We start from the raw sequence: 71,333 nt of genomic DNA, 5'->3' as shown, positions 1-71,333 counted from the left end.
TAGCTTTTATAAGAGCATTTGTAATATGATGTGTAAAAGCCAAATTTATAGCACTAGCATTAGGACTTTTAGCAAGTTTTTGCAAGAACTTTATAACTTCAGAGATGTGGCAATCATCAAAATTCAAACCATTATAATCTAAAGCAATGGGATCATCATCCCCAATGTTGGAAAAAATTTCAGCAGCTTTATCAAAGGCGATTCAAATAGTTTTAGCAGTTTCAGGCAGTTTTTCGCGCTTTGCATTAGAAGTGGAAGCATTGCTAACACCAATTCTTTTATTATTAGTAGTAGGAGGTGCAGCAACATGTGTAGCATTAGCATTACAAGTGGTGGTAATAGTCCAAACTTTAGCTATATTCTTTTCTTTAGCTAGTTTTTCATTTTCTTCTCTATCCCACCTAGCACGCAGTTCAGCCATTAATCTTATATTCTCATTAATTCTAACTTGAATGGCATTTGCTGTAGTAGTAATTTTATTATGATTATTCTCATTAGGCAAAACTTTTGATTTCAAAAGATCAACATCAGCAGCAAGACTATCGACTTTAGAAGCAAGTATATCAATTTTCCCAAGCTTTTCTTCAACAGATTTGTTAAAAGCAGTTTGTGTACTAATAAATTCTTTAAGCATGGCTTCAAGTCCAGGGGGTGAACTCCTATTATTGTTGTAAGAATTCCCATAAGAATTACCATAGCCGTTGCCATTATTATAAGGATATGGCCTATAGTTGTTACTAGAATTGTTCCGGTAAGCATTGTTGTTGAAATTATTATTTTTAATGAAGTTTACATCAACATGTTCTTCTTGTGCAACCAATGAAGCTAACGGAACATTATTAGGATCAACATTAGGCCTACCATTCACAAGCATAGACATAATAGCATCAATCTTATCACTCAAGGAAGAGGTTTCTTCGACAGAATTTACCTTCTTACCTTGTGGAGCTCTTTCCGTGTGCCATTCAGAGTAGTTGATCATCATATTATCAAGAAGCTTTGTTGCTTCACCAAGAGTGATGGACATAAAGGTACCTCCAGCAGCTGAATCCAATAAATTCCGCGAAGAAAAATTTAGTCCTGCATAGAAGGTTTGGATGATCATCCAAGTAGTCAGTCCATGGGTTGGGCAATTTTTAACCAAAGATTTCATTCTTTCCCAAGCTTGAGCAACATGTTCAGTATCTAATTGTTTAAAATTCATTATGCTACTCCTCAAAGATATAATTTTAGCAGGGGGATAATATCTACCAATGAAAGCATCCTTGCATTTAGTCCATGAATCAATACTATTCTTAGGCAGAGATAGCAACCAATCTTTAGCTCTTCCTCTTAATGAGAAAGGGAACAATTTTAGTTTAATAATATCACCATCTACATCTTTATATTTTTGCATTTCACATAATTCAACAAAATTATTAAGATGGGCAGCAGCATCATCGAACTAACACGAGAAAATTGCTCTCGCATAACAAGATTCAAGAAAGCAGGTTTAATTTCAAAGAATTCTGCTGTAGTAGCAGGTGGAGCAATAGGTGTGCATAAGAAATCATTATTATTTGTGGTTGTGAAGTCACACAACTTAGTGTTTTCAGCGTTGGCCATTTTAGCAACAGTAAATAAAACAAACTAGATAAAGTAAATGCAAGTAAACTAATTTTTTTGTGTTTTAGATATAGCAAACAAGATAGCAAATAAAGTAAAACTAGCAACTAATTTTTTTGTATTTTGATTTAGTGCAGCAAACAAAGTAGTAAATAAAACTAAGCAAGACAAAAACAAAGTAAAGAGATTGAGAAGTGGAGACTCCCCTTGCAGCGTGTCTTGATCTCCCGGCAACGGCGCCCGGAAATTTGCTTGATGCGTGTGGTTGGCACGTCCGTTGGGAACCCCAAGAGGAAGGTGTGATGCGCACAGCGGCAAGTTTCCCTCAGTAAGAAACCAAGGTTTAATCGGACCAGTAGGAGTCAAGAAGCACGTTGAAGGTTGATGGCGGCGAGATGTAGTGCGGCGCAACACCAGTGATTCCGGCGCCAACGTGGAACCTGCACAACACAACCAAAGTACTTTGCCCCAACGAAACAGTGAGGTTGTCAATCTCACCGGCTTGTTGTAACAAAGAGTTAACCGTATTGTGTGGAAGATGATTGTTTGAAGAAAACAAGAGAACAAGTATTGCGATGGGATTGTATTTCAAGAAAGAGAATTGGACCGGGGTCCACAAGCTCACTAGAGGTGTCTCTCCCATAAGACGAACAGCATGTTGGGTGAACAAATTACAGTTGGGCAATTGACAAATAAAGAGAGCATGACCATGCACATACATATCATGATGAGTATAGTGAGATTTAATTGGGCATTACGACAAAGTACATAGACCGTCATCCAACCGCATCTATGCCTAAAAAGTCCACCTTCAAAGTTATCATCCGAACCCCTCCAAGATTAAGTTGCTAACAACAGACAATTGCATTAAGTATGGTGCGTAATGTAACTAGTGACTACATCCTTGAACATAGCACTAATGTTTTATCCCTAGTGGCAACTGCACAACACAACCTTAGAACTTTCTCGTCATCGTCCCGGTGTCAATGCGAGGCATGAACCCACTATCGAGCATAAGTTCTCCCTCTTGGAGTTAATAGCAAAAACTTGGACAGAGTATCTACTAGTAACGGAGAGCATGCAAGATCATAAACAACACATAGATATAACTTTGATAATCAACATAACAAGTATTCTCTATTCATCGGATCCCAACAAACGCAACATATAGAATTACAGATAGATGATCTTGATCATGTTAGGCAGCTCACAAGATCCGACAATGATAGCACAATGGGGAGAAGACAACCATCTAGCTACTGCTATGGACCCATAGTCCAGGGGTAGACTACTCACACATCACACCGGAGGCGACCATGGCGGCGTAGAGTCCTCCGGGAGATGATTCCCCTCTCCGGCAGGGTGCCGGAGGCGATCTCCTGGATCCCCCGAGATGGGATCGGCGTTGGCGGCGTCTCTGGAAGGTTTTCCGTATCGTGGTTCTCGGTACTGGGGGTTTCGTCACGGAGACTTTTTATAGGCGGAAGGGCTGGTGATGAGGCGGCTCGGGGGCCCCTCACCACGTGGCCGCGCGGCCAAGGGGGCCGCGCCGCCCTAGGGTGTGGCCCTCCGTGGCCCCTCTTCGTCTCTCCTTCGGACTTCGAAGCTTCGTGAGAAAATAGGCCCACAGGCTTTGATTTCGTCCAATTCGAGAATATTTCCTTACTAGGATTTCTGAAACCAAAAACAGCAGAAACAAAGAATCGCACTTCGGCATCTTGTTAATAGGTTAGTTCCAGAAAATGCACGAATATGACATAAAGTGTGCATAAAACATGTACATAACATCAATAATGTGGCATGGAACATAAGAAATTATCGATACGTCGGAGACGTATCAATGGCCTAAGTGACTGATAAGGAATATGGTAATAATGCACGTCTGGAACATAATAAAGTGTTATTATGTTTGTCGTTGGCATTCTACCTAGCCCTTAGAATTTATAATAAAGAACTTAGTAAATTGTTATTTTGCTCTGGTCAAATGAAAACAATGAGTTGTTCAAATTATGACATTGATCCATGTACGATGGATAAGTTATTATAAATCTTAATGGTGAAACACACATACATAACACTGACGCTAAAAAACCATAAGGCAAATGATTTGAATTCCACTCACTAGTGGAACCGCCATTTAGGTCATGTTAGAAAGGAACGCATGAAGGAACTCCATTTGAATGGAATTTTGGAGTCATTCGATTTTTGAATCGTTTGGTGCTTGCAAATCTCTTCTAAAAGGAAATGACTTAAATACCGTTCATAGGCCAAGAGTTGAACGGGCAACTAACTTAGTGGAAACATACATGATGATGTATATGGTTCATTGGGCATAGTTGTGTGCGGGAGATTCTTCTACTTCATGAAAACTTCCAACAATGAATTGAGTATATATATATGGATATATTCGATAAGGAAGAAGTTTGAAACATTTGAATGGATTCAAATAAATTTCAGCATGAAGTGGATATCATCGTAATAGAAAAGTCAAATATCTATGATTGGATCATGGTGGAAATATTTGAATTACGAGTTTTAGCGAACATCTAAGAGAGTTATGAAATTATTCTAAAACTCACATTTCTTGGAGTATCATAATGATGGTGGAGTATCCAAGAGATGTATCCAAAACTTGTTGGATTAATGATGAGATAATATAAAATGATGCCATTATATTTTTGTGGGTTATGCTTTAGAGATTACCGCTTTTACACTGAATAGAGCATCATCATGATCCGTTGAAATGACACCATACGAGTTATGGCATGGGTATGAACCCTAAATAGTCCTTTCTTAAAAATTTGGTATGCATAGCATAAGTAAATGAGTTTACAACCAAAACCGGATGAATGTCTTCGTTGGTTATCCCAAGAGAATTGATTGGGAATTCTTCTCACTATGAAGTAAAAGACAAAAGTGTTTGTTAATGTTACTTGCTTATTTCCAAGAAATTTTTTTCTAGCGAAGTATTTGAGTGGGAGGACAATAGAACTTGATAAGGTTTATGAACCTGAGCATAATGATCAGAGTAGCGCAGCATCAGAAATGGTTCCGGAAGCAGCTACGACAATCATGGCTCCCATGACTACAAAGTGTTTTAGCCATGGAGATCGAAGTACATATTGAACCTTGTAGGTATGGTTTACTTTGTGATCAAATAAATGATTTGTGGACAAAGGATTGATTTTGAACAATGATAAACCAACTGCAAACAAAGAAGTTATGATGGGCCCTGACTCCGTTAAAATGGCTATGCGCCATGAAATCCAAGATAGATGAATACTTTTTGAAAGTAAATGGATCTATAAAATAGATGGACTTGGATAGAATATCCTTAAAGAAGCTTTACTTATCAAAAAGTTGTTTACGACAAAGTTCAAAGAGTTGACTACGATAAGATTAGATCTTCCGTGGCAATGCTTGTAGTCTATGTGGATTATTCTAGTAATCGCTACATATTTCTTTTATGAGATATGATAGAAGGATGGCAGAAATACATTCCTTACCAGAAGTGTGTATGAAGGATGTATACTAGATACAACCAAGAGTTTTTGCTAGTCCGTGGAATACTAGATAGGTATATGAACTTCAATTGGATGAAGTGAGTATCGCGGAGTTGGAATCTTCACCGGATGAAATAATCAAAAGAGTTTTGATTTCATTAGAAACGATGAGGATGCTTGCATTTGCAAGAAATTAAGTGGGAGCGCTGAGACATATTTATAATACTTTATGTAGATGACATATAATTGGTTATAAATGATGTAATTATATACTTGATTTAAAGTTTCATTGAGAATTAATTTCAATGAAAGGATGTGGACTGAAACATATTTAGTGTCAAGATCTATGAAAATAGATTGAAACACATAATAAGTTTAAGTCAAAGTACATAGAATGGATATTGAAGTAGTTCAATATAGAAATATTAAGAAAAATGTTCTTGTCATGTGAAGTTTTAACAACACTTGAGTGTATCTGACACTCGATGAGTAAAAACACATGAGTGATCTTAGATCACGAATAATATGTACAAAATCAGATGTTCTTTGCTCTAAAATGTTAGGATCATATACTAGAATGATTAATGTGATGATCATTGGAAAACAGTAAGAATATCCCTGAGTACTTAAAGAAGAACAAAGGATATATATAGTTTTATATGGAGTGATGACAAACAAATCGCTGTAAGGTGTTGCACCGATATTAGTTTGGTCACATGTAAAAATGAATTTCAAATCTCAATTAGGCTAAGTGTTGTTTAAAAGGTAGCACAATGAGCTAGAAGAAGTCTATGCTAGATTTAGATCAGTTCTAAATATTGTGACGGATTCTACAAACGAAGGCAGAGTATGCCATTGTTTTGACAATGACTGAGGATGTTAAGTCGAGGAGTTCTTTGAGAACTTGGTGTAGTTCCGATAGTGTCAGAACTTTGAAGCTATATTGTGTATGACAATATTAGTGACTTATTTTTAGACCGCGGAATTAAGGTTCCACTAGAGGACTAAGCATATACAATTAAATGTCAACTCATTTGGAAAATGAGTGATGCGTTGAGACGCAAATGAATTGCAAAATACATACGTTTCTGAGCGAGTCAGATCCGTTGACTAAAACCTCTCCCGTGAGCAAAGCATGATAAGCACCAGAAGGCCAAGGTGTTATATCTTTACAAATGTAAACTAGATTATTGACTCTAGTGCAAGTGGGAGACTGTTGGAGATATGCCCAAGAGGCAATAATAAAATGGTTATTATAATATATCTTTGTGTTTATGATAATGTTTGCATACCATGCTATAATTGTATCAACCGAAACATTGGTACATGTGTGTTATGTAAACAACAAGGAGTCCCTAGTAAGCCTCTTGTATAACTAGCTTGTTGATTAATGGATGATCATGGTTTCGTGATCATGAACATTGGATGTTATTAATAACAAGGTTATGTCATTAGGTGAATGATATAATGGACATACACCCAAATGAGCGTAGCATAAGATCAAGTCATTAAGTTCAATTTGCTATAAGCTTTCGATACATAGTTGCCTAAGTCCTTCGACCATGAGATCATGTAAATCACTTACACCGGAAGGGTACTTTGATTACATCAAACGCCATTGCGTAAATGGGTGGTTATAAAGATGGGATTAAGTATTTGGAAAGTGTGAGTTGAGGCATATGGATCAATAGTGGGATTTGTCCATCCTGATGACGGATAGATATACTCTGGGCCCTCTCGGTGGAATGTCATCTGATTAGCTTGCAAGCATGTGATTGGATCACAAGAGATGATATACCACGGTAACGAGTAAAGAGTACTTGTCGGTAACGAGGTTGAACAAGGTATGGAGATACCGATGATCGAACCTCGGACAAGTAAAGTATCGCGTGACAAAGGGAATCGGTATCGTATGTAAATGGTTCAATCGATCACTAAGTTATCGTTGAATATGTGGGAGCCATTATGGATCTCCAGATCCCGCTATTGGTTATTGGTCGGAGATGAGTCTCGACCATGTCTGCATAGTTCACGAACCGTAGGGTGACGCGCTTAAGGTTCGATGTCGCATAAGTAGATTCGGAATATGAGATGGAGACCGAAGTTTGTTCGGAGTCTCGGATGGGATCCGGGACATCACGAGGAGGTCCGGAATGGTCCGGAGAATAAGATTCATATATGGGAAGTCATTTTCAGGGTTACCGGAAAAGTTCAGGATTTTTCGGTATTGTACCGGAGGTTCTAGAAGGTTCCGGAGGGTACCATAGTGGGGCCCACCTATCCCGGACGACCAACATGGACCGGAGGGGTCGCATAGGCCCACATGGGCCATGCACACCAGCCCCCCCAAGGCCCATGTGGCTGTACCAAGTGGATAAGATCAAATCCCTTGAAAATAGGGACTTAACTTGGGGGGGAAGTTCCCCCCCTTGTTTTGGCCGACCCAAAGGCTTGGAGGAGGGGCCAAGGCAGCCCCCCCACGCCTATATAAGAGGGAGGGGAGGGCTGGGGCGCAGCACATCATTCCCCCAAGCCCTAGTCGCCCCTCTCTCCCTCCTCCTTCTTCTTGCGCAGGCTTGGCGAAGCCCTGCAGGAATTTCTCCTCCACCTCCACCACCACGCCGTTGTGCTGCTGGGATTCCGAGGGGATCTACCACACCTCCGCTGCCCGCTGGAACGGGGAGAGGACGGGCTTCATCGACACCGTACGCGCGACCGAGTACGGAAGTGCTGCCGGATTGCAAAGATCGGGGATGATCGTCTACACCAACAACGAGATCTAATCTCGTAGGCTTTGGAAATCTTCGAGGGTTAGTCTCACATCAATCTCGTTGCTCCGATCTTGTAGATTAGATCTTGGGTGTTCCATAGATTGGATCTTGGATTTATTCGTCTTGCGGTAGGAAAATTTTTGTTTTCTATGCTACGAACCCCATCACCTGCAATATTGATTGTTGCCGGCAACCGAAAAAGCCATATCCACTTGCCTCGCGAATGACGCCTTGTAATCCACGCCTTGGGTCAATAGCTTGTTGAATCCACCAACGATCCAAGCTTCATTGTCGATTCGATGGAACCACACAGGCGAAGAAAAAGAAAATAAACCGGCCAGATGCGATCTATAGGGTCGAAGAAGATGAAGCCTCCGCGCGGATACACGCAGAGCCGTGATGAGGTTGAAACCACCGACGCAAACGAAACAGCCGATGACGATCTTGATGATGATGTAAAGGGATCCCGCCCGGATAACGGAATCCTGTCGCCGCAATCCCAATGGATGGCGCCAATTGACGAGGGATCACGTCGCCAATGCCTATGGATTGTAGACTTGGGTTTTGGGAAGGAACAGACATGGAGATTCCGGGAGCGAGATTGGGCACACGATATTCCCAGCTTCAGGTCCCCTCGGTGGAGTATCCCTACGTGCTGCTAGCAATCTAGTATATGATCATAAGTATGTTTACAGGGGGTCGCCGTAGGCGGAGCTATCTTGTTTCTCTGTTCTCCCTCTGTTGGGTGTCCTGGCTGGCTTTATATATGCAACCAGCTTAGGGTTTTACAAGAGTTCTAGCCGACTACTTATTCGGGTTGCCTTATTGGGCCTTCTCCATAGGCCAAGCCAGGTATACTAATAATGGGTATCTGAAGAGTATGCCCATGACAGTCCCAACGTCATCAAGACATTTTCTGGCGCTGTTGTCGGGGAGTGGGGATAGCATCTTGCAAGTGCATCTTCATCAAGCTGGGAGCACAACAAGTACCAAGATGACTGCAAAGGTATTTTATGGCGCCATCATCTTCTTCATCAACTTAGTGCAAATACCTAAGCTTGGGGAGGTTGCACAACTGTGATCTCTCTTATCTCTCTTTTAAATCTTGGAAAGTATTTTATTTATCTTGTTTTTAGTCTTTACTTTCTAGTTCTTCATAAAATATAAAAACATAAAAATTAGTAGTAACTATCTTCTAAAAATCATGGGGGAAAGAAATACTAAATTGTGTATTACACAAATACTCATAATGATCACTTTATTGCTAAGCCTATCACTACACCTGAATTAACTACTGAAATCTTTGACGTAAGTCCTAGGTTATTAAATCTAATAACTAGAATAATTTGGTGGTAGTGCTAGTGAAGATGCCTCTATGAATTTGCATGATTTTTGTGAAATATGTGATATGCAAAAATTTAAAAATGTGGAAAACAATATTGTCAAGCTTAAATTATTCCCAATTCGACTTAGAGGAAAAGCTAAATAATGGTAATTGTAATTATCTACTGTTAGCATCAATTCCTGGGATGATCTTAAAGAAGCATTCATTAAAAAGTATTACCCTGATGGCGCTTACAACACGAGAAAAATCTCTTGAAACGCTGGGACTCCAAGTGCAGAGTGTGTAGTCGAGGAAGCAATTTTCCCCAGAATGGTGACTCGAGGGTTTATATCGAACTCTCGGGGAACTGCGTAAAGAGTTGTATCTCCCTCTCTTCTTCTAGCAATCATGCAAAGTAAAATAAAGCCTTGTGTCTCTAACTCCACCGTGTGGTTGTCAAGCACAAAGTTTCGCATAAGTAAATAAAACACAAGTAATAATAAAACAAGTAAAACTATATAGAATAAAGTAACTAAGTAAAAACAGTAAAAGGGTTGATTGTTTTTGGTGTTTTGGTCGCAAATAAGAAAAGTAAATAATTTTGTATTAAAATAGTGCAGCAAATAGAAAACAATATAAAGCAATATAAAGGTGTTTCTTATGGTAAAAAGTGGACCGGGATTCATGGGTGCACTTGAATATTCTCTCTTTTAAGAGTAGTGGACATCAATGAGATATATGAAGATGCAAAATAATAACATGTGTAGGATACACATTTATATGGGCATCACGTCATAACATAGAGATGATGCAACACATATCTCTTATGCTCCACAAGAAAGGGAAAAATGCATGCAATCTTGTACTAAGAATTAACAGAGCATGGCCATAAGTACTTTGACATGATGTTTGAATATCAAATATGCTACCTTGAACAAACAAGATCATCACTTTTGTCACGTGAAGAACATAGCACATGCATTCACTTTATCCCTAATAAGGTAGCAAAAGAAAAGGCAAAGACATAATAGATCATGAATTTGTTATCACTATTTGTAACATCCCTAGTTTTAAAAATACAAAAACCTGCATGCATTCATGGCATCTTTGCATTTGTTTTTATACACATAAAATGTTAAGCACAATATGACTACCCCATAGCTACATACCCTAATGCAAAGATCTTATTTCCCTACAATGCTCCTTTGAGTCAAAACAATGTTTTATGAAGTGTAAAATAAAGTCCTATGTTTTACAAAATTTTAGAAACTGGTTTGACCCTATTTGGATTCCTAAAACAAAAGTTATGAAGAAAATAGTAAAAAGAAAAGAAAAATGAATAGAACAAAAAAAAGGGAAAAAAAGAGTACGGAGCGGCCAGGCCTAAATGGCCCAGCTCGCCCCCGCGCGCTACAGCCCGCCCGGCCGCGCGGCCCACCCCTCCCACATCCTCCCACGTTGGCCCAGCTCCCCAGCCCACCTCCACGCCCAGCTACCAGCACGCAAGCGCCCGGACAAACGCGCCGCCGCCCTTTCTTTTAATCCCACCTCGCCTCTTTAAACATTTTTCTCTCTAATTTCAGCCTATAAATACCCACCCAGGGAGCCCCTACCAGCACACCACAAGGCGCCCGACGCCTCTCTCCTCTCTCTCTCCCCACGCGCAGCCTCGCGCAACGCTGCATTTCTAGAGACGCAGCTATTCGCGACACACACGCGACGCAACATCCGCAACGCTATTTGAGAAACGCCGTGACTCGATGCATCCCTCGCTATTTGAGAAAAGCCGCGACTCGATGCATCCCTCGCCCGGTAATAAATCTATTTTCGCTCTTTTTACGTAAACTGTCATACGTAAATTTACAATTTTATTTCTTTAGAATAGTGGTTCTTCTGTTAAGTTTGTAATTAGTATTTCTACAACTTTCATGTAGGAAGTTTTTCCATCCGAGCAACTTGTTCGGACAACATTTCGTACACCATTAAAACTGTAACCACTTAGGTCTAGTTTTGTAAAATTCATATCTTGAGTTCTATACGTTGGATTTCAACAAATCCTATACCGTTAGAATCAACAAATCACGTAGATCATTATAGACATCCTGCATGTTAGATTTGCACACTTTATTTTCACGGTATCCCTTTGATCCGCAACACTGTCTATAAAATAAATCCTACAAAAAAAATTCGAGAGATTCTTTCGGCTATATGCTTGTAATGGAATTCTCTACAACTTCCGTGTAGAAAGGTCTTCCATCCGGAAAACTTCTTCTAATGACTTTTCGCGAAAAGTATAGTCCTATAACTGGTTTCGACATAGTTCCTTTAGCCAAAATGATCTTTATGATCATACTCATCTTCTAGGACCAGTTATAATTCTTTATCATGTTCATACATAATGCATAGCTTACCCCTGGTTGTCTAGTTCATATTATTCAAATAACAATTGAGTTATTTGAGTAAATTGTGACATGTCCTAGTTTAGATTTTTCTTGTCTTGCTTTAGTAGGGTGGAGATACTCTACCCCATAGCACCATTGTACAAAATATTTGAATCACTTTGCAAATAATCAAATTCAAATATGAGGATTTGATTAATTTTGGCATAACTTAAAATCTATAAAACATTATAAGTTGATCCCTTTGCCAAACAGTCATATTGAAACTCCATATCCAGTAGAACTCCTGTTTAGTTTAGTTGAATACTTCCATCATGCTCCAGTGTTCACATCTATCCAAATCATATTATCTTAGTCCATAGTATTCAATTAACAATTGGATTATTTGAGTAAAATGGTGACAATCTTAACTATAGATTTTTCCTTATGCAAATGTGTGTTGAGATACTCTACTACATAACACATGTTTTGAACCCTTGATATCCATTAGCGTCTTTAACCCACATCTTCAACATCATTCATACATATTCAACCTCATGCCCACTTAATCTTATTGGCTTATATTGAACTATTCAATTTACAAATGAGTTGACTGAGTAATACAATATATCACAAGTCCATACCCAAACCTATGTGTAATTCATACTATTTTAAGTAATTATTGTCACACTTATTCAGTAGTATTGTTGTTGCACTAATTGTCACTTATGTGATTCAATTCACATAAGCCCTTCCGAATTCTTTTCATGCTTTTGTAAAGCATAAATATTCTCCATTTATATCTTAGATTATCCAATTCTTTCTAATCATGTGACTTTTTGTCCAAACTCTCACAGCCGTGTCTTCCAAGCCATACCGCATGCCATATCTTCTTTATCCGATGACTAAAACACAATGAATAACTACTTGTTATTTGCTTGGTTTGATTTAATTGTTGTTGAATGGTGTGTTTATGTTGTGCTATATTTTATATTTTAGTTTGTACGGAGAGGCACGTATTTTGATTAAGAGAAGTGAACGCACTTCGACTACCAAAAAGGCAAGTAACACTCAATTCATACCTATTTTATTATGAATTAGTGTTTTTCAAAACTAGTATGCATGGTAGGATTTTGTTTTCCAAAATTATGCTATGCTTATCAATCCTAGTAGTGTGTAGCCATCCATGAACCCTTGCTAGGATTCTTAGTATGCCTAGCAATAACAAAATGTCACTGCTGTTTTCGATTAGTCTGGATTTGTGAGTGTTGAGAATTAAAATTAACAACTTTAATGAATCACCTGAGTGGATTGGTTGTGTGGTGGGCGGCTGCTCAGGGCTCCGACCCTGAAGAAACCAGTGGCAGGTGGGTACCTGAGAGCGCGCAGTTGAATAGTGGTTGCCCTACACTGCACCTCTGGTTTTCACCAGGGGATCGTGCGGGGGTTTATTATCTTTAATGGTTTTAAGCCTGTGGGTTTCACTTGTGGATGGCCACCCAGGATTAAAGAGGTTAATATGTCGTCCATGTTTTAGATAGCTTCCAGTGCAGCCTTATGGTATTATGGGCTCTGCCGGGATTAAGTAAGTTGTGAGGTCCAACTTGTTAGCTAGACAGTGGGTGGAGGCGACGGTCAAGGGAACGAGTCTAGCTAGTATTGTTGAAACCTTCTTCTGAAAGATCTTGTCTCATTCTTCTGAAGGGTGGGTCGTAAGGTGAAAGTGCACAACCTCTCGAGAGTTAAACCTAAGATCTTAGCCGTGTCCCCGGTTATGGACAATTTGAGCTTTCTAGGCAGGAAATGTATGGAAGAATCTCATCACCTTTTTTGAATGAGTTAAAATTTGAGTAGCAACTGTCGGATAGTACATGGGAGATGTAACCATGATACTGTTTATGACATCATTACAAGTTTTGTAAAATGTTTTGTTTTAAATAAAATGTAGGATAAAATTGGCTTTATGCAAATTGTGCCTAAACTCCACTAGCCAAATATCATGTAGATAGTCATGCCTAAAAACTGCCACCATATAAGTGTCATTTGCCAGTACATCACTGTACTGACCTCCATTCGTGGGGCTGCATATTCAAACGTGCAGGATTTTCTGAGGAGAAGTACGTGGTAGGATCTCGAGTCTACATTACAATGACTGCATGTGGCACATGAAGATGATGAAGGCTCATTGATGATTTACTTTCCGATGTGTATGTTCTGGATATTGTTGAGCTAGTCCATGTGACTATGCAATTTGTAAGGTTTTACTTTAACCTCTGGATCAACGATGTAGTAATTTGATGCTATTGCAATGATTACTGTATTTTGTAATGTGTGTGCTATCAGTGATCCCGAGAATAGCACTATACACGGGTATCTTGCCTTTATTTAAAGGTAGGATGCTACACTATTCAATCACTAAAACCATGCTACTCCATCTAATACACACATCACCCCACACATGCTCTTGCAGAAATTTTGGATCAGAACAAATACTTAAGAACGGGGTACACAATATGCATCTATCAATATATCTTGCACATAATATGATCAGATCTCATAGCACAATATCATAGAATAAGGATCCATCACATAGGTATTACAAATATGGCCATAATCATGTAGGGCAGTTCATATGGCACTAAGAACTATGAAGAACATGAGATAAATAGATCAAGCTACTACCACAAACCCGTAGTCCAGAGGTGGACTACTCCCCCTTGATCATGGTGATGATGATGAAGATGTTGGAGAAGGTGGAGATCCCTCCGGTGGTGATCCCAGCGAAGTTTCCCCCTTGCAGCCTCTGTTTTCGTGTTTCTATCTTCTGCGGCTCTCTCCTCCCGAGAACTCTTCGGGGCCACATATATAGTGATTTTTAGGTCAAAATACGTCGGTGGGCGAAATAATCAAGTGAATTGGACGATCGATGGTCGAAAGACCTCGGGTGGCGTGCTAGACATTTAGGCGCGCCAACTGGTGTCTTTTGGGCCTCAGCCCATCCAGGTGTGCTTCCAGGTTCCAGGGTGCTTCTCCTGATGAAAAAATGACGCTCCAAAAATCCTAGGTCAATTTGACTCCATATAGGTCTCTGAAAGTGAAAAATACGTGAAACAGGGAATTCCTGTTCTGCAGAGTTATAAACCAAATAAAGGTGATCATTGGTAAATCCCCATCAATCAATGTAAAACATGGTATTAACATCATATATGTTGCAAATATGTGGGAATTCAATATGATAAAGGACAAAGTTCATGTATGCATTTTACATGCATCATACCCACATGTTAAGATCTTACAAAATAGAAATAGCATCCTATCATTCGGACAATACGATAATGAACATGTAGCAACAACTTCGGAGAGAATTAAAAAATTCTTAGAAAATGCCCATCACATGGAGTAAGTGAATGGACCATCCTACACTCTTTTTATAATGGGTTGAATATTATATCAAGAAGCATGATAGACTCTCTACGGGGGGTGCTTTCATTATTAAAATTGTGCCTGAAGCTAAAGCCATATTAGATGGCATGTTGCATAATCATAGTCAATGGAACACTGAAAGAGGACCTAATCCCACCAAGAAAGTACACTCTATTGAAGAAGAAAATCCTCTATCTAATAAAATTGATACCATATTAGCTTACATAGCAAAACAAAATAATGATAATATTCCTCTACAAGAATTAATTGGAAACACCCATGAAAATGTATATGTCAACTATGTAAGAAACTTTGGTGATAATGGGTATGTGAACAATTATAATAATACCTAGGTCCAACCACCTTATGTGCCAAATAAAATTACTAGTGGTAATAACAATTCCAACAAATTAGAAAATACCATTAGATCTTTATCTCCACGAAAAAAGAATTGAATAAAGAATTCATAGCAAAAATTGAAAGACAAGATGCTTTAAATGAAAAGTTAGATCTTTAACTCAAGAAGTTTTGTATTTTTAGAATCTCCTACAAAAAAAAATAACCATGAGGAAACCATCAAATATATGCAAGAAGTAATAGGTACATCTTGGGAGACTTTTTATGCTATGGAAAAAGAAGAAACTCTTATGCTTGCAAATGATAAACAAATATAAGAAGTGAAAATGCTTAGTGAAGTAAGAGAACCATTATTAGATCTTGATAAGTGTAGCTTGCATGAATTAATTGCTATTCTTGAAAAATTCTCTAAAGATCCTACTATCAATGTCAATCAAGCTAGTTTTGGTTCTTATATTGCTAATTATGTTATTAAAGAGAAGATACAAAGATATAACAATGAAGCTATGATACCATCTAAGCTTGGGGATGCTTGGATCCCCAAGATTTAAAATTCTATATACAAAGGGACACATGTTATTCTAGATTTAGGGTCTAGTGTTTCAGTTATATCCAAAGAGCTATTTCATTTTCTTAATCTTAAAAAAGTGCAAAAATGCTCCATTGATCTTTTACTTGCCTAGGATTCAACTAAAAGATCATTAAGAGGATCTCAAGGATGTTTCCAAGGACCTGAGATCGTCCATGGAGGCCGGCTTTGCGGCCCCTTCCGTAATCTCATCATCCTACATACTCTTAGGTGGTTAAGCCCGAAATAAGAGTTGAGGCTCTGATACCAATCGAAAGGACCGTATGTCGTACCTAGAGGGGGGGGGGGGTGAATAGGTGCTACCCAATTTTTAGTTCTTTTTCAATTAAGGCTTGACACAAAGGTAAATGCTCTAGATATGCAAATACGTGAATTTCTCTAGATGACAAGGTATACAACTAAGCAAGATATAGATAGGCAAGATATAATAATGTAATCAAGGATAGAGGTAACCGAGAGTGGAGCACGTAGAGACACAATGTATGATTCCCGTAGTTTCTTCCTTTTGAGGGGAAGTACATCTACGTTGGAGGGGTGTGGTTGCCACAAAGGCCTAACCAACGCCATGAAGGCCTCACCTTATTCTCTAGTGAGCAACGCCACAAAGGCCTAGCTCACTTGTCCACTAAGGGATTTCCTCGAGGCGCAAACCAGGCCTTTACAAGGTTCTTGGGGCACACATCCACAACCGGAAATGGAGGCTCCCAATAGCTGTAACAACACAACAACAAGAATAAATCAAGCAACAACAACTAGGGGTTCCAAATGGAACACTAGCAAGGGGTCTCTCTAGAAAATTAGGGGGAATTGTAAATCGCTTTGGTGAAGATGTAGATCGAGGTCTTCTCCATTGATTCTCCAAAGATCAAGAGCTTTGGATGGTTGGAGGATATGATCAAGTGAGTCTTGTGTTTCTTGTGGCTCAACAATGGTGGATGAACTTGGAGAGAGTGAGTGGCTTGAGCTCGAGGAAGAAGGGGTTATTTACACCCCCTTGAAATCCAGCCGTTCGAGAAGAACAGGGGCAAAAAATCCGGTGTAAGTTGGGGCCAGAATATCCCCCGCCCCCCCCCCCCCCCGAATTTCCGGCCGGCCCCTTGACTAAAATTTCCGGCCAAATTTCCAGGGGGTATACTATAAGCCCGGACCTTAAGTCCTTCTCATTACGAAAGCAATATATATCATATCTGGAGACTAAGCCACATTAGATTATCACACATGTTGTCATCAAACACACAAAATCATAATTGTGGAGAGATGTTCTTTCAGGTACCCCATTGCGATAATTGGTTAAAATAATATGTGAAAGGTCTGTGACAACCCTAATTTGAGTAGTGAGAGGTATAGCCCTTAGCACCAGGAGGGTGATGGAATATTTAATTATTAGAGGTCAAACACATGAATCATAGATATCTATGAAACAAAGAGATGCATGGTACCCATCCTTATGAGTATAGTTGACATGAATTGCATATCTCAAAATTTCACTTTATGCTCTCTTTACCTTTTGTTTTGCTGGAGGACTAGCACATATATTACCTACTTACTTTCTTGTGTTCAAGAGTCAAGAGTACCAAAAGAATCAAAATAGAGGACAAAGAGTCTTCCAAACAATTTTATAGGATTCTCCTAAGCATGATTTATGGTTCATAATACTTATCATTCATGTTTCTTACAATGTTATTTATTGTTATGCATGCTTTAGAATGTAAGAGATAATACTTCATGGTGCTTATTGTCATTCTTTATTTACTGAACCTATTAAGATTTTGCATGATTACGTAGAAGCAACATAATAAATTCCAAAGTTCATGTTAGTTTTATCACCTTTATGCTTGAGGACGAGCATAGGTTAAGCTTGGGGATGTTGATGCATGTAAAATGCATACATGAACTTTGTCCTTATTAGATTGAATTCCCACATATTTGCAACATATATGATGATAATACCATGTTTCACATTGATTTATGGGGATTTTCCAATGATCCCCTTTATTTGGTTTATAACTCTGCAGAACAGGAATTCCCTGTTTTGCGTATTTTTCACTTTCAGAAACCTATACGGAGTCAAATTGAGCTATGATTTCCGGAGGGTCATTTTTTCATCGGGAGAAGGAACATGGGCCTTGAAAGTACACCAAGAGAGGCATGAGGCCCAAAAGAGGGTAGGTGGCGCGCCTAAAGGAGGACACGCGCCACCCATGCTCTTTATGCCGTCGTCCAAATCGCTTGATTCTTTCGCGAACCGACGTATTTTGACGTAAAAACCACTATTTATATTACCCCAAAGGGTTCTGTGGAGGAGAGCGCCGTAGAAACACCCAAACACGAAAACAGAGGTATTAACATCGAAAATTGGAGGGGGAAACTCCGCCAGAGCCGCCGCCGGAGGGATCTCCACCTTTTCCAACGTCTTCATCATCACCATGATCAAACGGTAGTAGTACACCTCTGTACTACGGGTTTGTGGTAGTAGCTTGTTTTATTTCTCTCATGTTCTTCATAGATCTTAGTACCATATATGAGCTGCCCAACATGATTATGGTCATATTTGTAATACCTATGTGGTGGATCTTTATTCTGCTATGATATGATGATATGAGATTTGATAGATGCATATTATGTACCCGTTCTTAAGTATTGGTTCTGATCCAACTTGTATGCAAGAAAGTTTGTGGGGTGATACATGTCCGCTATGTGTGCTCTGGTATTCTCCTTCTTGTTGACCGCTATAAAGCGGTGGGTTCCTAATGTGTTGACCAGTTCGCAGATGGCATATTGAAGGAAAACTCCATTCCTAAGTTGGTTTTGATGTTCATGACATATGATTAGGGAACTAATATTTTCATTGAGCTCCATGGTATCTATTGATAAAGAGGAATGAGGTACTCAATGGATGACACCCCCTAAATCTTAAACGGGGAATGAAACATAAAGATTAAATTTCTGTTTTGTCTCTTGCTTATCGAGTCATAAAAAAAACCACACTATTAAGAGGGGACTGTATTTTAACTAATTAGGGATGATAACTAATAAGGAATTTTACCTCCATTGTTGGTAATCAAAAGCTCGGTTACTCTACTCAAATCCATCTATGTGGGAATCAAAAGAGGATACCTAGATCTACAATTTCACTAACCAAATGTTGAACCCCCCTTGAGTACATTGAAATCATGCTACTCTTTCATGGGTCTGTTGGGAAACCCTAGTCTGTTAGGGTTGCCCGGAAGCTTTAGGTGTGTATGTGGAATCGTTTCTGGTAGTTCGTGAAGTTGTGAGGATCACCTCAATATCCCGTTAGTACAAAGAGCTCCCGCTAAGTGTGGGGAACTCATAATTAATTGTACCTAAACTAATCAAAACAAATAAAAGTTTATAGGTGTACGTAAATGCATTATAGTCGATAGAACTGCATTAATTAGCTTAATTATTGCCTAATGAAAAAACACCATTATAGATATTTACATGTCAAGTGATATTTTTATTTGTGGTGTGGATAGAACCTTATTATATGTAATCATGTTATCTGACTATCTATGAAACCTCAATACTTATATTTCTCGAACAACTCGGACACAACACTGTTGGCGCCCTCGAGTTTGCGAGGGCCACTATGCTAGTTTTCTTTTAAAAAGCAAATAAACTAAACTAAAACAAAGCCTGCCGAGCCCTTACTAGTGGATACTAAAATTAACAAGCTAGCCTTGCCGAACCCTTACTAGCGGATACTAAAATTAACAAGCTAGCAGGCCGCTCTCTACTAGTTTAATTAACTTTCATGCCACTTCGTTATTTGGAAATAGAATTTTGCCACTCGAGTACATCAGCGCTAAGAGCACAAATGCTGGTCAGGACAAAAAGAGGCTATGGAGACAGTTCCAGCCGCTGCTTTCCTTTCTCCGCACCAAAAGCTATCGTCGATCCCAGAAACAACTTAGAGAGACGATTCGTAGCTAACTAGTTTAAACGCTGCTTGTTAGGTCGTCATCATATCCCATGATTCATAGCATCTCCCCGTGTATGTTAAATAGTTTTTGGTCTACACATGTAGCATATTCACGTTGTAATGGGGATTAGCTAATTAACTCATATAAGGACGAACATCTCCCGCGGAAAAGAATGGCTCCCCGGCTCCGTTACAAACTTTCGTCCCAGCTGGCCACTTTTGTGCAAATGTGCGTCCCCTTTCCTCCATAGGTTGAGGATACAGCAGCAGGCAGGGTCGGTCAAACGGGATCGAGGCTGCAATGATTTATTCCACGAACTCCGAATCACCAAGTTTTAAGCACTGAGAGATCGTGTACTGCAGCTATCTCATGCATCAAAAAGTGATACGACGAAGGAGAGACGAGAGCCATCGAACACACGCCCGGCGGCCCAAGTGGGGGTGAAAAGAAGTGAGGCACCGAACCCTATTCCATTTCCACTCCTCCATGGAAGCAGAAAAAGGATGGACGATAGCCCGGGCCCGATCGGCTCATGGCGCGGAGCCTTCCCCTATATAAGACCCATGCGATCGGTGTAGACGAAGCACCACCACAGCAAGTGAGCCCCTCTCTCTCCATCGACAGGGCCTTGTGGTCGGTCCAGCTGCGCAGAGCAAGAGCAGGGCCAGTGATCGATCGAGCATACAGCTTCTGCAGAGAAAGGTATAATTATAACCGACTCGAAATGCAGCGGAGCAGGAGCTGGGGTAGCCGGCCAGTTGTTGCTCATGGCAAAGTTCAGCAAAGCAGTGGTGGTAACACTGCTGCAATCTTAATATCTTATCCTAGGGCTAGCGCTCTGGCGAATTAGGTATTCTCTGCTGTTTCACCCGTTGACATTGCGAGTCAGCCAGGCATGCAAGTCCACTATACTTGCATGCTCGATCGGCAATCAGCTTGTGTCTGATGGAGGGAGAAAGGTGTTAGCCGGCCCCTTCTGGGAAGACTACCCTGTCGTGTTCAACTTCCACCATCCAAAACACATGTAAAATACTTACAGGCAGTGAGTCTCCCAAGTCCAAAGGAGGTTCCAATTTCCAGCCCTAGCACTAGCTGCACCTTCCACCTCCCCGCGCCAGCCACTGAGCAACGTACCCACTCACGGACGCAGGCAGCCAGGCCCCTTGATTCCGGCACGCCTGACGCCACCCACCGTGCCTATAAATTGCTCCCGTACCCTCTCCGCCCAGACACACACACACAACACCTCGTGCTTGTTTGCAGATATCTACTCGGTGTGTGTGTCTGTCACTCTGTCTGCAGAGATCAGATCCATGCACCACATGCAACTCTAGTCATAGCACGTACTACTACTGTGGTGGTCCGTCTAGCTGGTGTCGTCTTAACTAGTTCTTCCCAATCTTCACACCTGCTCTCTGTTGGCAGAACTTAAACGTACGTCGATCGAGATGGCTGACAACGTCGTGGCTACCTTCTACTACCCGCCGACGGGGGCGATGCAGGTGTCCGCCGCCGAGCTCGGCGAGACCAAGCTGTCCAAGCAGGGCTTGGACGACGATGGCCGCAACAAGCGCACTGGTATGCAAAAGATGTGTCTCATGCATGGTGTGGATGTATACGATTCTTGGTCGCTGACGATTGACGGGATGCACGCGCAGGCACGATGTGGACGGCTAGCTCGCACATCATCACCGCGGTGATCGGGTCCGGGGTGCTATCGTTGGGCTGGGCCATCGCGCAGCTCGGCTGGGTGGCCGGCCCCGCCGTCATGCTCCTCTTCTCCCTCGTCACCTACTTCACCTCGTCGCTCCTCTCCGACTGCTACCGCTCCGGCGACCAGAGCACCGGCAAGCGCAACTACACCTACATGGACGCCGTCAACGCCAACCTCAGCGGCGTCAAGGTCAAGCTCTGCGGGGTGCTGCAGTACGCTAACATCGTAGGGGTAGCCATCGGCTACACCATCGCAGCATCCACCAGCATGCTAGCCATCAGGCGGGCAAACTGTTTCCACGGCAAGGGCCACGCCAACCCCTGCAAGATCTCCAGCACGCCCTACATGCTCATCTTCGGCGTGGCGCAGGTCTTCTTCTCCCAGATCCCCGACTTCGACCAGATCTCATGGCTCTCCATGCTCGCCGCCGCCATGTCATTCACCTACTCCTCCATCGGCCTAGGCCTCGGCATCGTCCAAGTCATAGGTACACACCCACCCTGTTATCCATGCATGCATGACCCATGTTGACTAATGTGTTAACTAACTAACTAATGGATGAATCGATGCAAACAATGCAGCAAACGGAGGCGTGCAGGGCAGCATGACCGGGATCAGCATCGGCGCAGCGGTGATCCCGATGCAGAAGGTGTGGCGCAGCACGCAGGCGTTCGGCGACATCGCCTTCGCCTACTCCTACTCCCTCATCCTCATCGAGATCCAGGACACCATCCGCGCGCCCCCGCCCTCCGAGTCCACCGTCATGAAGCGCGCCACGGGGGTCAGCGTCGCGGTCACCACCGTCTTTTACATGCTGTGCGGCTGCATGGGCTACGCGGCCTTCGGCGACGCCGCGCCGGGGAACCTCCTCACGGGCTTCGGCTTCTACGAGCCCTTCTGGCTCCTCGACATTGCCAACGCCGCCATCGTCGTCCACCTAGTCGGCGCCTACCAGGTCTACTGCCAGCCCTTATTCGCCTTCGTTGAGAAGTCGGCGGCGCAGAGGTGGCCGGACTCCAAGTTCGTCACCGGGGAGGTCGAGGTCCCGCTCCTGAGGGGCAAGGTGAACATGTTCAGGGCAACTTGGAGGACAGCGTTCGTGGTGGCGACGACGGTCGTGTCCATGATGCTGCCCTTCTTCAACGACGTGGTGGGCTTCCTCGGCGCGCTCGGCTTCTGGCCGCTCACCGTCTACTTCCCCGTCGAGATGTACGTGGTGCAGAAGAAGGTGCCCAAGTGGAGCACCAAGTGGGTCTGCCTGCAGATGCTCAGCGTCTGCTGCCTCGTCATCTCCCTCGCCGCCGCCGCGGGCTCCATCGCCGGAATCAAGTCCGACCTCAAGGTGTACCACCCGTTCAAGTCATGACCGATTCGTCCGCACGTACGGAACAGAACAAACTAAGATGCCATGCCGTCCCATCAATTCCAGCCCGTTGATAGGATGAATATATAGCAAGTAAGAATGTGCGAATGAACACGTACTAGTGACAATCAGTGTGTGTGTGTGTGTTATCGGTTAATGTTATCGTGTGCTGTGTAAACTAATTTAACATGGTACTAGTACAAAAAGTTAAGAATGGGAATAAATTAATCGAAGTGTCTGTCGTCACTCTGAGCTCCACTGTCGTAGTCATGTTGAAGCCACGGCGCGACCATGGCCGATTCCGGTGGTAAAATTAGGGGATCCACCCTTCTTTTCGAAAGTGGTTGGAGAACCGTCGAATCCTTGGATGAATCTTCATTCATATTCTCGTACAAAGTGAAACGAAAGCATTAGGGCATCTCCAGCGGCGCGACGCATTTCGGACGCTCAAAAGTGGTCGCGAGCGTCCGTTTGCGTCGCCCCGCGAACGCCAAATTGACCGCAAGGGGCGAAATGTCCGTTTGCGTCGGGGGCTACCTCCAGCGGTCCGACGTATTTTGGACATACAACTGTTTTTTTTTGTACTACTTCTTTACAGTTTATAGTTGAATGATCAAGTTTAAACGCGAAAAAGATGTACTCATGATGTCATGTTGGTCCAATCGAATAGATTATAGCCTAAACAATTAACCGGATACGTCAATCGACTAGATTCAAACATATTTAACATACAAATAAGAATAAATTTAAAAACATATAAACTAAAACTATTTTTTGGCCTTCTTCTTCGAAAGCCCTGCGTCGTCGTCGTCGTGGAAACTCCTCCGCCTCTTGCTTGTCACCTCGTCGTCCGAACTGGAGGACGACGCACCCGTCGAGGACTTGAAACTGGAAGAAATGGCATCTTCGTCGTCGTCGTCGGTGAACGGACGACGACGCGCCACCCGCGCCAGCGCCCTGGACTTCTTCCTTGCCGCCGCCTTGTCGTCCGCCTTGGTGTCGGAGTCCTCCTCCTTCTCCTGGCCCTCCTCGTCGTCGTCCGCATCGCTGGCAGCGCCACCTCCGTCCTCCTCCTGGCCTTCGCTGCCATTGCCACCTCCTCCTCCTCGTCCTCACTCGGTGTGGAGGTAGGGTAGCTGGGCGTGGAGCCAGGATCGCTTGGCGTCGCCGGCGATTCCCACCAATGCAGGAATCCGGGCGACTTGCCCTCGCTCTCCGAGTCGGACGGCAGCGTGTAGTCGCTCATGGCGTGCCGGTGTTGGAGAAGAAGAAGAAGAGGAAGAAGAAGGAGGCGGTTGAACTTGAATTACCGTAGACACGAGGGTTATAATGTGCGCGGATTAACGGCGGCGCGTAAAACGAAGAGGCCGGCGGTTGCTCTTCCGCGGCGGTTCGGCGCTCCATTGCGGCGGTTGGTCGCCGGCGGTTGTGAATTGGAGGCCGATCGAACCTAGGTCGCTGCCATGAGGGCCCGTGGGGACGCGAGCGGACGCTTGGAGCGACCGCCGAGCGTCCACCGAGACGCAAACCGGGCGCATATTTGGGCCAAGTTTGCGTCTCCGTGGACGGCCCAATCACTTTGCGTCGCCCCGCTGAAGGTGGTGTCAGACGCATTTTCGATCACGGCGGACATAAACGGTCGTGCTGGAGATGCCCTTACAGGCGGTCGGCCAGCTAGCTAGAAGAATCCTTGGAAGAATCTTCGTGCAGTTTCTCGTACAATGTGAGGAATCCATGACGCACTCCGCGATGTCGTAACGTTCAGAGATCCCGGCACTTCACGCTATGTGATCTTCGCTTTTCCGGTGAGATTCTAGTATTACCACATCAGATGCCAAGTCTCGTCGACACTCTTTGCTGGGTTCCTGCTGGCTTAATAAGCGGCCACCTCTCGACCACTGCAGTCGCCATCGCATACTCGCCACCGGGCGCCGAAGAAGAAGGTTCTGCGGTTGGTTCTGCCGACGGGAGCGTGCACCTTTTCGAAACAGAGACCGCAGCCCAGCCTCTATGCATGCGGCTTTATTGCATTACTAGATCATGATGGCCCGAATTGTTGTGCCCGTCAATATTTTCAGTTGAATGTAAAAAAACATAAATATATATATGGAATTGTGAAAATATGAAACTTTGGATAACCAAAACCATACGTGCAAAAAAACATTAATAATAGAAGAGTCTTAATTTATAAAAAATTAGGATATAACAAACACTTAAAAAATCAGCAATTATAGAAAAACCTTATCAGTATCAATGAATTATTGTTAGCAGAGTGGTCCCGATTGTCCGCATGGAAATACTCCCACTACATTTTTCTCTGTTAGACAGATTCTACAACAGATTCTACAGCCCCCAGTCATAGGATTACACCAAAGCATATAGTAGTTGTTTACTCAAAAAATGATGTTGTGATCTTCTTCAGAATTCAACAGGACGCCCTAAGTTATCCCTGTTTGGCGTTGTGGAAAATATAGAACCCTAATTCTTGTGTTGTATTGCATGACCCTTTGGGGGTATATATAGAGGTACAAGGGGGAGATAGACTTGGAGTACAAGATGATCTAAACCTAGTCTAATCTCAGCCGTACATGTATTCTAACATCCCCCCTCAGTCGTAGCGGGAGTGAAGCGGACGCTTGCGACTGGATTTGAAGTCTTGCGCTTCCATCCTCTTCTCCTCCTTGTCATCATCATCGTCCCCTTCTGGTACCCCCTCTTCCCTCCCGCAGTCACAGCGGGAGTGTCGTGGACGAAAGTGACGACGCGGACGCTGTTGACTGGAGTTCTTGAGCTGCCGTAGACGTTTTGTTGATGTCGATGTCGAGGTAGCCTAGCATGATGTAGCCGTGGTCGAGGTATGGTCGATGTCGTAGTCGTCATATGTGGTGTAGCCGTATTCGCCGGAGGCGCAAAAAAAAAAGCGCGTTTTTGGTCGTAGGGTTTTTGGTTTTGCGCGGCGGCGGCAGCGGTTCTGCGGCGGCGGCGGGTTTTTGTCATAGCGCGGCGGCGGCAGCGGTTCTGCGGCGGCGGCGGGTTTTGTCGTAGTGCGGCGGCGGCAGCGGGTCTGCGGCGGCGGCGGGTTTTTGTTGTAGCGCGGCGGCGGCAGCGGTTCTGCGGCGGCGGCGGGGTTTTTTGTGTCGTAGGCGGCGACGGCAGTGTTGACGAGGATGTCGGCGGAGACCATGTTGATGTAGACCTTGGCGATGTAGAATTCGATGTAGTTCTTGATGTAGTCGTACAGCTTGACGTAGTTGTTCGGCTTGATGTAGGCGGTCGGATCGGTGCAGTGTAGGTCGATGCAGTGCAGATCCTGGTGTTGACGAAGTCGCGCGGGCCAGCTATGGCCGCGTGTTGCCGGTGAAGAATGCACACAGGAGACGCAGATCGGTCGTGTCGTTGCTGAACGGCAGCACGTCCTTTTTCCTGCATCTACGTGCATGCATGTTGATGTAGTGCTCCCGGTGACTCGGTTGCTTGGAAGCGCCCGACTGCCTACAAGGCAGCATGGACGGGCGTCGTGCCGTCGTGGAAGGCGGCTCCAGGCGCTCCCTGCGTGGCGTGAGGTAGATCGGATCGAAGCCGGACGCGGCTCCGCGTGAGCTGATTTGTCGATGTAGAAACGTTGCCGATCGAGCCGGTCGATGCTACAGATGTGTAGATGCTGGCGTTGGAGAGGACTCGGATCGAGTCGTATGGGCATGCGGCGTGTTGTCCTGCAGGAGACATCGATGTGGAGGTGAACAGATGCACTGTCTGCGTGGGATCCTTGCCGGTGGAAGTGCCCGGCGGCCATGCATCCAATACGGACGGGATCTTGGAGCCGCTTTAACTGAGAATTTCACCGGCGAGAGTATTGAAGGGTCTAGGGATTTTATTCGTGGCTAGTTGATCTAATCTATGAACTAAGAAAATTCAAAATTTGGATCTAATCTAAAACTAAGAACCGATCAGATCTTTGATCAAAACCGGGTGCCGCGCCCCCGAGGAGAGATCTCCCCGTGGGCGGCGCGATGCGAAAGTGGTGGGAGGACCTAGGATCGGCGCCGTGAGGCTAACCGCTCTGATACCATGTGGAAAATATAGAACCCTAATTCTTGTGTTGTATTGCATGACCCTTTGGGGGTATATATAGAGGTACAAGGGGAGATAGACTTGGAGTACAAGATGATCTAAACCTAGTCTAATCTCAGCCGTACATGTATTCTAACAGGCGTCACACCTTTTGTCGATGAAGAGAGCTGACTTGAGGTCCTTTTGTTGTTCATAGTCTTTTAAAATTGTTGCTTGTGTGAGGAATGGAAAGGGTCCTGCGGATTTGGAGCGCCAGTTAAACATTGATAGAATGTCTCCCACATCCAGGTGGTCAGCACCAAGGGAAGGCGAGCTGAAGGCGAATGTAGACGCAGGATGGATCCGGTTGGGAAAAAGGCTGGTATTGGGGTGATTGTTCGAAACCATCAAGGTAATCCTATTATTATAGAGTGGAAGTTTATTCCTGGATGTGCGAGTGCAGAAGATGCTGAAGCGCTGGCATGTTTAGAGGGCCTGAAATATCTGATCACTCTCAATGGACAATCTTCTATTTTGGAGTAAGATTGCCTCCGGGCTGTTTAAGTTCTCACTAGTGTTTCTATCAAGAAAAAAAATAGCGCGGGTCTAAAAATACGCTATTAGCATGTTATAGCGTGCTATTAACGTGAATAGCGCGCTATAGCGCCGAAATAGCGTAGCGTCGGCTCTTCAGATATGCTATAGCGTGCTATTAGCGTTGGAGTAGCACGCTATTCTTTTCCATGGTTTCTATGGACAAATCTAATAGTTGGTGCACGTATAGTGAGGGTAGAGAGATTCTGAATTTGTATAACAATATTAGTGTATCCAAAGTGGATCGAGTTTGTAATTCAGTAGCTCATAGTTTAGCACAATTAGGCAAGAGTGGAGCCTCGGGTTGCCTTGCTAGATTTGCTCCGCCGTGTGTGATGGAGAGTATCCACAAGGATTGTAATACGACTTTGTCTACCTGAAGCAGCACATTTCTGACGCACTCTTTTCCTCACCAGGGTACCTAAGGGGAGTGGGAGGTTTTTAATGAGGCGGCGTGCTTGCTTAATATATTGTGCTTTACTGTTTCAAAAAAAAATTTGTTGATTGTCTAGTCAAGTTTGTTCTCTCGCTTGTAGCTCGCCTGGGCTATTGTACATCTGACTAACACAATAAATAGTTAAAAAAGAGAGCAAAAAACAGAGGTGGAGTTCCCACTTCCCAGGACATGAGCACACCCAAGGAGCATATAGAAATATCCAAGTTAACAACTTTGAAAAAAAAATGGAGCTCCTCTACATTATATTAACAAAGTTTCTTCATATAAGTGTGAAAATGTCTAACATCTTCACTCACATGTGTCAATATTCAAAGCCTTACGTACTTTAACTTCCACAAAGAAATCATAGATAACCATGCTATATGCCACCACATTTAGGGGCAAACTAGTGCTTCCGCAACTGTCTAGAGCAATAGAAAACACTTGCATGCTTGAGAGTTGAGACCAGCTTGTCAAGTTTAATAATATTTGATCCAAAACCGCCTGGCATCACTTCGAAAATTATAAATTCGTTCTGTACCTCAGTATGTAAATCTGCATCACTCTCAAATTAGGGAGCAAAAATAGTAGTACTGTATCACATTCATGTAGTACTACAATATATGAATTGCAATTGGAGAAGCATAACCCACATGATGAGCAGAAATAAGGTTCTTATACTGAATTATAATGCAAAGACAAATTTTAAATGCTGATAGGCTCCAGTCTATACTTAGTAGTCCGTCGAGTCCTGCATATATAGACATTGATGTGCTTTGAGTAGCTTAGGGCATCTCCAGCGGACCGACGCATTTTGGATGGTCAAAATGTCCGCGAGCATCCGTTTGCGTCGACACGCGGACCCAAAAATAGCCACGCGTTCGTTTGCATCGGGGGTGACTCCAGCGGACCGACGCATTTCCGGCGCGGGCCAGTTTAGTTTCAGAAAATTCAGAAAAGAGGTTGTAGACTCAAATTAACTCAAATTTGCACGAAATTATAGCCTCAAATTAGCTTAAATTGAGGTCTGAAATAAGCTCATCACGCTTTGCACATGGTACGTCGCAAAGTGGAATCCAAAAGGGGCACAACAATATGAAGTCCAAAAAGAGTCCATGGTGCTAGACATTGGCGTCGCTGATCAGGAGTCTCTCGCGTGGATTTCGGCACGCCTCTTCATGAACCAGTCCCTGGTGTCATCGTCGACACTGCTCAAGTCGGTTAGCAAAGCTTGTCTTCCACTTTTGCGCGCCCTTCAGCTTGTTTCAGCAATGGACCATATGGAAGCTCTTCTTATGCACTGCCTTGAACCTCTTCAAGGCCCGGGATACCTGCAATTGGTTTAGCGTCCGGATCATGGTTTGCGAATGATGTACATAGAATAGAATGATCATGCCCGTTTCTTTACCAGTAACATAACGCCAACGCCTAATGGGGTTGTTGATGCAATGTTCAACGACGGAGCAGAACTTACTTGTCTCTTGTTCGATGTAGTTCCATCTTTTTTCTAATGAACTCTTCTGTGCGAGGGCTTGGCATCTCGTAGGGCTCGTGAAGCTTTCTCTCATTGTACTCCTGCATCACCTTGGCCTAGTACACCTTGCTCTTTTGTTGGGCGCCATTAATGCAGTCATGGTTGGTCGCCAGCCACGCGTCGCACAAGCACTTGTCCTCGTCGTTGTTGAATCCTTGTGTCCTGTGGCTTGATGCGTGTGGTTGGCACGTCCGTTGGGAACCCCAAGAGGAAGGTGTGATGCGCACAGCGGCAAGTTTCCCTCAGTAAGAAACCAAGGTTTAATCGGACCAGTAGGAGTCAAGAAGCACGTTGAAGGTTGATGGCGGCGAGATGTAGTGCGGCGCAACACCAGTGATTCCGGCGCCAACGTGGAACCTGCACAACACAACCAAAGTACTTTGCCCCAACGAAACAGTGAGGTTGTCAATCTCACCGGCTTGCTGTAACAAAGAGTTAACCGTATTGTGTGGAAGATGATTGTTTGCAGAAAACAGTAGAACAAGTATTGCGATGATTGTATTTCAGTAAAGAGAATTGGACCGGGGTCCACAGTTCACTAGAGGTGTCTCTCCCATAAGACGAACAGCATGTTGGGTGAACAAATTACAGTTGGGCAATTGACAAATAAAGAGAGCATGACCATGCACATACATATCATGATGAGTATAGTGAGATTTAATTGGGCATTACGACAAAGTACATAGACCGTCATCCAACTGCATCTATGCCTAAAAAGTCCACCTTCAGGTTATCATCCGAACCCCCTCCAGTATTAAGTTGCTAACAACAGACAATTGCATTAAGTATGGTGCGTAATGTAACTAGTGACTACATCCTTGAACATAGCACTAATGTTTTATCCCTAGTGGCAACAAAGACAACACAACCTTAGAACTTTCACATCGTCCTGTGTCAATGCGGGCATGAACCCACTATCGAGCATAAGTACTCCCTCTTGGAGTTAATAGCAAAAACTTGGCCAGAGTATCTACTAGTAACGGAGAGCATGCAAGATCATAAATAACACATAGCATAACTTTGATAATCAACATAACAAGTATTCTCTATTCATCGGATCCCAACAAACGCAACATATAGAATTACAGATAGATGATCTTGATCATGTTAGGCAGCTCACAAGATCCGACAATGATAGCACAATGGGGAGAAGACAACCATCTAGCTACTGCTATGGACCCATAGTCCAGGGGTAGACTACTCACACATCACACCGGAGGCGACCATGGCGGCGTAGAGTCCTCCTGAGATGATTCCCTCTCCGGCAGGGTGCCGGAGGCGATCTCTGGATCCCCCGAGATGGGATCGGCGTTGGCGGCGTCTCTGGAAGGTTTTCCGTATCGTGGCTCTCGGTACCGGGGGTTTCGTCACGGAGACTTTTATAGGCGGAAGGGCAGGTCAAGAGGCGGCACGGGGCCCCACACCACGGGGCCGCGCGGCCAAGGGGGCCGCGCCGCCCTAGGGTGTGGCCCCTCCGTGGCCCCTCTTCGTCTCTCCTTCGGACTTCTGGAAGCTTCGTGAGAAAATAGGCCCGTGGGCTTTGATTTCGTCCAATTCCAAGAATATTTCCTTACTAGGATTTCTGAAACCAAAAGCAGAAAAAGAATCGGCACTTCGGCATCTTGTTAATAGGTTAGTTCCAGAAAATGCACGAATATGACATAAAGTGTGCATAAAACATGTAGATAACATCAATAATGTGGCATGGAACATAAGAAATTATCGATACGTCGGAGACGTATCAGCATCCCCAAGCTTAGTTCTGCTCGTCGGCGAGGTAAAAGCGATAACACGAGATAATTTACTGGAGTGACATGCCATCATAATCTTGATCATACTATTTGTAAAGCATATGTAGTGAATGCAGCGATCAAAACAATGTATATGACATGAGTAAACAAGTGAATCATATAGCAAAGACTTTTCATGAATAGCACTTCAAGACAAGCATCAATAAGTCTTGCATAAGAGTTAACTCATAAAGCAATAATTCAAAGTAAAGGCATTGAAGCAACACAAAAGAAGATTAAGTTTCAGCGGTTGCTTTCAACTTGTAACATGTATATCTCATGGATATTGTCAACATAGAGTAATATAATAAGTGCAATAAGCAAGTATGTAGGAATCAATGCACAGTTCACACAAGTGTTTGCTTCTTGAGGTGGAGAGAAATAGGTGAACTGACTCAACATTGAAAGTAAAAGAATGGTCCTCCATAGAGGAAAAGCATCGATTGCTATATTTGTGCTAGAGCTTTGATTTTGAAAACATGAAACAATTTTGTCAACGGTAGTAATAAAGCATATGCATCATGTAAATTATATCTTATAAGTTGCAAGCCTCATGCATAGTGTACTAATAGTGCCCGCACCTTGTCCTAATTAGCTTGGACTACCGGATCATCACAATGCATTGTTTTTACCAAGTGTCACAAAGGGGTACCTCTATGCCGCCTGTACAAAGGTCTAAGGAGAAAGCTCGCATTGGATTTCTCGCTATTGATTATTCTTCAACTTAGACATCCATACCGGGACAACATAGACAACAGATAATGGACTCCTCTTTTATGCATAAGCATATACCAACAATTAATAATTTTCTCATTTGAGATTTGAGGATTGTTGTCCAAAACTGAAACTTCCACCATGGAGCATGGCTTTAGTTAGCGGCCCAATGTTCTTCTCTAACATATGCATGCTTAACCATATGGTGGTAGATCTCTCTTACTTCAGACAAGACGGACATGCATAGCAACTCACATGAAATTCAACAATGAATAGTTGATGGCGTCCCCAGTGAACATGGTTATCGCACAACAAGCAACTTAATAAGAGATAAAGTGCATAATTACATATTCAATACCACAATAGTTTTTAAGCTATTTGTCCCATGAGCTATATATTGCAAAGGTGAATGATGGAATTTTAAAGGTAGCACTCAAGCAATTTACTTTGGAATGGCGGAAAATACCATGTAGTAGGTAGGTATGGTGGACACAAATGGCATAGTGGTTGGCTCAAGTATTTGGATGCATGAGAAGTATTCCCTCTCAATACAAGGTTTAGGCTAGCAAGGCTTATTTGAAACAAACACAAGGATGAACCGGTGCAGCAAAACTCACATAAAAGACATATTGAAAACATTATAAGACTCTACACCGTCTTCCTTGTTGTTCAAACTCAAAACTAGAAATTATCTAGACCTTAGAGAAACCAAATATGCAAACCAAATTTTAGCATGCTCTATGTATTTCTTCATTAATGGGTGCAAAGCATATGATGCAAGAGCTTAATCATGAGCACAACAATTGCCAAGTATCACATTACCCAAGACATTTATAGCAATTACTGCATGTATCATTTTCCAATTCCAACCATATAACAATTTAACGAAGGAGAAACTTCGCCATGAATACTATGAGTAGAAACCAAGGACATACTTGTCCATATGCTACAGCGGAGCGTGTCTCTCTCCCATAAAGTGAATGCTAGGATCCATTTTATTCAAACAGAACAGAAAACAAAAACAAACCGACGCTCCAAGAAAAAGCACATAAGATGTGATGGAATAAAAATATAGTTTCAGGGGAGGAACCTGATAATGTTGTCGATGAAGAAGGGGATGCCTTGGGCATCCCCAAGCTTAGACGCTTGAGTCTTCTTGATATATGCAGGGGTGAACCACCGGGTGCATCCCCAAGCTTAGAGCTTTCACTCTCCTTGATCATGTTGCATCATACTCCTCTCTTGATCCTTGAAAACTTCCTCCACACCAAACTCGAAACAATTCATTAGAGGGTTAGTGCACAATATAAATTGACATATTCAGAGGTGACACAATCATTCTTAACACTTCTGGACATTGCATAATGCTACTGGACATTAATGGATCAAAGAAATTCATCCAACATAGCGAAAGAGGCAATGCGAAATAAAAGGCAGAATCTGTCAAAACAGAACAGTTCGTATTGACGAATTTTAAAATGGCACCAGACTTGCTCAAATGAAAATTCTCAAATTGAATGAAAGTTGCGTACATATCTGAGGATCATGCACGTAAATTGGCTTAATTTTCTGAGCTACCTACAGGGAGGTGGACCCAGATTCGTGACAGCAAAGAAATCTGGAACTGTGCAGTAATCCAAATCTAGTACTTACTTTTCTATCAACGGCTTAACTTGGCACAACAAAACACAAAACTAAGATAAGGAGAGGTTGCTACAGTAGTAAACAACTTCCAAGACACAAAATAAAAACAAAGTACTGTAGGTAAAAACATGGGTTGTCTCCCATAAGCGCTTTTCTTTAACGCCTTTCAGCTAGGCGCAGAAAGTGTGTATCAAGTATTATCGAAGGGTGGTACTTCTACAGCGGGGTGTGGAGTTTTCTCAACTAGGCATAGTATATTGGATACATAAGTTTCAGCATCTCCCTTTTCATTAGTCTTAGGCGTGCTACTCTCATCAAACAAATTTTCAGGAACTAGCCAAGCATAGTTATTTTCTAATGCATCATTCATAGCTAAGAGCTTACATGGTATTGGTGCTTTTATCTCCCCTCCATCATCAATATTATTAGTGTATCTTATTCTATCCATATCCATCCTTTCAAGGAGACTAACAAAATTAGTAGGAGAACCAAGCATATTAAATTTAGCAAACACCTTTCTAGCTTCTCTTGCTAGACCACCAAATTCTCTAAGAAGGGTTTCTAATACAAAATCTTTCTTTTCCCCCTCTTCCATATCACCAAGTGTGAAAAACATGTGTTGGATTATAGGATTAAGATTAACAAATTTAGTTTCCAACAGGCGAACTAAATGCGCAGCAGCAATTTCATAAGTAGGCGCAAGGTCTACCAAGTGTCTATCTTCAAAATTTTCAATAGTACTAACATGATTGAAAAATTCTTCTATATTATTTCTCCCAACTATAGACCCACGTCCTACCGGTATGTTTTTTGTGGTAAAATTAAAAGGAAACATGATGAATAAAGTAAATGCAAGTAAACTAATTTTTTTGTGTTTTTGATATAGCAAACAAGATAGCAAATAAAGTAAAACTAGCAACTAATTTTTTTGTATTTTGATTTAGTGCAGCAAACAAAGTAGTAAATAAAACTAAGCAAGACAAAAACAAAGTAAAGAGATTGAGAAGTGGAGACTCCCCTTGCAGCGTGTCTTGATCTCCCCGGCAACGGCGCCAGAAATTTGTTGCTGGCGCGGAGTTGGCGTGGGAGTTAGAAATCTTTGTGGAGTAACTTTTCTTCAGATCCCCGGCAACGGCGCCAGAAATTTGCTTGATGCGTGTGGTTGGCACGTCCGTTGGGAACCCCAAGAGGAAGGTGTGATGCGCACAGCGGCAAGTTTCCCTCAGTAAGAAACCAAGGTTTAATCGGACCAGTAGGAGTCAAGAAGCACGTTGAACGTTGATGGCGGCGAGATGTAGTGCGGCGCAACACCAGTGATTCCGGCGCCAACGTGGAACCTGCACAACACAACCAAAGTACTTTGCCCCAACGAAACAGTGAGGTTGTCAATCTCACCGGCTTGCTGTAACAAAGAGTTAACCGTATTGTGTGGAAGATGATTGTTTGCAGAAAACAGTAGAACAAGTATTGCAGTAGATTGTATTTCAGTAAAGAGAATTGGACCGGGGTCCACAGTTCACTAGAGGTGTCTCTCCCATAAGACGAACAGCATGTTGGGTGAACAAATTACAGTTGGGCAATTGACAAATAAAGAGAGCATGACCATGCACATACATATCATGATGAGTATAGTGAGATTTAATTGAGCATTACGACAAAGTATATAGACCGTCATCCAACTGCATCTATGCCTAAAAAGTCCACCTTCAGGTTATCATCCGAACCCCCTCCAGTATTAAGTTGCTAACAACAGACAATTGCATTAAGTATGGTGCGTAATGTAACTAGTGACTACATCCTTGAACATAGCACTAATGTTTTATCCCTAGTGGCAACAGCACAACACAACCTTAGAACTTTCTCACATCGTCCTGTGTCAATGCAGGCATGAACCCACTATCGAGCATAAGTACTCCCTCTTGGAGTTAATAGCAAAAACTTGGCCAGAGTATCTACTAGTAACGGAGAGCATGCAAGATCATAAACAACACATAGCATAACTTTGATAATCAACATAACAAGTATTCTCTATTTATCGGATCCCAACAAACGCAACATATAGAATTACAGATAGATGATCTTGATCATGTTAGGCAGCTCACAAGATCCGACAATGATAGCACAATGGGGAGAAGACAACCATCTAGCTACTGCTATGGACCCATAGTCCAGGGGTAGACTACTCACACATCACACCGGAGGCGACCATGGCGGCGTAGAGTCCTCCGGGAGATGATTCCCCTCTCCGGCAGGGTGCCGGAGGCGATCTCCTGGATCCCCCGAGATGGGATCGGCGTTGGCGGCGTCTCTGGAAGGTTTTCCGTATCGTGGCTCTCGGTACTGGGGGTTTCGTCACGGAGACTTTTTATAGGCGGAAGGGCAGGTCAAGAGGCGGCACGGGGGCCCCACACCACAGGGCCGCGCGGCCAAGGGGGGGCCGCGCCGCCCTAGGGTGTGGCCCCTCCGTGGCCCCTCTTCGTCTCTCCTTCGGACTTCTGGAAGCTTCGTGAGAAAATAGGCCCCTGGGCTTTAATTTCGTTCAATTTCGAGAATATTTCCTTACTAGGATTTCTGAAACCAAAAACAGCAGAAAACAGCAACTGGCACTTCTGCATCTTGTTAATAGGTTAGTTCCAGAAAATGCACGAATATGACATAAAGTGTGCATAAAACATGTAGATAACATCAATAATGTGGCATGGAACATAAGAAATTATCGATACGTCGGAGACGTATCATGGCTCTCCCCCTTCTTCTTGCTAGCATCGTCCATGGTGAGGATAGGCCATGTTGGCGCGTCCTCATAGTCGCCGGCGCACACGGTTGTTGCCTGCATAGGCTGGGTGGAGAACAGTCGTGCGGCATCGATGTCCTCCGCATCTTGCGTCGGTTCCCACTCATTATGCGACCCTGTCCCGGCCCTGGCAAAGCCAACAAAGCCGCTGTCGTAGATCATGGCCTCGATGTCGCTGTCATACCGTCCCTTCGAATAGGCATACGAATCACCAGATGCATGGCACACGGTAGTCGCACAAAGTGAGTGAGCTTACCGTACCGGGTCGTCCATCGTCGGGACAGATGGTGCCATTTCCTCAAACAGGCTACGGGGCACCAGCATGCTCTCCTTCGGCACCTGATGCATCTTGTGTGTCGCGCCCAGGCACGAGTCACCGCTTCTCGGCGTCCGGTTGAGGTTGGGAACCGGCGCCCCGTTGAACTGCACCGGCGCCACGCCGGAGGCGAACCGCGACGTTGAGTGGACCTATAAGGCAGTGGGCATTTTAGGACACAACTGGCAACTTACCGAGCTCACCGACAAGGCTGAAGGAGCGACGCCGGTGATCCCATCTCGCTTGACGAGCATGTAGGCCGCCGCTAAGCTCGGATGGAGGCCTACTTGTGCGGCACTGACTTTCAGCTGCATCTGCCACGCCAACTGGCTGGCCTCCAGGGCGACAACCGCTGCATTCCTCTCCTTCTAGTTCTTTCGCCGGCCACGACGCTTCGCGGCCTCGACGCCTTTCTCCTCCTTCGGCTTAGCGTCCCGGCCGCCGGTGGCGGGACGCTTTGCTTCCGCCGGAGCTGCGGGCTCCATTGTGGCTATGGTCGTCGCTATGGGGGAGTTTGGGACAGCGGCGGGTGCGAGGCTTACCTCGGAATCCATGGTGGTGGCTGCGGCGGTGAGGACGTCCATCGCTTCTGGACTGCTGACGCCGGTCTACTTTAATTTTTCGCACGGAGAATGGCCACTAGCGGGAATATTATCTGCCTCCCTACTACTGGTGCGCGGGTTCTACGTGAGTTTCGGCGGACACTCGGCGACGCAAACCTAGCGCATATTCGGACCAGGCTTGCGTGATCACTTTGTGTCACCCCGCTGGAGCAGACCCCAGACGTATTTTCGGTCACGAATGACGCAAACGATCGCTTAGCGTCCGTCTGCATCGTCCCGTTGGAGATGCCCTTACTCTGCAGCGTAAAATTAATGGATCGACCGTTCTTTTCCGGAGTGGTTGGAGAACCGTCGAATGCTTGAATGAATCTTCAGAGATCCCGACACTTCACGCGATGTGATCTTCGCTTTTCCGGTGAGATTCTAGCACATCCCAGATCAGATGCCAAGTCTCGTCGACACTCTTTGGTGCGTTCGTGCTGCCTTAATAAACGGACGCCCCTCACCACTGCAGTCGCCATCGCATTCTCGTCGCCGGGGTCCGGAGACGATTTTGCCGACGGGAGACCGTGCCTACACAAGGAGAAGGAAGAAGCATCCTGTTTTTGATAGGGGAGAAAACTTGAAGAAAGCAGCACATGCGCTCTGCGTACCTTCACCTTTTTTATGTTTTCTTTTCCATATCTTTTAAATTATATAATATTTCGATTTGTTTTTTTGCAAGTCACTACAAATAACAAATAGAATGGGGGGGGGGGGATAGTTTGGATTTTCTTCAATTTTAAATTTCAATTTTTAAAAAAACTCAAAATAAAATCTTGAAATATATATAGATAATGACATAAAAAATCAGAAATATTTTCCCACATTCTAGTTGTTATTCTTAAGTGATCTGCAAATTTTCCAGTTGAAAGATTGTGTGGTGTGAGAGATACAATGAGAAGTTGTTTGAGAGAGGAACAAAAAGAACTAGCACAGATCTTGATGCACTATAGGCAGCGTGGATACGGGTGCGCACTGAGTACCTGCTCAGAAAGTCCTCTCTCTACTTTGATAGTGATTGGCGTTGTTTCACCTTATGCGGGAAGGGAAGGGAAAGCAAGTTTCCGGCCAAATTACCTAGTTCCCCAAAATATCCCAAAGAAACAAGTAGTAGTGCAAGTTTCTAAAAACAGTTAGAAAAGCTATATTATTTCCCCTAGGTTTCTCAATTTCTTTTTTATTTTCTTGCGTATATGGGTAAGTTTCCATCCCATCCGGGCTCCCACCAAGGGTGACCTCGGCAATGGAAAAACATCTTCCTTCTAGCATGACAGCTGGTGTAACCGAGGCCCCCTTCGGCTTTGAGCACATGATCTTTGCAAGATTGCAACTAGGAAGAATCGTTGCTTCGCAAAGAAGATCAAAGACGATAACGTTGACCAACGAAGGAATCTACACCGCGAGCTCCGCGTACCATACACAATTCCTTGGTTACCACCCTTGTTTCCTCGCTCTGAAAATATGGAATGTGTTTGCCAAACTGTTCGCTTGGTTGGCCCTCCACGGAAAGCTGTTGACAACTGATATGTTAGCCATCAGAGGCTAAGCCTATTTTCCAGCTATACCTAAGTGCCCCAAAAACGGCAAGCCACCTAGGTAAAGACTGTCCTTTCACCACGGCTGTTTGAAACCTCTTCCAGTCTTGGGACGACATTGACAATTATGTGCACGGGCAAAATTTTCCTAGCATCTTAAAGTGGTGGGACAAACTCATTGAGGGGAAGCTAAGGAAGGGGGCGCCTTCTCTACGTCTTATGGAACATTTGAAGAAAAAAAAGGAATCGTCAGGTCTTCACGGGCCGTAGGCTCACGTTTATTGGGGTGGCAATGATTTCCAAAGATGACAATATGCAACGCGAGCGAGCTTTCACAGTCTACGCGCCGGCTATCCCAGGTGGTCCAGATTAGTGCATTCATCATCTAGCTTTGCTTGGTTTTGGCATGTTCCATTCAAAAACAAGCCCTCTCGTGCTTGTATGGGTTTCTCTTTTCTATATAAAAATGCATTGGTCGTGCCGATTGCTCAACAACAAAAAAATTCTTCATGTTGGTTTATTTCGTGTATGCATCTTTGTACAAACACACCGTCGACACGAGCACAAACGCAAGCAATATCAACCGCGGCCAATCAATCACTCGCTTATGTCATGTGGCTTGCGGGGCGGCAGGTTCATGTACTTGTAGGTGGTGAACCCGCCGTCCACCACCAGGTTCTGGCCGGACACGTACTTGGCATCATCGGACGCGAGGTACACGGCCGCCCTGGCCACATCCGCATCCTCGCACGTCGCGCCCTTGAGCTCACCGAGCCCCCTGATGATAGCGGCCAGCTGCGCCTCATCCGCGCCACGGAATATCTGCGAGAACTGCTCCACCACCATCGGCGTCGGCACGGCGTGCGGCGATATGCAGTTGATCCGGACGCCGTGGCGCGACAGCTCGGCGGCGGAGGTCTTGACGAGCCCGGCGACGGCGAGCTTGGACACCGCGTAGGGATAGCTTCCGAGGCCGCCTAGGATGCCGCTGATGCTCGCCATGCAGAGGATGGAGCCGCGGCCGGCCGGCGCCATCACACGCGTCGCGTGCTTGATCCCCGCCAGGGTGCCACGCACGTTCACGGCCATCACGCGGTCGAACTCGCCCAGGTCCAGGCTGGCCATCTCCGACGTGCCGGACAGCGCGCCGACGATGCCGGCGTTGTTGAACATGACGTCCAGCCGGCCGTGCCTTGCGACGGTGGCGTCCACGGCCCCGGCGACGCTGTCCTCGACGGTGACGTCGCAGTGGACGAAATGGGCTTGCGGGCCCAGCTCTTGGGCCGTCTGGACGCCCAGAGCGGAGTTCACGTCCGCGATGACTACGGACGCGCCCTCCTGGATGAACTCGTGGGCCGTGGCCTTGCCGAGCCCACTTGCTCCTCCTGTTACAAGCGCTATCTTCCCTTCCAGTCTGCACAAAAAAATAGATGTCCTCCGTCTGTCAGTATTCGGAAGTGGCAGCGAACCCAGCAGAACGAAAGTCGGAAGATATATTGTTCGTCTAAAGAAAGTTGCGATTTGTCAAGATTCGTGGATTTAACTTTTCATCTTCCTTAGTTACAGGTGTTTGTGGTGCTTATGTGTGCAGATCTGATACGTCACCGACAGTTTTGTCAATGATGGTATTCGGATGAGGGAACAGTCCATCAGAAACAAATCCATTCGACAGGAGGGCCAAGAGCACTGGTCAAAACTGAAAAACATTCTCAGTGTTGGTGACACACGTACTCCCTCCGATCCTATTTAACCGACGCACGGTTGTGAACCGAGGTAGCAATACAAACTAGCAGACCTCTCTCCCATTTCTTCAGATATGTGTCGGTTACTTTCTCTCTCATTCCATACTTTAGTTGTAAACTTAAAAGTCTATAGCTTTTAAACCAAAAGTTTATTCGAAATCTGTTTGAATATTTGCATCCCTAGTAAAAGATAGCTGCAAAAAAAGGCAATACTGAATATACTTTGATAATTTTTGAAAGTCGACTTTTGAAACTTGGTGAAACTTTACTTTAAAACAATCGAGTTTTATTTTGTCAAAATATCCGTGAAGTTTCGGTAGAAAACTCGTAATGTTTTGGTTGTAAAAAAAATCTGCATGTAAATGTTGTATATGAGTATTTTTGTCAGAAATTTATCTCTTTGTATTTCCAAAAGGCAGCGTATTTTCAAGTAAATTTCTGACGCACAATCTAGATGTATATATATCTAGCTATGTATTTATTTGCATAATTTTTGGAGATTGGAATATGCGTTTTTCAAAAAAATCAAAAAAACAAGCTTACTGCCTTACTGGTGCTCAAGGACACCGATGAGTTTTCGGATTTCGTGCACGCTATATAGCATACACGTCTAAGAAAACACTCTCCGACATTAAGGGCTGATTTGATTTATAAGATTTGCATAGGAATTGTGTAGGATTTGATTACTATGGAAAAAAATTCTATACATGTTCTTTGGTTCATAGGAACATATCCTATAGAAATCTTGTAGTGTAATTCATATAGCAAAAAAGCATTGGCTCATACCTCATGAAAAAAAATCTTTGCTACAATCAAACACACTTCATCTTCCTATAAGATTCAAATAGATATGCCATTCTAATCATATGCCTTTCATTTTTCGATAAAGATCATATGCCTTTCATATTTCTATACTTTTCCTATCTTTTAAATCAAAGGAGACCGGGATCTGATCATGGCATAGTGGTTGCGCATGTATTGGGTTGGGGAGTCAACGCTGGATAGGCAATGATTGAACGGGAAGATTCTTGCTGGCTAATACTCTGGCAACACTATCGCTGGCTTGCTTGCTGGAATCTACAAGATCACATGCCGCCAAGGCGGCAGCTCCATCTACCATCTTCTAGACACCATGGATGTGAGATCTCATATGACTACACATGATGACAAGGAAAAGTTTGCCCTTGTGTGCGCCAGCTCGCCAACAAATGCAAGCAAGATTGCAAATTAAAGGCTTAAGTGACTTCTATACCAAGGCAGGCCAGTAGCTTTACCTTCCCTTCTTCGCTGCCGACGCCCCCAACAATTCCGGCGCTGCAACTTCGGCCATATCCCGGATGATCGCCTCACTACAGAAGAGAACAAGAAACAATTTAGCGGATCAGTGACACAAAAAGTATATGCATCCACGTACCCTATAACCTATGGGACAGATCGATCCGTTCAAGTGCACTTGTAGACTTTGTTAGAAAACTCCACAGGGATTTTTGCTAGGTACCTTTTAGGCAGGGACATACTATGAACAGAACAGTCACAGAGATGCCATGTACGAAGCAAGCAAGAGAGCAGACTGTAACTACCCGAGAGAACTTAGAGACTAGTGGAGAAATACCTAGTTTTCGCCGACGAGACGGAGCAGATTGCGCCCTTGCTCATGAGGAGGGTGGGAGGGAGGGACAGAACAGATAAGTGCTGGTGGTTGCTCCTTGTCCTCTGAATGCTATGATGGTGGTGTGCTTTGACATTCTGAATTTAAACAGGGAAGACCTTCCCGGTCTCATCCCCTCCATTCAGCCAACTACCTTTCTCTTTTTCCCTCTCTGTCTCCCTCTAGAAAATTTGACTTTCGTCTCACTTTATAGGCAAAGCAAAATACTAATCGACTCAAACAAGGTTCGGAAAAGAAAAAAAAACTTCCCTCTCTGTATTTCTCTCATGCTGTGGAAACAATTTGGGAAATTTTTATTTGTTACTAAGATAAGTTTTGTAATACCGTAATCTGGCGAGGAATTTCCCGAAGTTTACAATTGTTCAAAATCACGCACACTTGAGCCCATGTTCACAAATGTGTAATATTCCATCATCTTCGGGATCAACCATACGACAAAAACTCTCCTAGTACCAGAAACTGTTGAAGACAAACGCCATAATATTTTACCTAACATATATATGAAGGTATCCATATCTACAATGTCGAAAAAGCTACAGCAATACGAAAGTATACTACATGATGGTCTTCAAAAATTTATTTGGGATTGTAGATGTCCAAATTGTTTTGCATACTTTTGTATTATTGTACGTATTTGGTATTGTGGATGTGAATATTTTTCTCTATATACTATACTTGGTCAAAGTTGATGAAGTTGGACTTTGACAAAAACTAATATACACTACATTTGACATAGAGGGAGAAAGAGAGGTCATTGGTTGAATGCAAATTGCAAAGGGGGTAACATTGTTTTCACTAATGTGCAGCTTCAAAATTTTGCAAGCATTCATGTTTATTGGCATAAAGTAACAATAGCATTGCCTTGGACTAGAATTTTGTTAGCTAATTATAAAGACCCCATAAGATGTACTCCCTCTGTTCTAAAATAAGTGTCATAACTTTATACATCCGAATCTAGATAAAGTTATGACACTTACTTTAGAACGGAGAGAGTATACTTTACTAGTAATCAGGGGCTGGCCAAGGATCGACTAACACCCATGGCTACATGGTGGGCTATATGGGTTAAGCCATGTCATCCCTATGATTTTTGGTTTTAGGTTGACGCTCGAGTTGCGCTAGGCCTGAGTCCACCCCTAATAGTAACAGAACAATTTTGTTTTGCCTCTCAACCACCTTATTAGTTGAATGATTCATCATAAACGCAATAATTATGTTCAATCAATAGACCCTAATTTCCTATTGGTTGCCCTTTGCGACCCCATTGTAGCTTCGCTCTCCTCACGCGTAATGGGTCTGCGCCATTTAGTCTTGTTTTGTCGTTGGCGAGTGCCTACTGGGTTCTTCTTCATTTTTGTCTGTTGTTTTTTGTTGGTTTCTTTGGATTTTTTTTGTTCCTTTGGTTTTCTTTTTTGTTATTTGCAAATTTCTCTTTCCCCCTTCTTTTATTATCCAATTTCTTAAATATATACATGCATTTTTTAGAAATAAAAAACTTAAACTTTATACACACTATGAAAGTTTTTTATGCATGAATATTATCATATGTTGAACCACTTTTCTAGATCATGAATATTTATTTAGATACATGTAATATATATAGTTATAGACACATATGAACATCTACTTCGACATATGTAAACATATCTTATTACAATACACATCTTTTAGTATAAAATTAAAATTGTAGGGAATTACAAAAAAAAAATGTACCTCTTAATGGGGGATCCAAATACGGCACATTCAACACGTGTTGTGGTCAATAGTAGCTCAACTCATGTAAGACCATAGAGGTATGTATGTATTCAGCCCGATCCATATTAAGTGTTGCTGATTTAGTGCAACTTTTGTACTAAATCAGCGGCACTTAAAATGGATCAGAGGTAGTACCTAATTTCCAGGGCCTTCGCCTCCATGTTCTGTTTTTTTTTAGAGAGCAACCTCCATGTTCTGGTGGTCATGGATGAGAGCTTCTGCTTATTTCATCTTTGAGAACCGGGAAGAATGAACGGTTTAATGCTGGGCCACCAGAGTTAAGTGATGAAATAGCTGCAGGCCCAGTTGTTCAACACCACGAGCACGCCGCCAAGACTTATCCCCTCGCGGTTACCTTCCCGCCACAGCTTTGCCCCCCGCCTCTCGACCCGCACACACGGACACCGGCCGCGGCGGCAGCAGCAGCAGCGGAATCAAGCATGTGGTCGGGAGCGGCAGCCGCCGCGGCGGCGGCGCGCGCGGTGTCCCCGCCGCTCCACGCCCCGTCTCTGTCCGGACGACGTGGCGCGGGACGGCCGTCGACGGTGTCGGTGCGCTCGGCCGGCGGGCTGATGGACTTCGTGGGCGGCGACCTGGTGAAGCCGGACCTGGGGCGGTGGCTGGACGACGTGGAGGAGCACAAGGCGCTGGCCATCTACCCGCCGCACGAGGGCGGCTACGAGGGCCGCTACCTGAACCGCCTCCGGTACCAGGGGTACTACTTCCTCGACATGTCCGCGCGCGGCCTCGGCGACCCCGAGTCCACCCTCACCAAGATCCACCCCGTCTGCCCGGTACGCCGGCCTGCAAATCGATGAGCCGATCCATCTCTCCTTTGATGTGTGTGCCCCCGCGCGCCTGACTGGATTTCGTGCTGCTGCAGCCTAGCCTCGGGAGGCAGCCGGTGGCGAGGTGGTACTTCCCGCCGGAGGTGGACTACAGGCTCAGCCTGCTGCACCCTGACGCCAAAGGGCTCGTCGTTTGGGTCCTCGAAGCCAAGGTTTCTCGCTGTTCTGAGCTCATCAATTTGTTCATGACATACATCTTACTGAATGTGACATTTGCGTGTGTTCCATTTTCAGGTTCTGTCCAAGGCTGAGCTGCAGTTCCTGGCTATGCTTCCAGACCTGCGCCCCAAAGTCAGGGTGATCGCCGAATGTGGCAACTGGTACGGAAATATCTGCCTGAAATCTCACTGAAAGAACGGAGGCGTTTGTTCGCCTGAATAACTTTTGATCCGTCTTGATGCAGGAGAAAATTTACTTGGAAACCACTGAAGCAAATATCAGGCCTCGAGCCTGATCCGGACGCGGAGGAATAAACTACCTTCATCCGGCAACTACCTCGTCTCATCTCTCGCCTTACAATCTGTTTTCAGCTTTGTACTAAGGAGGGCAAGCAAGGATGTACATACGTATACAGTTGAAGTTTGGCTCAAATTCAATACTAGAATCATCAATCATGTAAAACCTTTCGAATATACAGATCCAACAAATCATATATGCAAGGTTACATACGTCCCGTTACAGAGTAAGAGAGGCCTTATCTTCAGATCCATTGGATGTTTGCATGGCCAGCACAGCGCGGTAAAATGTTCAGCGCCGTAGGTACACGAGGTCGGTCCTGAGCAGAAACGGGTAGCCGATCCCTCGCCTCTTGGAAGGGAACAGCACAAAGAGGAGGCTCACCACGAAGCCGATCACCAGCGGTACGGTGTTCACCACCTTCCTGGGCACCTCGGGGTAGTAGCACCGGACGATGTCATGGTGTGAGGCGGCGAAGGTAACGAATGCCACCAGTGATAGCGTGGTGTAGAACATGTCCGACCACCGCAGCCTGTACTTCTCCGGCTCCCTTGGCGCCTTTCGACCACCACAGAACGTCGTGATGCCTGTCGGGGTGGCCACGCCATAGCGGAGGCGACCCGTGGCAGAGCGGAAGCTGTCGGTGAGCGTGAAGAAGACGCAGGAGGTGGCGCAGAGCAGCACGAACGCGGCGGTCAGGACGTGGTTGATGCGCGTGCACTTGCCATCGTCGGTGACGAGAGGGGCAAAGATGGCGAAGGCCAGGATGGTCGCCGTTGGGAGGAGGACGTTGAGCCGTGCCGTGCCGCTCAGCACGAAGTTCATGACCAGGATGAAGCTCGAGGTGTCATCGGCGTCATCATCGTCCTCGTGTTGGTGTGGTTCGCTGCCGTCTTTGTTGGCTTGTTGCTCGATGAGCACCTTGTATTCCTCTCCCTCAGCCATTGACGATAATGTGTGTGCAAGAGCGTGTGAGATGGCTGGGATGATGAGACGAGGAGATGACGAGGTTAATTAAGTAGAGTGCTATAATGAACAAGAGCAGAAAAGAATCTGGCTTTCGGTATTCATGGCTTTGCACACGGAAGAAAGCATAACTTTCGAGGTGCAGCATGCAAGGCAAGCGGAGCATTGCCATCACACGCAAGCAAAGAACATTGCCATCACTTCACCACATATGTACTGACTTTGAGAAAACAATGTGTAGATTCAACAAGGGAAAGGAAGCAAATGGTTCTCGAGTGTATGTGCTTAGGATTCTTTCCCTCTTTCCCAGATACAACAGTCACAGATAATGGCCTGTATCAATCAGAGTGATTTACATGAAAAACTTCTGACTCTTATCCATTCTGGGTATCTCAAATATGTATAAGACTTATCCCCCAACACTCTACCTGTTCCTCAAAAATTACACGAGGATCCGAGCCTTTTCCTGTTTAGCACCCTATAGTACAATCTAAGAACTGGATGGAATGAAAGAATGTTGACCATGGTAAGGAGGATCACCAAGCATCTCACGTTTGTCAAAAATTATTCTGCTGCCCTTGGTGACCTCAGAGGGATGCCTTCGGCAGCAGATCTGAGAGGAATTCCTTCAGCCCCGTAGCCATTGTCATCTGTATGTCTAGAGATCCTGATTGGTAGAGTCGGTGGGAGACCTATGATACCAGAGAATTAGGCCTACTAAAATACAACCATGTGCAAACTAAAACAAGGGGGGAAAGCAACCATACCATCAACCATATCTTTAGTCTTATGAAGAAGGAATGTCCCAGAAAGGATGGTAACAAAACCGCACATCTCTGTCACAATTTGAGTTGGATTTTGGCGATCCCAGTCCTGCCAGCAAGTACATTAGTAGTTTGTAAATATTTGAGAGCACTGGTACTTGTTCAAGTTTAACACAATCATTTGTCGAGTACAAGCTTATGATAGATAAGTTGGACAGACTAAACAACTTGAAGCTAGACAGCATAAGTCATGATATATTTATATTGACCATGAAGCTCGAAATAGATGATGGAACATTGACTAATACTTGAAACAAGAAGGAATAATTAATAGATATACTGGAGGAACATTATGTAGCCAAACCGACAGCAGCCATATCAACTTACAACTTAAAAGATAACTATGAAGTTAAATCAATTTAAGCAGTCATTTCTAGAGGACAAGAACTGATAACTGGATTGACCTAGACTTAAGAAAAGTAACTCTGACTTAGATCATGCTAGGTGCCCTTGGTTTCAAGGGCGCAGTTTCAGACAACAAACTTTTAACCTACAAAATATTCTCATAGAGAAAATTGGTTGACAGTGATAGGTTTGGACTAAAATGTTGCCCTTTACCCTCAAGATCCCATAATCATTATGTCAACCTTTAGTAAGACACGACAAGATGACTGCCAAAAGGGATTTTAGTACAAAACAAAGCAAGAATTACTTTATCCACATTAAACTTCTAATTTAAACAAATAGACCAAGTAATGTCGCACATATAGCACCATCAAAGAACTAAAAAGCCAAATATGTTACCTTGAACATTATGACACTAGCCAGTATGGTTAGTGATGTAAACATTGTATAGTATATTGGTGAAACAACTGCAGTATTGAATGTGTCAAGAGCCTGCAAAAGCAAAAATAGTAGGTTGAATGATTTACAAAACACCAAGCCTAAGTTTATAACAAGCAGAATCAGGTACTTGAAATACTAATATTAATAACACACTGCTGCCCATTATGGCACATTAAAGACATGCGAGTACCATTTCATGCCTACCCTGAGTGGAACATGTGAGAATGTGTGATTCTTAAGAAACTTAGCAGATACTGAAGCATGATCACTAAGCAAGCGATTAAAAAAATCACCAACAGAGAGTATTATTACCTTGTTCAGATAGTTCATCTGTGTTAATATACATGCAACAACTACAACTGTGAACAGCCAAGTCTGTGGATAGATTAGCTGGTTCATCCCAGAAAATGTCAGTTTCAAGGCTATCCCAAGAGCTTTCACGCTCATGACCTGCCAGCACATAAAAAACAAAATTGGATCAAAATTAATCAACAGTATTACATGAACACACATGGTATTAATTGGTAACATGTGAACACATACCGACAGAGATCCAACAAGTGAACAGACACCAATATACACCATGATATGTGTCTGACCATACTTTGGGATGCAGCGGAATATGAGCACAAAAGTTGCAGCAAGCACGACAGTAGCATAAAATAGAAAGGCTGCAATACAAGCAAAACAACCTTAGTACTTGGTAAGATAAATGAAAAATGACGTTGCTAACCAGGGAAAGAAAGGAAAGTACCTGGTTCTGTAGCAAGATCCCACACTTCCGCGACAGACTCAATTTCACGCTCCTGAGGAGCATGAAGCACAATAGTTGTTGAGCCCACGACGCACAGAACACACCCTAGCATACCAAATATATGTAGCCTCTCTTTCAACATAATGTGTGCAAGAACAGCACTGTAAGAGAAATATGTTAGAACGAAGAATGAACATAGTGACTTCAAGAATTGTAAACGGCAGAAAACCTCAATATCTATCATCACGAGCCGTACTACTAGGTCTTACCTAATGATGACGCTAAGTGCACCAAGTGGCGTGACCAAGATAGCAGGAGCGAATGCATATGCCGCAAAGTTGGCAATTTCTCCAACAATCACTGAGAAACAGCACTGAATACAGTCAAGATCATATTGTTCAGTAGGAGCAGAACATGAAGATCTACTTGTATCATAGAGGCGCACTTACTTGTAATCATCCCTGCCCACCATAACGGTTCATACAAATAAGAGTAACCACCAACCCCTGCCATAAAATCCAATTAGCGTGCTGCGTGTCAGCGAGAACAAACTGCTTTCTGCTTACAAAATCACATAAACGGCGAGAACGAAATAGCTTAATAATTAAAGTGAAGAGAGGAAGCAAAAGTAGCAATTCACGCATCCAACAGGCCACTTTGGGCAATTGCTCCACACTACTTGCAGCCAAGAACAGCTCTCCAAAAGTCAATACAATAGAATGATAGTTTTTGCCGTTGTTTTAAAAGAGTAACTTACTAAGGCTTCTCCGCTAAATCGAACTACTTCATCCAAAATTAATGTGCCCAATTCAGTTAACTGGATCAACAATGATATTGACAACCAAACTATAACACATATCGAAACAAACACCGCGGAATGAGCGATGAGGATGCATCATCATGGCACCATTCACTATAATAAACTCCAAAATAGGAGAACTCCCCGGTCATCTAAATCTATGCTAACATCAACCGAATCTCTGAAACATTCACCCTGTCCCTAACTCCAATGCTAGGCCCGGAGTTCTCAAATCAAGTACAACTCGAACGGCGATATCGAGCATAATCAGACACTGGCATTGGCAAGCTCAGATCAGAGCGGCAACCAGAACACACAAGTAACACACGGATGAGGGACCAACAAGCAAATCAATGACGTCTGGATGGTAGGCAACGCAATTAGGTCACCTGCGCGGACGCCGGACGCGCCGGCCTTCCTGAGCCCCTTCTTCTTGACGATGAAGCTGGTGCCGATGAAGACGCTGGAGGAGAGCGCGAGCACCAGGCCCTTGATGTTGTCCGTGGACATCCCCGTGTACGACTCCACCCAGTTCCCTGCCCCCGAGCCAGCGGCCGCCGAAGTGGACGTTTCCGTCGCCATACTTGCAAGGCGGCGCCGAAATTCCCGGAAGCCCTTCGCTACGCCGCTAGATCGCGCGGCGGCGGCGAGGCGCGCGAGATCCCGATGCGGCGAGCGGTGGGGGGAGGTGTCGCGCGCGTGTGGGGGCCTCGGCTCGCCCCTCCGGCCGGGTCACTGCCGGCTCGCGCCGACGCTCCGCATTCGCGGTGATTTGGACTGTGGGTGAGGAGGGGTCGAGCGAACGCAGGCGACGGCGACGGCGACGCCGGCGAGGGGCAAGGGGAAGGATGCGCGAGTCGAGTCCACGCGTCGCGGATATGTTTCGGTTGGACTTGGCTAGCTAGCCGCCTAGCCGGTGCCTTGTTGGCTCGCCGCTCCGGTCTTGCTTAGCGTCGAGTTAACCGGCGTCTGGCCTCTGTTTGATTTGGTGCAAAACTGGCTTTGTGAAACTTTTGTTTGTTGTGAAAATAAATAGGAGACTCTGTATCTCTTTCTCTCTAAAAAAATAATAATTTAAAGTTTAAGATTCGGCTTCCTGAACAGTGGCTCCCTCCTCATTCAAATCTATTTTGGATCATCCGAACCTAGAGCTAAAGCTGTGGGATGGTACCCTAGAGCAATGCGTTCGGCATGCCCTCATAACATAGTGATGTGAAAACATCGAACACTAAAAGAATAATAGTTCTTATATTTGGTTATTTTTTACATTCTTCCCTTCTCCAACTTAACAAAAAATGATGTGTGATAGTGTGACACCTTTAAGGAGAATGCTAAGTCAAACATTATAAGAGGATGCATCCTTGCACCCCTAGGCTCGTTGTGATACAACTAGTGGCTGACCTAGAAACATAGTGATGTGAAAACATCGAACACTAAGAGAATAATGGTCATTATTTTGTTATTTTTTACATTATTTCCTTCTCCAACTAAACAAAAAATTGATGTGTGACACCTCTAAGGATAATGCTAAGTCAAACATTATAAGATGATGCATCCTTCCCCCCCCCCCCCCCCGCGTTATGATACATCTAGTGGCTGGCCTAGAAACTTCCGAAAGTCCAGACAAATAATATTAAGATGTCATCGTACTAGAAAATCATCTAACATAAGGTGTCGCATGGTCAACAAGCCTAGGTTGTTCCTCAGACATAAGAGGTGGTAAAACCGCCAACAAAGTGTTATATTTTCTGTAGTATGGACGCAACATACATGTAAGATCTTTATAAATTGAAAACCACATCTTTAGGGTCTAGGACAAAGCCATGAAACAATGGCAAGGAGTTCAACCTCATTGTTATATGGGGCCAACCTTCTTAAAAACACTAGATGGTGATATATACTTATTGGGGTAATTTGACACCAATGCCTACTCAATAACTTTCTCCCCTTTCTGATTTACAGGCTAATTTGAATTAATTGTTATTCAGAACATAATTTATTTGCTTGTTCCTTGAGATTGGTAGATTTGAAATTGATTTTAATGTTTTGCCTATTTAGTCCATTATTTTTTGTCTTTGATGATTTAGCAAGTGCTATTCATTTTCACCTCAACAACAAATGTACTCTCACTGTTCTAGATGCCCCTAAAATTTGCATATTTTTTCTCAAGCTGGCTGACACAAATCTTGATAATTATATCTTCCTCTAGAATCATTCTTTGTCTTGGTTTTCACTGGACTTTGCCTATCTAGGTGCCTAATCCATTTGAGGTGTCTGGTCGAACAGAGCCATGAAATCCAGTAGTAGCTTTTTTTACATGAATCTAAGGAATGTGTCTAGCCAGACGATAGAGTGAACCCATAAGCAGCAGCGTTACAGGTGGACCAACCTGAGCCGTGGCCCACCCTTTAATTTGAGGTTTGTTGGTATTCTAGCCCACCAATAAAAAATGGATTATGTATATGTTGTTTAGGTCAAACCGGCCCAGTCTTCCAGTTGTTGCATGCTCCGCCACTGCCCATAAGACCGAGCATGTATCTTCATAGTCTGGAGGAGCAATATCCCAGTTTTGAACTATCTAGGTCACGCACTTATTTTCTAATATATCTGAGTGTCATCTTTATAATCACCCTTAGACTAGCCACAATGGGAGTATCATAGGTAGTATCATGCATTCCATGCATGCAAAATGCTGATGTGGCAGTGCAATTAAGGATGAGAGAGAGGGTACTAGTATCATAGGTAGATACTGTATCATAGCACATACTACAAGAAAAATTAATGTCAAGTAAATCTTGTACATATATTTGTATTGAGATTCTACAAAACAATTAATATATGGAGACTATGATACTAGTATATGATACCATGCATTGTGAAGATAGTAACATCTAGTAGTATCATACGCATGATATTTCTATATGATACTATGCATTGTGACTATGCAAAGTAACCCGCTTGATTAGTTCAAGGCACATCTTCCGATATATGAGTACACTATATCCTAATGATTTAATGTCTAGTCCATATGATAAATACGTAAAGATAATACTAACAACCAATGACTAAAAGTGTCACCCGCAAAAAAAAACGACTAAAAGTGGGAGTAGTGTTTTGGAACATGGGAGCATATGCTCCCTATATTTTAAAATGCATCTTACACATATTTTAAATTTTAAAAAAAAATTGAAACAAAAAATTCGCACGTACATCTTCACGTGCTACACGCTCACAAAGTCGTTTCCCTTAGTCGGAAATTCAATTCGGCTCCCGGGTGCGTATGCTCCCTCTACCAATAAAACATATTTTGAAGTGTGGAAAAATTTTGAAAAAAAATTCTAGATGTACATCTCCATAATATGTGTATGCGTCAAGTTTCATGAAAAAATAATGAAGTTATCAAGTGACGTATGTAAAAAAGACAAGATTCAATGCTGAAAACAATGCTTTTCCCAGAATGTGTTTTTTCTTTTTTACATAGGCCACAAAAAATATTATTTTTTCATGAAACTTGACGCATACACATATTATGGAGATGTATATCTAGAATTTTTTTTCAAAATTTTTCCACACTTCAAAATATATTTTATTGGTAGAGGGAGCATACGCACCCGGGAGCCGAATTGAATTTCCGACTAAAAGTGTCATAGTATATCAAACATAAGATGTCGGTTATATACCATTATTCTTCTAAAGGCATCTTAGAGTGGCCAACGCAAATGGATGCAAATTGACCATTTGCGCGCGAACAAAACATGGGTTTGCCCCAGCCTAGCGGTCCGATGCAAACTAACCTGCAGCTTGTCCGCCAAGACGTATTCATGGCCCAAATTTAGGTCATGAATGCATCGACGCGGACATAGCGCGAACGCACCGAGCGTCCACGTCCTTCAAACTCGAGCCACCTAGCGGTGGGCAAGGCCTGAATTGTTGATCACATGTGCGTCTGCTCACTGATCACCTACGCGCCTGCTCGTTGCGGCGCCTTCAATGGGCATGCTTCAGCTTCAGTGTCAGTGCTAGTACTAGAGGGCGACGACTGGGCTTTCGTGCTGCCATGCCACGCCTGAAAAGATGCGCATGCATTCATAAATGTTGCCCCATCCCTTTTTAAGGACGCCGGCTTTTGCCCCGTCCTTTTTAAGCTAGCCAATATCTCATCTACCGCCAGCCATCGCCCCCCACAAAACAGGCAGCGCGACCTCAGCCATGGGCAAGTGATGGCCATGGCAGATGTTAAAGCATGACTTTGAGGCTGAGTTGTTGGCATCGAAGAAGAAGAAGCCTTGTATCCACATGTACGCCACCGTCGACATGGCTCGCACCCTATACCGCGAGCGCATGCCATGCGCCCCTGGGTAGACTGACCTCCACCTCCCCGATGGCTGGCGCCTTAGCCACCGGAGGGTACCCATGTTGCCGGTGCCACGACAGGGACGGGAGCGGAGGCAGGAGATTGCCCAACGCAGGGCCCTTCTGTCACCAGACCTCCTCGTCGACCCGGCATACAATATTGACTCGGAAATGTGGGACTCGTTCGACCACCTCGAATGGGATCTGAGGCGCCGAGCGGGGTTCCTAGGCGACGAAGAGTACAACTACGCCGCTTCGCTCACGCGAGTGAAGGAGGAGGAGGAGGAGGAAGAGGAGGAGCTAGAGGAAGAGGGGATGGGGAGGAGGAGGAGGAGCGGGATGACACCGAGGACTACCTCGGTTACCTGGAGTACCTGCCGGAGAAGGCCAAGGTGGACGAGCTTGTAGGATAACGTAGCATAGAAAACAAAAAATTTCCTACCGCGAACACGAAATCCAAGCCAAGATGCAATCTAGAAGACGGTAGCAACGAGGGGATTGTCGAGTCTCACCCTTGAAGACATTCCAAAGCCTACAAGATGAGGCTCTTGTTGCTGCGGTAGACGTTCACTTGCCGCTTGCAAAAGCGCGTAGAAGATCTTGATCACGGCGCCACGAACGGGCAGCACCTCCGTACTCGGTCACACGTTCGGTTGTTGATGAAGACGACGTCCACCTCCCGTTCCAGCGGGCAGCGGAACTAGTAGCTCCTCTTGAATCCGACAGCACGACGGCGTGGTGTCGGTGGCGGTGGAGAACTCCGGCGGAGCTTCGCTAAAGCACGCGGGAGCTATGGAGGAGAGGGGGCGGCTAGGGTTTGGGAGGGGGTGGCCGGCCACTTGGGGGGTGCGGCCAGGTGGTGGTCTTGAGGTGGCCGGCCCCCTCCCCTTGTCCCTCATTATATAGGTGGAAGCCCCAAGGGTTGGACTACAAGTCTCCGAATAAGACCCGAACCCAAAACCTTCCATATGATAGAAAAACCTACCCAAGCTAGGACTCCCACTAGAGGTGGGAGTTCCACCTTCCATGGAGGGGGTGGCCGGCCCCCTTTGGGGGAGTCCACTTGGGACTCCTCCCCCTCTAGGGTTGGCCGGCCATGGAGGTGGAGTCCACCTTCCTTGGTGGTTTCTTCCGGACTTTTCTAGAACCTTCTAGAACCTTCCATAGAACCTTCCGCATCATTTTAAATCACATAAAATGACATCCTATATATGAATATTATTCTCCGGACCATTCCGGAACTCCTCGTGATGTCCGGGATCTCATCCGGGACTCCGAACAAATATTCGAACTCCATTCCATATTCAAGTTCTACCATTTCAATATCCAACTTTAAGTGTGTCACCCTACGGTTCGCGAACTATGCGGACATGGTTGAGTACTTACTCCGACCAATAACTAATAGCGGGATCTGGAGATCCATAATAGCTCCCACATATTCAACGATGACTTTAGTGATCGAATGAACCATTCACATACGATACCAATTCCCTTTGTCATGCGATATTTTACTTGTCCGAGGTTTGATCATCGGTATCACTCTATACCTTGTTCAACCTCGTCTCCTGACAAGTACTCTTTACTCGTACCGTGGTATGTGGTCCCTTATGAACTTATTCATATGCTTGCAAGACATTAGACGACATTCCACCGAGAGGGCCCAGAGTATATCTATCCGTCATCGGGATGGACAAATCCCACTGTTGATCCATATGCCTCAACTCATACTTTCCGGATACTTAATCCCACCTTTATAACCACCCATTTTACGCAGTGGCGTTTGATGTAATCAAAGTACCTTTCTGGCATAAGTGATTTATATGATCCCATGGTCATAAGGACTAGGTAACTATGTATTGAAAGCTTATAGCAAATAACTTAATGACGTGATCTTATGCTACGCTTAATTGGGTGTGTCCATTACATCATTCATATAATGATATAACCTTGTCATTAATAACATCCAATGTTCATGATTATGAAACTAATCATCTATTAATCAACAAGCTAGTTAAGAGGCTTACTAGGGACTCATTTGTTTGTTTACATAACACACATGTATCAATGTTTCGGTTAATACAATTATAGCATGGTATATAAATATTTATCATAAACATAAAGATATATAATAACCAGTTTTATTATTGCCTCTTGGGCATATCTCCAACAGTCTCCCACTTGCACTAGAGTCAATAATCTAGATTACATTGTAAGGTACCTAACACCCATGGCATTCTGGTGTTGGTCATGCTTTGCCCTAGGGAGAGCTTTAGTCAACGGATCTGCTACATTCAGATCAGTGTGTACTTTGCAAATCTTTACTTCTCCATCTTCGATGTACTCGCGAATCGAATGATAACGCAGCTTGATATGCTTCAGCCTCTTGTGTGACCTTGGTTCTTGTGCATTGGCGATGGCACCCATGTTGTCACAGTAGATGACTAGTGGGTCCAATGCACTAGGAACCACACCGAGCTCTATAATGAACCTCTTCATCCATACCGCTTCTGATGAAGCCTCTGAAGCCGCTATGTACTCCGATTCTGTTGAGGATTTCGCCACCGTGCACTGCTTCGAGCTTGCCCAGCTTACTGCAGCACCATTCAATATAAACACGTACCCAGACTGTGACTTAGAGTCATCAGGATCAGTGTTCCAACTTGCATCGGTGTAACTTGTTACAACGAGCTTTTGGTCACCTCCATAACAAAGAAACATATCCTTAGTTCTTTTCAAGTACTTCAGGATATTCTTGACCGCTGTCAAGTGTTCCATTCCTGGATCACTTTGATATCTGCTAGTCAAACTAACAGCATGTGCTATATCCGGTCTTGTACATAGCATGGCATACATGATAGAGCCTACTGCCGAGGCATAGGGGATCTGACTCATCCTTTCTCTTTCTTCTGTCGTAGCCGGACCTTGAGTCTTACTCAAGACCTTGCCTGGTAACATAGGTAAGAATCCTTTCTTACTTTCGTCCATTCTAAACTTCTTTAGAATCTTGTCCAGGTATGTACTCTGTGATAGCCCTATTAGATGTCTTGATCTATCTCTATAAATCTTGATGCCTAATATATACGATGCTTCACCAAGGTCTTTCATTGAAAAACTATTATTCAAATAACCCTTTACACTGCTTAATAGTTCTATATCATTCCCAATCAATAATATGTCATCTATATATAATATCAGGAATGCTACAGAGCTCCCACTCACTTTCTTGTAAATACAGGCCTCTCCATGACACTGTATAAACCCGAAGTCTTTGATCACCTTATCAAAACGTCGGTTCCAACTTCTCGATGCTTGCTTCAGTCCATAGATTGAACGCTGAAGTTTGCATACTTTGTCAGCATTTTTAGGATCGACAAAACCTTTGGGTTGTACCATATACAACTCTTCCTCAATGTCTCCATTAAGGAACGCCGTTTTGACATCTATCTGCCAAATCTCATAATCGAAAAATGCAGCTATTGCTAACAAAATCCTCACAGATTTTAGCTTTGCTACAGGTGAGAAAGTCTCATCGTAGTCAACACCTTGAATTTGTCGGAAACCCTTTGCGACAAGTCGAGCTTTATAGACAGTAATATTACCATCAGCATCTGTTTTTCTCTTGAAGATCCATTTATTCTCGACAGCCTTTCGGCTATCAGGTAAGTCTACCAAAGTCCATACTTTGTTATCATACATGGATCCCATTTCGGATTTCATGGCTTCTTGCCATTTGTTGGAATCTGGGCTCATCATCGCTTCTTCATACGTCGCAGGGTCTTCATCATTGTTATCCACAATCATGACATTTAGACAAGGATCATACCAATCAGGAGTGGCACGTTCCCTTGTCGATCTGCGAGGTTCAGTAGCTATCTCATTTAAAGTTTCATGATCATTATCATTAGCTTCCTCTGTTGCCGGTGTAGGCGGCACAGGAACATCTTCCGGTACTGCTCTATTCTGATCAACGAGCAGAGATTCTTCAATCTCATCGAGTTCTACTTTTCTTCCAGTCACTTCTTTAGTGAGAAATTCTTTCTCAAGAAAGGTTCCGTTCTTAGCAACAAAGATCTTGCCTTCGGATCTGTGATAGAAAGTGTACCCTATAGTTTCCTTAGGGTATCCTATGAAGACGCATTTCTCCGCTTTGGGTTCTAGCTTGTCCGGTTGTAACTTTTTTACATAGGCTTCGCAACCCCAAACTTTAAGGAACGACAGCTTAGGTTTCTTATTAAATCATAATTCATACGGTGTCGTTTCAACGGATTTTGATGGTGCTCTATTTAAAGTGAATGCGGCTGTCTCTAATGCATAACTCCAAAATGATAACGGCAAATCAGTAAGAGACATCATAGAACGAACCATATCTAAGAGAGTTCGATTACGACGTTCGGACACACCGTTTCGTTGTGGTGTTCCCGGCGGTGTCAATTGTGAAAGTATTCCGCATTTCTTTAAATGCATGCCGAACTCATAACTCAGATATTCACCTCCGCGATCAGATCGTAGAAATTTAATCTTCTTGTTACGTTGATTTTCTACTTCACTTTGGAATTCCTTAAACTTCTCAAAAGTTTCGGATTTATGTTTCATGAAATAGATATACCCATATCTACTCAGATCATCTGTGAAGGTTAGAACATAACGATAACCACCGCGCGATGCTACACTCATTGGTCCGCACACATCGGTATGTATGATTTCCAATAAGTCAGTAGCTCGCTCCATAATACCAGAGAATGGAGTCTTAGTCATTTTTCCCATTAGACATGCTTCGCATCTATCAAGTGACTCAAAGTCAAGTGATTCAAGTAATCCATCGGTATGGAGTTTCTTCATGCGTTTCACTCCAATATGACCAAGACGACAGTGCCACATATAAGTAGAATTATCATTCAATTTAATTCGCTTAGCATCAATGTTATGTATATGTGTATCACTACTATCGAGATCTAATAGAAATAAGCCATTCTTTTCAGGTGCTCGACCATAAAAGATATTATTCATAAAAATAGAACAACCATTATTCTCAGACTTGAATGAATAACCGTCTTGCATTAAACAAGATCCAGATATAATGTTCATGCTCAACGCGGGTACAAAATAACAATTATTGAGGCTTAAAACTAATCCCGAAGGTAGATGTAGAGGAAGTGTGCCGACGATCACATCGACTTTGGATCCATTTCCAACGCGCATGGTCACTTCATCCTTTAGTAGTCTTCGTTTATTCTTTAGTTCCTGTTTCGAGTTACAAATATGAGCAACCGAACCAGTATCAAATACCCAGGTACTAGTACGAGAACCTGTAAGATAAACATCTATAACATGTATATCAGATATACCTTCTTTCTTCTTCTTGACAAGGCCGCTCTTCAGATCCGCCAAATACTTGGAGCAATTACGCTTCCAGTGTCCCTTCTCCTTGCAGTAATAGCACTCAACATCAGGCTTAGGGCCAGTCTTAGGTTTCACAGGAGGCGTGGCAGCTTTCTTGCCACTCTTCTTGTTCTTGCCTTTAGACTTGCCCTGTTTCTTGAAGCTGGTGGTCTTGTTGACCATCAACACTTGGTGCTCTTTCTTAATTTCAATCTCAGCAGATTTTAGCATGGCGAAGAGTTCAGGTAACTCTTTGTTCATGTTCTGCATATTGTAATTCATCACAAAGTTCTTGTAACTAGGTGGCAGTGATTGAAGGACACGATTAATCCCCAGTCTGTTAGGAATCACTATTCCCAAGTCACTGAGTTTCTTCGCATGCCCGGTCATGGCGAGCATGTGCTCACTAACGGAGCTGCCTTCTTCCATCATGCAGTTGAAGAAGTGTTTCGATGCTTCATAGCATTCCCCGGCCGCATGAGTTTCAAAGATAGTCTTCAACTCATTGATTAACTCATGTGGATCGTGGTGCTCAAAACGTTTTTGAAGATCGGCTTCAGTGCATAGGATGGCACACCGAACTTGAGAGTACCGAGTTTTCCGAGTTGCGTAAACATTCTTTACTTCATCGGTTTCAGTTTCTGCAGGAGGGTCACCTAGCGGTGCATCAAGCACATATTGCAGATTTCCGCCATTGAGGAAGATCCTCACATGACGGAACCAGTCGGTGAAGTTGCTACCGTTGCTCTTAAGTTTTTCTTTCTCTAGGAACTGGTTAAAATTGATTGAGGACGCCATATCTACAACATATTTGCAATAGTTTAGACTAATGTTTATGACAAATTGAGTTCAAATTTTAATTCAACATAATTAAAAACTAGGTGAACTCCCACTCAAAACAATATCCCTCGCATTGTCTTAGTGATCACACGAACCAAATCCACCACACCAAGTCCGATCATCACGAGACAAGATGTAACTTCAATGGCGAACACACAAAGTGTTCATCATATCAATCATATGATTCATGCTCTACCTTTCGGTATCACGTGTTCCGAGACCATGTCTGTACATGCTAGGCTCGTCAAGGACACCTTAGTATCCGCATGTGCAAAACTGTCTTGCACCCGTTGTTTGCACTTGTTGAATCTATCACACCCGATCATCACGAGATGCTTCGAAACGACGGGTCTTGGCAACGGTGCTACTAAGGATGAACACTTTATTATCTTGATATTTTAGTGAGAGGGATCATCTTATAATGCTACCGTTGCGATCTAAGCAAAATAAGATGCATAAAAGGATTAACATCACATGCAGTTCATATGTGATATGATATGGCCCTTTTGTCTTTCCGCCTTTGATCTTCATCTCCAAAGTACGGACATGATCTCCATCATCAACGGGCATGATCTCCATCATCGTCGGCAAAGCACCAAGGACAATGGCGCCGTCTTCATGATTGTCCTCCATGTAGCAACTATTACAACTACTTTGAAATACTACTCAACATGAAATTTAAAGACAACCATAAGGCTCCTGCCGGTTGCCACAATACAATAATGATCATCTCATACATAGTCATCATCACATTATGGCCATATCACATCACCAAACCCTGCAAAAACAAGTTAGACGTTCTCTAATTTGGTTTGCATATTTTACGTGGTTTAGGGTTTTCGAGTAAGATCCAATCTACCTACGAACATGAACCACAACGGTGATACTAGTGTTGTCAATAGAAGAGTAAATTGTATCTTCACTATAGTAGGAGAGACAGACACCCGCAAAGCCACTTATGCAATACAAGTTGCATGTCGAGCGTGGAGCAAATCTCATGAACGCGGTCATGTAAAGTTAGCCCGAGCCGCTTCATCCCACTATGCCACAAAGATGCAAAGTACTCAAACTAAAGATAACAAAAGCATCAACGCCCACAAACCATTGTGTTCTACTCGTGCAACCATCTATGCATAGACACGGCTCTGATACCACTGTAGGATAACGTAGCATAGAAAACAAAAAATTTCCTACCGCGAACACGAAATCCAAGCCAAGATGCAATCTAGAAGACGGTAGCAACGAGGGGATTGTCGAGTCTCACCCTTGAAGACATTCCAAAGCCTACAAGATGAGGCTCTTGTTGCTGCGGTAGACGTTCACTTGCCGCTTGCAAAAGCGCGTAGAAGATCTTGATCACGGCGCCACGAACGGGCAGCACCTCCGTACTCGGTCACACGTTCGGTTGTTGATGAAGATGGCGTCCACCTCCCGTTCCAGCGGGCAGCGGAAGTAGTAGCTCCTCTTGAATCCGACAGCACGACGGCGTGGTGTCGGTGGCGGTGGAGAACTCCGGCGGAGCTTCGCTAAAGCACGCGGGAGCTATGGAGGAGAGGGGGGCGGCTAGGGTTTGGGAGGGGTGGCCGGTGTAGGATAACGTTGCATAGAAAACAAAAATTTTCCTACCGCGAACACGAAATCCAAGCCAAGATGCAATCTAGAAGACGGTAGCAACGAGGGGATTATCGAGTCTCACCCTTGAAGAGATTCCAAAGCCTACAAGATGAGGCTCTTGTTGCTGCGGTAGACGTTCACTTGCCGCTTGCAAAAGCGCGTAGAAGATCTTGATCACGATCGGTTCCGGCGCCACGAACGGGCAGCACCTCCGTACTCGGTCACACGTTCGGTTGTTGATGAAGACGACGTCCACCTCCCGTTCCAGCGGGCAGCGGAAGTAGTAGCTCCTCTTGAATCCGACAGCACGACGGCGTGGTGTCGGTGGCGGTGGAGAAGTCCGGCGGAGCTTCGCTAAGCTACGCGGGAGATCGGGCGGAGCGGGGGGCGGCTTGGGTTGGGGAGGGGGTGGCCGGCCACTTCAAGGGGGGCGGCCAGCTTGTGGTCTTGGGGGTGGCCGGCCCCCTCCCTTGGCCCCTCATTATATAGGTGGATCCCCAAGTGTTGGTGTCCAAGTCTTCGAATAAGACCCGAACCAAAAACCTTCCATAAGAGGGGGAAACCTAGCCCAACTAGGACTCCCACCAAAGGTGGGAGTTCCACCTCCCATGTGGTGGGGTGGCCGGCCCCCTAAGGGGGAGTCCACTTGGGACTCCTCCCCCACTAGGGTTGGCCGGCCATGGAGGTGGAGTCCCATGTGGACTCCACCTTCCTTGGTGGTTTCTTCCGGACTTTTCTAGAACCTTCTAGAACCTTCCATAGAACCTTCCGCGACATTTTAATTCACATAAAATGACATCCTATATATGAATCTTATTCTCCGGACCATTCGGAACTCCTCGTGATGGCCGGTATCTCATCCGGGACTCCGAACAAATATTCGAACTCCATTCCATATTCAAGTTCTACCATTTCACCATCCAACTTTAAGTGTGTCACCCTACGGTTCGTGAACTATGCGGACATGGTTGAGTACTCACTCCGACCAATAACCAATAGCGGGATCTGGAGATCCATAATGGCTCCCACATATTCAACGATGACTTTAGTGATCGAATGAACCATTCACATACAATACCAATTCCCTTTGTCTCGCGATATTTTACTTGTCCGAGGTTTGATCTTCGGTATCACTCTATACCTTGTTCAACCTCGTCTCCTGACAAGTACTCTTTACTCGTACCGTGGTATGTGGTCTCTTATGAACTCATTCATATGCTTGCAAGACATTAGACGACATTCCAACGAGAGGGCCCGTAGTATATCTATCCGTCATCGGGATGGACAAATCCCACCGTTGATCCATATGCCTCAACTCATACTTTCCGGATACTTAATCCCACCTTTATAACCACCCATTTACGCAAGTGGTGTTTGGTGTAATCAAAGTACCTTTCCGGTATAAGTGATTTACATGATCTCATGGTCATAAGGACTAGGTAACTATGTATCGAAAGCTTATAGCAAATAACTTAATGACGAGATCTTATGCTACGCTTAATTGGGTGTGTCCATTATATCATTCATACAATGACATAACCTTGTTATTAATAACATCCAATGTTCATGATTATGAAACTAATCATCCATTAATCAACAAGCTAGTTTAAGAGGCATACTAGGGACTTCTTGTTTGTCTACATATCACACATGTACTAATGTTTCGGTCAATACAATTATAGCATGATATATAAACATTTATCATAAACATAAAGATATAAATAATAACCACTTTATTATTGCCTCTAGGGCATATCTCCTTCAGTCTCCCACTTGCACTAGAGTCAATAATCTAGATTACATTGTAATATACCTAACACCCATGGCATTCGGTGTTGGTCATGCTTTGCCCTAGGGAGAGCTTTAGTCAACGGATCTGCTACATTCAGATCAGTGTGTACTTTGCAAATCTTTACTTCTCCATCTTCGATGTACTCGCGAATCGAGTGGTAACGCAGCTTGATATGCTTCAGCCTCTTGTGTGACCTTGGCTCTTGTGCATTGGCGATGGCACCCATGTTATCACAGTAAATGATTAATGGGTCCAATGCACTAGGAACCACACCGAGCTCTACAATGAACCTCTTCATCCATACCGCTTCTGATGAAGCCTCTGAAGCCGCTATGTACTCAGATTCTGTTGAAGACTTCGCCACCGTGCACTGCTTCGAGCTTGCCCAGCTTACTGCAGCACCATTCAATATAAACACGTACCCAGATTGTGACTTAGAGTCATCAGGATCAGTGTTCCAACTTGCATCGGTGTAACCGTTTACAACGAGCTCTTGGTCACCTCCATAACAAAGAAACATATCCTTAGTTCTTTTTAAGTACTTCAGGATATTCTTGACCGCTGTCCAGTGTTCCATTCCTGGATCACTTTGATATCTGCTAGTCCAACTACCCGCATGTGCTATAGCCCGTCTAGTACAGAGCATGGCCTACCTGATAGATCATCGTGCCGAGGCATAGGGGATATTACTCATCCTTTCTCGTTCTGCTGCCGTAGCCGGTCCTTGAGTCTTACTCAATACCTTGCCTGGTAACATATGTAAGAACCCTTTCTTACTTTCGTCCATTCTAAACTTCTTTAGAATCTTGTCCAGATATGTACTCTGTGATAGCCCTATTAGACGTCTTGATCTATCTCTATAAATCTTGATGCCTAATATATACGATGCTTCACCAAGGTCTTTCATTGAAAAACTATTATTCAAATAACCTTTAACACTGCTTAATAGTTCTATATCATTCCCGATCAATAATATGTCATCTACATATAATATCAGGAATGCTACAGAGCTCCCACTCACTTTCTTGTAAATACAGGCCTCTCCATGACACTGTATAAACCCGAAGTCTTTGATCACCTTATCAAAGCGTCGGTTCCAACTTCTTGATGCTTGCTTCAGTCCATAGATTGAACGCTGAAGTTTGCATACTTTGTCAGCATTTTTAGGATCAACAAAACCTTTGGGTTGTACCATATACAACTCTTCCTCAATGTCTCCATTAAGGAACGCTGTTTTGACATCCATCTGCCAAATCTCATAATCGAAAAATGCAGCTATTGCTAACAAAATCCTCACAGATTTTAGCTTCGCTACAGGTGAGAATGTCTCATCGTAGTCAACTCCTTGAATTTGTCGGAAACCCTTTGCGACAAGTCGAGCTTTATAGACAGTAATATTACCATCAGCATCTGTTTTTCTCTTGAAGATCCATTTATTTTCGACAGCCTTTCGGCTATCAGGTAAGTCTACCAAAGTCCATACTTTGTTATCATACATGGATCCCATTTCGGATTTCATGGCTTCTTGCCATTTGTTGGAATCTGGGCTCATCATCGCTTCTTCATACGTCGCAGGGTCCTCATCATTGTTATCCACAATCATGACATTTAGACAAGGATCATACCAATCAGGAGTGGCACGTTCCCTTGTCGATCTGCGAGGTTCAGTAGTTTCCTCGTTCGAAGTTTCATGATCATTATCATTAGCTTCCTCTGTTGCCGGTGTAGGCGGTACAGGTACAACTTCCGGTACTGCGTTACTCTGATCACACTACAAGAAATCTGCCATAATATGACCTTTTTTTTATGACTGGAAATCAAAATGTCATAGCTTTATGACGTTCCTAGCTTTGACCGTCCTTGGCCACTCGGGGGGGCAAAACCCTAGAAAATCGTGACGTTATTGGGCAAAAATGTCATTGCCAATTTAGGTCAAAACGTCATTAGCAAAATTAAGTGGCCTACGACGTTTTTCCACTGCCGATTGCGACAAATCAATAACGTCATTGACATGCCAAAAAAAATTAGCCAATCAGAAAACAGAAAACAACCTACCAAGGATCAGCTCCAAACTTGAATCTCAACCGTCCGAAGCATCCAACGCACCAAACCACGCGCGGAATTTTCCCATTGGCGCCTAAAATTTTTGGGTCACGCGCGCGAGGACCAACCAGACCACTTTAATTTTGCTTCCGCCCCGCCCCGTCCCACCACTCCTCCCCGCCCCGTCCAACCCTAACCAGATCCACACCACCTCCTCCGCCGCCCCCGCCCCCGCCCCCACCACCTCCTCCGCCGCGCGGAAGCTCCCCATCAAGCGCCGCTCCCCGCCGCGGCCACCACCTCCCCGCCCTCCTCCTCCGGCCCGGCCTCCTCCGGCGCCAACCCCGCCTTCAAGTTCCAGCGCATCTGGTCCGAGACCGACGAGCTGCGCTTCCTGCAGGGCCTGCTCGGCTGCGGCGCGCAGGGCCAGGGCCTGCTCGGCTGCCGCCTCAGGAACAAGCACCGCGCCGTCGCCTCCGATAAACCCTAGCTTCTTCCTCCTCGGGCCGCCCCCCGCCGACCCGCTGGCCACCAGGTGAGCTGACTACCCGAATCCCGTCTCCTCCCCTCCGCAACCCGACCTCGCCCTCCGTCCCGATCCGATTGCCATTTCGCGGCGCGGTTCTTGGAATGCCGTCGGTGGGGGTTACCCTCTGTCCGGGGTTCGTCTTCTCTGGGGCAGAGACGGCGTGTGAACTCGGTGTCATCCTGGAATGGATGCTCTGACATGAGTTGGCTGTCACTTGCGACATCTTGGTATCATTCCTGACAACGCATAAGCATTTTGTTAGGTTAAAGAGAGAGACATAATTTATTATCTTGGCAACACACCACCCTTGGATGTCTGCTCCGACCATCCTAATCTATCTTTGTAGGTAGAGCTAACTCTGGATAGTTTAGGCCATTGTCCTGAATTGCAGCTACCACTATTGCTGATTCAGGATGCTATCCTGAATCCGGCCACATACACACACGCGCGCGAGTGCTTCGCACCAATTCTGCATCATCGCAATTCTGGACAAAATGTCCAGCTGCAAGCACCACTTCACCTTCACGATACTGCATCACACTGGCCTGACTGCAGAGTGGACATCTTGTGCTCGCTGTGACCTGTTTGTATTTCGTAGACGAAATGTGTCTTTTCACTATATGTATAGATGGATTTTTTAAAGATTATCTATAGGCCAAGTGAGCTGAATCTGCATAAACTACGAATGATATGTAAATGGTGTGCATGCCACTACATGTTAGCGAGTGTTTTGATTAGTTCCACATTCTCCTATTGCTCTTCTGGGTACACTGATCAGAGCTTCCAGTACAGCTATCGTTTTGTCAGTTGCTAGATACATTTGAAACTCTTTGTCCCAGCTAGGTAGAAGAAGAAGCCAATTGTTATTTGCTATATCGTAATGTATGATGATTTCTTCATCCGTGCTCTGAACTTAAAACCATACTAGTAGTATTTTCTGGATAACAGCATAAGCAAAGATCGAGTAATCGTGATGTGGGTATTAGATCGTGGCTGGGAAATGCACAACAGATATAGGCAAAAAATTTACAGAGTTTAAGTGCTGTAGATGGACCTGACAAGATGATATGTCTTGGGACTTGTTCACTGCTGATATTCGTAGTTCTGGGCCATAGTGCATACTTTGTAAATTCACTACTGATGGTAGATATTTGATTCCAGGTTGATTAGCTGCAGCTCTGCAGAGGCACCATGCCTGCTGGTGACAACCCACACTCAATTTCGGAGAAAAAGGCAGCATTGAGGGAGTCACCTAATTGCTTACCAGACATGAGTATATTGAACTGTCCCTGAGCTTGAGAATTTTCAATAATAACTAATAGTATTGCAGTAAATCACTGCTTGCCTAATTCGAATATCATCCACTAGTTTCAACATTGACCGTCGAAAATTTGAAGAATTATATCGTAAAAAAATGAAGCATCAATTTGCTTCCTGGTGTAAAAAGCTATTAACATGCTATTGGTACTCGATTTCTTTCCAGCTGAATGTCGCATTTGTTTCTATCTTGTTTAATATCTGCTAACTAAAATGCATCTCATGCTTGCACAGGTGTCCAGCTTGCAGAAACTACAAGGTATAGAGCCTATTGCAGTGGACTGTATCATATAATGATCTGAAATGCTACTGTTGCTAATCTTGAAATGCTACTGTTGCTAATCTTGATTTCTATATATATATATGCAAAACATTTGCAATGTTACTAGCATAGGTCTACAGAACATTCCATTGTTTCTATATACGATGTAATATATCTACAGCTAAAGTTCCTTATCCATTTTGTTACAGCACTGGGTAGTATGCATGTATGGGAATATTACAGGCCATTATCTGGGGAAGCTATTTCCTTTAGTGGCTGTGATGATCACCAGATATATCATCAGCAAGTTCTAATCTGATACATTTTCTTGTAATAATAGTTGGTATTATAATCAATATTTGATATTCTTCTGCAACTATCTCTTTTTCTACAGTACTTGTTCTCCCAAGTTTTATTTGGCTCAAGTCTCATGTGTGTACATATTATACATCATGCTGTAATTATTTCATGCTAATATTTAATTGGCCCTTACTGTACTTGGTTTTACCTGCAGCAGCATCCTAGTATTACTTGGTTTTACATCGCCTCTTCTGGGTGTGCTTTATTTTAGAAACATTTAACATATTTATTAAAGATATTACTTGTCAAATATGGCATAGCTTGCATCATACTGCCATGTATTCAAAGCTACCGAGTAAAACTTGCAATTTGAGTTGATCACCTCGTGCATTCATTTTGCAATCATTGAAAATAGTGTAGGGTTTCGGTTCAAATGTTCTTTACTAGAGCCGTCTGCTAATACTAACAAGTATGATGTTTTATCCTGTGAAGACTGCACAACCTGTTGCTTTCTGGCTCCCATGGTGCCTAGGGTAGGTGCTAAATTCGGGTGAGACAGGTCGGTATGGTTAATTTCTGCTGAAACCAGTAACCATAAAAGATCACATGCCTTTTTTTCTGGATATCTTTGAACCGAAACCCTACACTATTTTCAATGATTTTATATGATCTTACTAATATCTGAATATCTTTGTATTGGGATCTGGTCGATCTTATATGATCTTACTTCATGATGTAAGTTTTAAGTCATACTGATATGTGTAGAAAGGAAACTATTGTACCTTAGTTCTCTCTCTGAGAGGTATCCGACTTAATTCTAAAATAAAATGTTAAATTATGGATGTTTCCTGATGCTACTGTATGTTTTGTTTGAACAAGGATAGAGAATAACTTAAAAGTTGCCTGCTGCACTACTGTGTATTCTTCATGATCTATGCAAATGATGTTTTCATTGATTATTCTAAGATAAAATGTTAAGTTATAGCTGTTTCTGAATGCTACTGTATGATTTGTTTGACCAAGGACAGAGAATAACTTGAAAGTTGCCTGCTGCACTACCGTGTGTTCTTCATGATGTATGTAAACCATGTTTTCATTGCTTATTGAGCACCCATGGTTCATCTTGGAGCTCCCCCTATATTTTCTCTTATAGCCTTGCCAGTAATTATGACATACTTTTTAGTTTCTCACTTCTGTATTGTACCAGCATTCACATTTTATGAGTTCACCCCTTTGCTTCAGTTAAGTGGAGTCTATGATTCAAGTGTTAATGATATCTGTGTAATCTGCTCATCTTGTTATTGGACAATGTACCATGAGTAATCTGCTCATCTTGTTATTGGACAATGTACCATGAGTAATCTGCTCATTTGTGCTCAGATGCTAAAATATTCATTGGTTGCATGATATTATCCAGCAATTACCTGTTTGACAGTCATGCCTTTGGATGTTTGTTTTTGTGCAGGATGGATGGATGAGCCTATGACAGATGCTTGTTCTTGGACAGGTTGTGTTAAGCCAGGTGCTGGGATGCAATGTTGGACGGTGATGTGCTCACAGGGAACAGGTTGCTGTGCGGTTGGTGGAGCGGAGAGTTCCTGATGATGCATCATTAAGAAGGTGACCTGGAAGTTAGGTTATGACAGCCGATTCTGGCCGTCTAGAATGGCATGCTTTGGTTCTTATGATTTGACTCGATGGATGTTGCGTGCTGTAATAGTCTAGCCGGTTTGTTTTCATTATCCTTTGGATTCAGCTGCAGCCTCGTCATTCCTGTATGTGTTTTTTAGAAAAATACTGGAATAGACTTCATGTATTCATCTTTTGGCGTCTAAATATTATCAGATCGTGTGAAATAAATGCTGACAAATGGGACCAATGGGAAAATGAAACCTGACACGTGGGGTCTCTATATGTAATTGGCTAAAAAAATAAGCTAAAAAGGCCGAGGTAATTGGGCTAGTTACGGGCCAAGGCCCAACAAAGACGAAAAAAATAATCAGAACCAATGGGCTCAGCCCACATAAGGAGCTGAATGGACCGGGCTGAATTCAGATAACGACGTTTCTAATTCGTCATAATTTTGCCACGTCGGATTGCCACGCTGGACTCGGGGGCAGGTGCCCATGACGTTTTGGGAACGTCATGCCGGCAGTGACATTTTAAAACGTCACAAAGCTCTACGACGTTTTCAAGTGGAACGTCTTAAGCAGTCACTGCTGACTCCCAGCTTTCGACGTTTTGAAAAGTGTCACCGTAACGTCACAAGTAGCCATAAGTGACGTTTCAGTGACACCTTTATTTTGTCAACTTATGGCAGATTTCTTGTAGTGTCAACGAGTATAGATTCATCAATCTCATCGAGTTCTACTTTTCTTCCAGTCACTTCTTTAGTGAGAAATTCTTTCTCAAGAAAGGTTCCGTTCTTAGCAACAAAGATTTTGCCTTCGGATCTGTGATAGAAAGTGTACCCTATAGTTTCCTTAGGGTATCCTATGAAGACGCATTTCTCCGCTTTGGGTTCTAGCTTGTCAGGTTGTAACTTCTTTACATAGGCTTCGCAACCCCAAACTTTCAGGAACGACAGCTTAGGTTTCTTATTAAACCATAATTCATACGGTGTCGTTTCTACGGATTTTGATGGTGCTCTATTTAAAGTGAATGCGGCTGTCTCTAATGCATAACTCCAAAATGATAACGGCAAATCAGTAAGAGACATCATAGAACGAACCATATCTAAGAGAGTTCGATTACGACGTTCGGACACACCGTTACGTTGAGGTGTTCCCGGCGGTGTCAATTGTGAAAGTATTCCGCATTTTTTTAAATGCATGCCAAACTCATAACTCAGATATTCACCTCCACAATCAGATCGTAGAAATTTAATCTTCTTGTTACGTTGATTTTCTACTTCACTTTGGAATTCCTTAAACTTCTCGAAAGTTTCGGATTTATGTTTCATGAAATAGATATACCCATATCTACTCAGATCATCTGTGAAGGTTAGAATATAACGATAACCACCGCGCGATGCTACGCTCATTGGTCCACACACATCGGTATGTATGATTTCCAATAAGTCAGTAGCTCGCTCCATCATACCAGAAAATCGAGTCTTTGTCATTTTTCCCATTAGACATGCTTCGCATCTATCAAGTGACTCAAAGTCAAGTGATTCAAGTAATCCATCAGTATGGAGTTTCTTCATGCGTTTCACTCCAATATGACCAAGACGACAGTGCCACATATAAGTAGAATTATCATTCAATTTAATTCACTTAGCATCAATGTTATGTATATGCGTATCACTACTATCGAG

General features: G+C 43.8%; 5 protein-coding genes across 6 annotated transcripts; 2 read left to right on the top strand and 3 right to left on the bottom strand.

Moving 5' to 3' along the window:
* The first annotated feature begins 20,469 nt into the window (after nt 1–20,469).
* LOC127345180 (amino acid permease 3) lies at nt 20,470–23,220 on the top strand. Of its 2 annotated transcripts, XM_051371616.2 has the most exons (4): nt 20,470–20,599; nt 21,323–21,475; nt 21,556–22,098; nt 22,193–23,220. In XM_051371616.2, the coding sequence occupies exons 2-4, from the start codon at nt 21,346–21,348 to the stop codon at nt 22,975–22,977; spliced, it is 1,458 nt and encodes a 485-aa protein (XP_051227576.1). In that variant the 5' UTR covers nt 20,470–20,599; nt 21,323–21,345; the 3' UTR covers nt 22,978–23,220. The 2 variants fall into 2 exon arrangements, with proteins under 2 accessions (XP_051227576.1, XP_051227577.1); XM_051371617.2 differs by lacking the exon at nt 20,470–20,599 and having other exon boundaries at nt 21,118–21,475.
* A 16,269-nt stretch (nt 23,221–39,489) lies between these two features.
* LOC127345182 (zerumbone synthase-like) lies at nt 39,490–42,481 on the bottom strand. The gene is made up of 3 exons (XM_051371618.1): nt 42,341–42,481; nt 42,003–42,077; nt 39,490–40,400 (listed from the first exon to the last, which is right to left on the bottom strand). Exons 1-3 carry the CDS (start codon nt 42,382–42,384, stop codon nt 39,584–39,586), a joined length of 936 nt encoding a protein of 311 aa, XP_051227578.1. The 5' UTR covers nt 42,385–42,481; the 3' UTR covers nt 39,490–39,583.
* Nucleotides 42,482–44,517: 2,036 nt separating this feature from the next.
* On the top strand, nt 44,518–45,684 carry LOC127345185 (NAD(P)H-quinone oxidoreductase subunit N, chloroplastic). Its single transcript, XM_051371622.2, has 4 exons — nt 44,518–44,946; nt 45,036–45,152; nt 45,235–45,320; nt 45,404–45,684. Exons 1-4 carry the CDS (start codon nt 44,593–44,595, stop codon nt 45,471–45,473), a joined length of 627 nt encoding a protein of 208 aa, XP_051227582.1. The 5' UTR covers nt 44,518–44,592; the 3' UTR covers nt 45,474–45,684.
* A 63-nt stretch (nt 45,685–45,747) lies between these two features.
* LOC127345184 (protein DMP7-like) lies at nt 45,748–46,606 on the bottom strand. Its single transcript, XM_051371620.1, has one exon. The coding sequence runs from the start codon at nt 46,399–46,401 to the stop codon at nt 45,748–45,750; it is 654 nt and encodes a 217-aa protein (XP_051227580.1). The 5' UTR covers nt 46,402–46,606.
* An 84-nt stretch (nt 46,607–46,690) lies between these two features.
* Nucleotides 46,691–50,491, bottom strand: LOC127345183 (probable magnesium transporter NIPA4). Its single transcript, XM_051371619.2, has 9 exons — nt 49,975–50,491; nt 49,236–49,292; nt 49,056–49,146; nt 48,787–48,947; nt 48,576–48,703; nt 48,345–48,482; nt 47,991–48,083; nt 47,190–47,295; nt 46,691–47,114 (listed from the first exon to the last, which is right to left on the bottom strand). Exons 1-9 carry the CDS (start codon nt 50,165–50,167, stop codon nt 46,987–46,989), a joined length of 1,095 nt encoding a protein of 364 aa, XP_051227579.1. The 5' UTR covers nt 50,168–50,491; the 3' UTR covers nt 46,691–46,986.
* Nucleotides 50,492–71,333: the final 20,842 nt, after the last annotated feature.

This window comes from Lolium perenne, chromosome 3 (assembly GCF_019359855.2).
Source record: "Lolium perenne isolate Kyuss_39 chromosome 3, Kyuss_2.0, whole genome shotgun sequence".
Taxonomy (NCBI): Eukaryota; Viridiplantae; Streptophyta; class Magnoliopsida; order Poales; family Poaceae; genus Lolium; species Lolium perenne.
The sequence above is the reverse complement of the archived record's forward strand: the minus strand, read 5'-3'. Positions and strand labels throughout refer to the sequence as shown.

What these genes read in the sequence shown, in the direction of transcription:
- LOC127345182 (XM_051371618.1), bottom strand. Translation starts at nt 42,384, where the DNA reads ATGAGCAAGGGCGCAATCTGCTCCGTCTCGTCGGCGAAAACTAG. An exon ending in GTCTCGTCGGCGAAAACTAG is followed by an intron (nt 42,078 to 42,340) that starts GTATTTCTCCAC and finishes TCTCTTCTGTAG; the next exon opens with TGAGGCGATCATCCGGGATA. An exon ending in TCGGCAGCGAAGAAGGGAAG is followed by an intron (nt 40,401 to 42,002) that starts GTAAAGCTACTG and finishes TTTTTTGTGCAG; the next exon opens with ACTGGAAGGGAAGATAGCGC.
- LOC127345183 (XM_051371619.2), bottom strand. Translation starts at nt 50,167, where the DNA reads ATGGCGACGGAAACGTCCACTTCGGCGGCCGCTGGCTCGGGGGCAGGG. An exon ending in CACTTGTTGGATCTCTGTCG is followed by an intron (nt 48,483 to 48,575) that starts GTATGTGTTCAC and finishes ATGTGCTGGCAG; the next exon opens with GTCATGAGCGTGAAAGCTCT. An exon ending in CTAGTGTCATAATGTTCAAG is followed by an intron (nt 47,296 to 47,990) that starts GTAACATATTTG and finishes ACTTGCTGGCAG; the next exon opens with GACTGGGATCGCCAAAATCC.
- LOC127345180 (XM_051371616.2), top strand. Translation starts at nt 21,346, where the DNA reads ATGGCTGACAACGTCGTGGCTACCTTCTACTACCCGCCGACGGGGGCG. An exon ending in TGGCCGCAACAAGCGCACTG is followed by an intron (nt 21,476 to 21,555) that starts GTATGCAAAAGA and finishes ATGCACGCGCAG; the next exon opens with GCACGATGTGGACGGCTAGC. An exon ending in CGGCATCGTCCAAGTCATAG is followed by an intron (nt 22,099 to 22,192) that starts GTACACACCCAC and finishes CAAACAATGCAG; the next exon opens with CAAACGGAGGCGTGCAGGGC.
- LOC127345185 (XM_051371622.2), top strand. Translation starts at nt 44,593, where the DNA reads ATGTGGTCGGGAGCGGCAGCCGCCGCGGCGGCGGCGCGCGCGGTGTCC. An exon ending in TTTGGGTCCTCGAAGCCAAG is followed by an intron (nt 45,153 to 45,234) that starts GTTTCTCGCTGT and finishes TTCCATTTTCAG; the next exon opens with GTTCTGTCCAAGGCTGAGCT. An exon ending in ATCGCCGAATGTGGCAACTG is followed by an intron (nt 45,321 to 45,403) that starts GTACGGAAATAT and finishes GTCTTGATGCAG; the next exon opens with GAGAAAATTTACTTGGAAAC.
- LOC127345184 (XM_051371620.1), bottom strand. Translation starts at nt 46,401, where the DNA reads ATGGCTGAGGGAGAGGAATACAAGGTGCTCATCGAGCAACAAGCCAAC.